This window comes from Apium graveolens, chromosome 11 (genome assembly GCF_009905375.1).
Source record: "Apium graveolens cultivar Ventura chromosome 11, ASM990537v1, whole genome shotgun sequence".
In the NCBI taxonomy this organism is placed as follows: domain Eukaryota; kingdom Viridiplantae; phylum Streptophyta; class Magnoliopsida; order Apiales; family Apiaceae; genus Apium; species Apium graveolens.
The window spans coordinates 68,629,109-68,701,197 of NC_133657.1; the positions used below are offsets into that span (position 1 = coordinate 68,629,109).

Genomic DNA, 72,089 nt, shown 5'->3' on the forward strand with positions numbered 1-72,089 from the left:
TTTCTGATCTATGTGATTCCCGGATATATGTAGCATTGGTACAAACCACTGTGTGACTGTAAAATCTGGAATCATAGAGGTGTCTTTAAAATCTTCGAGAAAACTTGTACCCGTAGAAATTTCATACCTTTCTTGCGTTTGAAAACCCGGTGGTATCCTATGGAGTAAGCCTTTGAGGAAGTTCCACAATTTTCTTCTATAGGTCTTGAAATCAATTTCTTTGGAATAAGAAAATCATTATCTTCAAAATCTGTGTTCGGGAAATTTTTGTCTGAATAACACATGGTCTTCGTTTTCTTCGAAAGATTAAGATCATATTTGAAAGCCCGGAGAAATCTTGAGTCTACCAATACCTTGAGAACCCTTAATTTTATATTTAAGAAAAAATTAAATTTCCAAAATTTTTAATTTTCTTAGATAATAAATTAATCAAAAATAAATATTTACGTAAAATCTAATTTTCAAGAATTTCGAATTTTCTTAAAAATTAAGTAAAACGTAAATTATTATCTAAGAAAAAATTAAATTTAAGAATTTTAAACTTTATGGAAAAATAAATAAATCAGAGAATAAAAATTAGGGTACAAGGATTAACTGGCGACTAATAAATTCTTTTTTCTAACTGCGACAATACCAATTGCCTTGATTACCTGCGACGCTGTAATTATGTACAGCCTAACCTGCGACCTTCAACTAAATGGCGACCCAGAAGATTTCCTTGCTGCATGCCATCCACGCGCGCGTGCACAATAATTACAGTTTTTTGGCACAGGCTTTCAAAAAATTCCAAAAGTGGCACATAACGTCACTTCCTCCGGGATTCCACCCCAGAGGCCCAGAAGAAGTGACGTTCTGGGGTAATTCTTTTTTTTTTGTTTTTTTTCTTTCTTCCCAGATTGAATTGCACTTGAGGTTGAATTGTTTGTAAGTGTTTTAAGTGGGAAATATGTAATGGAGACGTAGTTTTGAGTCTTCATATTAAATTGGAAAAAAAAAATTTGATGTAATTTTTTTTTGTTGGGTAGTCATGCAAGCCTATTTGTAGTACGTAATTTTTGTTTTTTAAAAAAGAAGTGTATGTATGACTTTTTGTGCCCTCAAAAAGGGTACCTTGGTAGTCAGCCACGAAAAAATTCAATGAAGACCTAGTTTTGAGTCCTAATATTAAATTGGGAAAAAAGCATGTTGGTGTAATTTTTTTTATTGGGGAGTCATGCAAGTCTATTTATAGTATGGATTTTTTTTTTAAAAAAAAGTGTATATATGACCTTTTGTGACTTCAAAAAAGGGTACCTTGCGAGTTGGCAAAGAAATGTTTTTATGAAAGGGTAGTTTGATTTTTTTTTTGTAATAGAAAACAATAACATCTTTTAGTAAAAGTAACAAGATGAAATCGACTTGTCAACTTTTAGAAGTCCGAATCTTCAGACAAATATGAAAAGCTAAAAGAAGTACTGTGTTTACGTAAAGGAAATGCAGATTTCCTAAATTCACGGGAGTAGGCACATGCAAATTTTTGAAATGATTTGACAAGTTAACTTTTGTTTTGAACTGAATGACACAGGTGAATAATTTCATTTTAAAATTTATAGGGTCAATAATATCAATTATTTTCACATTCGTAACTGCATAACCTAATATTATATATTGACCATGTAAAATTATGCCTATAAATAGCTGCAAAACTATAAGCCATCAACTAAATTTCTCCCTTTGTAGTATTTAGTTTCTAAATTTTGAGGCTGCTACAGTCAGGTCATGGACAAGGGCAAGGGACATGCTAGTTCTGATATTCATGATTACGGGGAAGTTAATTGGTATAAATGGACCGAATCTCAAGCACGGGATGAAGCTCAACAAGCAGAAATTTGTCAGGTCAAATAATTTGTGAGAAGAATGCGAGGTATACGGGCCGCACAAGGGCATGCCGTAAGTGATAATGAATAGTTCGTTGGCTATGGGGAAATGCACTCGAAGTTTATGAAATCATCGATCGAGTATGAAGAAAATATTAATAAAAATTTCAACTCTGGTCACATTTCAAAGGAGGAACATGAGTACGAGTTAAATGAAATGTCTCAACATTACCACTTCATGGAGGACGAGCTTGAGATGAGGAAAAAGGAGTACGAGGATGCATACGCAAAGCATAGGGTTGAAAGGATACGTGAAGAGCACAAGGAGTGGGATGAAAAATATGTGAAATATATCGTCAAACTTGGGGATTTTTCTCAAGGACACGATGATGCTGGTATGGCTACAACTATATGTCATGGAAATCAGGGGCCCCACGCATTGCCATCGCGTGATACTCGGTCAAGTACGTACGCCTCGACCCACGAATATGGGGAGGGAGGTCATATGCATACATCCCCTCACATACAAGAGGATGAGGACGTTGATGATGAGTTTGATCAATACGTAGTTAATCTTGCGGATGACTAAAAAAATTGCGAGCTTCATTCATTTTCCAATTTCCAGCTGCAATGCATTTCTCTTATTATATGTTTACATAATCAATGTTCCCTTGCAATGTAATTTGTTCCCAAGATGAATGGAAAATGCACTCGTTATTGTATTTTTTTGTTTACTACTTTACAGAAACATTTGTACTAATTGTGATAATATTCCCAAAGTTGATGACTTTTTTAGAAGCGGTTGTAAATTTATTTTTGGAAAAAGTTTGTTCCACGTATTAGTATTTTTGGAAAAGTAAGTAGCACGTGAATCTTACAGGCATGTATTATTACTTGTTGTTAAATTAATGAGTTTTGGCTACTCAGAAATGGAAGTATAAAATGATGACAAGGAAAATGACAAGGAAATGAGTTATGTATCCCGTGAATACACAATAGAAAGCACATACAACAGTTTGAATGAAGTTTTCACTTTTTAGAGATGAAAGTTAAAGAAGTTACTTTTACGAATGTCAGTGTACAACTGTAAAGTTGGAAGGGTCCTCCACAGATAGGTAGCGACATGCAACTGTAAGAACGTAATTGAGTAGTCTTGTCGAATGCAGTAGAAGTTGTAAAAGCTGTATGATATGACAAATGAATGTTAACTGTTTCGAAGCAGTATAATACGTAAGTACCACGTGAATGTTACATGCATGTCTACTTAATTTTTGTGGCCTTTCGTCCTTGTTTATTATATAAATAATGTTGTTCGGAAGTTAATGTTGTATACTAATAGAAGAGCAATGAGCTATACTCCTGGTGATATTATTCGTGCTACTGGTCGGAAATGGTTTTGTGATGACGATTTTAGATATTCAATGGATCCTAATTTACGTTACTCAAGAGGTTCAGTAATCACGATGCATAGGGAGTGGGAATGGCGTGTAGGGTGTTTGCAAATATGTGTAGCCCAATGTCAAGAACATAGAGTGCGAGTAACTAAACAACACGCCATACACATGCAGCGAGACACCACTCAACAACTGGAACTAGCTTTATTCCGTGCAAGAGAAGAAGAGAATCGAATGAGAATGCGTTTAAACCGGATGGATCTAGAAAGAAAATGTAGGGAGTTTGCTGAAGATGGTGACCATCACAGCGCAAGAATGTATCATCATTTCGCTACGAGTCCCGACTATATTTCCGATTTCTACATGTCCGATGATGAGTAATATTTTTGAATATTGTATTTTGATAGTGTACATTATTATTTTGAGCTTTTGAAATTATTATTTTATATTTCTGAATGATTTGACTACTCAGATAGTGTGTGAGTGTTTATGATAAATTTAGTATGAAGTGCTGTACAAATGTAATGTGATGGAGTTCTTAGCATGCCCTATAAATGTCTTGGTCATTTCAATTGGAAAGCAAAAAATGGATAAGGGTAAAAAAAGATCATCGTCAAGCACATCTAAGTCCATTTGGCGTCAGTTTAGTATCGCAGAATGTATCGGTCGCGGAAAGAAAATGAAAGAAGATGAGAGTGGCAGAAAGAAGAAGAAGTGCGTGAATCAAAACATTTTGGGGAGATAAAAGCTGACAAAGAAAAGCTCTGAAAGGCTTATAATGATCGGTCCCTTCCGGAGGACGAACACATCCGTCAGATCGATGAAGTGTATAAAAAATATAACAAAATGGAAATTAACCTGATTGAAAGAGAATATAGTGAAATTGCATGGTATGTTGAAGGTCATCAGGCCTGGCGTGACGTTGGAGAAGATGCGGATGAAGAAGAGGGTGAAGTTGTGGAGAGTGCAGGAACTGATGAGGATCAATATGTTGTAAATTTTGCAGATTTTTAAGTTCTTTCTTATGTTTGTTGTATAATTTTAGTAATAATTTGAACGCCTAATTGGAATGTGTGTTTTGAATGGGATAAACCTGATAGTAGTTCCATATTTTGAAGCTCGAATGGACAACACAATAACTAACTTTTGCATGTAATGTTCGAGATAGCAAGATAGAAAACTTAGATTATACAAATGACAATGGTAGTATAACATTTGAAATGAAGCTAAGAAAATGCAATGAAGCTAAGAAACGACCAAGTAGAAGTTCATGTTGTTAAGTGTGGATGCCCTGGAATTTCTTACTACGCTTTGTGTGACCTTCTTGGTTGCATACACTACATTTCTTTCCTAACCGTGGACCATCAATCTCCGTTCAAATCCGCACCGATTGCCCCTTATCTCCACATTTTTGCTTAATTTTCTTCAATGATTCATCCGCTACTAACTTTCCATACCCCTGCCAAAGTGGGGGTAATTCATAGTTCCACTATTCGGTTGGTTCAAAGGGATAAATAATTGGCCAGTACAAGTTCTCCATTGTCTAGTTTTTATGGAAATTTTCAGTAAAATGATCCCAACTCAGTCCATGTCTTATACAACCAGCCATTGCGTGAGAGCACATTATGTGATGCGTCGCCCATTTTCCACACGTGCACGTATGGTCGTCGAGGTTGACGACCTGGGTCTTACCTCCCTTTACCCTTCCCTTAGCAGTTGTGTATTGACGTGTAACTATTTTCAAGATACCACGTGCACGGTGAAAAGTAATAACCGTATGTCCAGTTGCCTTTCTTTGAATTTTTGCTAACCAGGCGGCTGAACGCGCACATAACTGTTGACCCTGTTGCACACCATCATCTACTTTATTTCTATGTGTGTTAATAATCGTGATCGCCTTGTAGAAGAGGTACTCCATCATCGCTGTTACCGGAAGGAAACGAGCCCTTCTTATGTTTCTGTTGAAACCCTCAAGCATGTTGGTGGTCGTTTGACCATAGCGAACACCATTATCGTGGGAAAGTGTCCACCTCTCAACGAGTATTCTTGCAAGATAGTCAAGGGCAGGGGGAAATTTCACCAATCCTTACCATGTATGCATCATGCTTGGAGACCTGTGTGGTTGTGCCAGCTTTCCACATCAATTTCTTTAGTTCACCGCCAGGGTGATGATGGCAGGAGTTATTTCGAGCATGCAGTAGACAGAACCTATGGATGCCTAATGGCTCAGCAAATCCGTTTTGAGGGTCTCTTACTGCAGAAAGAATAATGGCTTCTCGATCAGAGATGATGCACACGCCGGTCCTTTGGCGACAGACATGTCTCCGAATACGTTGCAGAAACCAAGACCAGTTCTCGTACGTCTCCTCATCAACCAAGCTATAGCAAAGAGGAAAAGGGTGGTTGTTTGAATCTACACCCATGGCAACAAGCAGCTTGCCCCTATATCTTCCCTTCAAGAAAGTCCCGTCTATTGAAATCACAGGACGTGCATGTTGCCACCCGTCCATCATTGCCTTCAAACACCAAAAGATTCGCTTGAAAACGGACGTGCCCCGTTCCTGAGCATGAGGCACGGCATCGATCTCAACAATGGTTCCAGGATTTGTCTTCTTGATGGCTGCAAGAAATATGGGAAGAGCTTGATATGTTGTAGCCCAACTTCCATAGACTTCCTCAATGGCTATTTGTTTGCCTCGCGACACTTTCTTGTACCCCACTATATGGTTGTGCTCATTGTTGATAAGCGGGATAATGGTTTTAATGGGGATTTCTGGTGTATCTATCACCTGTTTCACATGTCATTGAGCAGTGTCAAAAAAATTTCATAAAATATTTTCACAAACTATATGTAGGGAAGTTAAATAGTTATGTATATTAAATTGCTTACAAGTGGTTTCACAAGCTGCGAAATCATCCTTGCAGATAACTTCTTGTGATCTTGCAACGGCTGATCAACCAAGCATCTGTGTTCGTCTCTATTGACATTTATCCTCCAATAACCAGAATTATGCATGAAAGCAGCTCGCATCCTCCAGTTACAGCCCTCAGCCCGGCACTGAACAATGAGTCATTCTTTGTTACTCTTTATCATTTTATATGTATGATCAGTGACAATATGAGCACACTTGATTGCCAACAACAGGGTTGCTTTGTCACGGTAACACTTTCCTTCACTCAGTTCCCCCTGATCAAGGTCTTCATCAACATACATATCATCAGGGCTATCTATTATTGGGGTAATATATTTCTCTGTGCGGAACCATGGAGCCCTTGGAACATGATGCTCTTCCCCAGCTGTTGAAAACATGCTAGAAATTTCTGCATTCCTCTCTACATGCCCTCCCCCTTCATCGCTGCCTGATGAATCTTCTTCCCCATCATCATCATGAAGGTGAAAATCATCCTCACTGGATGAATTATCTACAACTTCATCTGCGACGAGGGATAACCGCTTACCCGAACCTCTTCCCACCATCTCTACATTACCCCCACCTTCTTCCTCATTTTCATAACTACTCCCCCTTCATACCCTCCACCAAATAGACTACTCTCCCCTCCTAACCCTCCACCATATTCACTACCCCCTCCATACCCTCCACCATATTGACTACTCCCCCCTCCGTACCCTCCACCATATTCATTACCCCCCTCCATACCCTCCACCATATTGACTACCCCCCCCCATCCATACCCTCCACTATATTAACTACCCTCCCCTCTATACCCTCCACCATATTGACTACTCTCCCCTCCATACCCTCCACCATATTGACCACTTTCCCTTCCATACCCTCCGCCGTATTGACTACTTTCCCCTCCATACCCTCCACCATATTGACTACTTTCCCTTCCATACCCTCCACCATGTTGACTACTGCCTCGTACGTACCCTCCACCTTTTTCGGTTGTTTCGCCTCTATAACCTCCACCTTGAAAATGTAGATCTGACCATCCTGGGTTGACATTACTCCCGTATGTTAATTGTCTGGGTTGTGACCCTAAATTCGGTTGGAAAGAGTACGGGTCATCAATAGCAACTTCCTCTGTTTCGATGAACAAAGAAACATCTCCTTGGACGTTCAGCAACATGGTAGGGATATTTAACATACGGGTAACATCATCATCACTTAATATTTCCATTTGATAAAAACCTTCAACTAAGTTGTATTGACCAAGGTAAGGATACTTTAAACTCAATTTTAGATTCCATTGATAAGAACTAATATTCATTAAATTGTATACAAGACGTTTAAGCTCATCAAAAGAGGTACCAAACCTAATAAAAATCATTTTCTTGGGATCGATAGAGTAGTTGATATTAGTGCCTTCTCGAATTACCACTCCACCCCAAAAAAATTTTACATTCACGTGGCCTTCCATTTCCCTGATTTAAATAAAATATTTAACAAATGAGCAACAGAATTATATATACATATATACACATAATTAAAAGGATAACATACTTTTTCGTATGGGTTGAAGAGAACTATGTGCTGAACATATTTGGTGCATCAGGACATGTATAAATAGTGGAACGGGTATAATTGTTATTCATTGATTGTGTCAATAATTTATGCATACAGATATCTGATCCCATCCGTTTCAGATTTCAGATAAGATTATTGTGTAAGGGAAATCTATTTTTGCCAGATTTTGTGGATAGGAAGTAGAAGATAACGTTTTCCAAATTTTGTAAAATATTTACAAGTTTATTGTGTAAGGGAAAATAACAGAATGTTGTTGCGTAGGAGTCGTTATTATATGTTCGAACTAGCACAAGATTTCATTCGTGCTTCTGGTAGAGAGCTTACGGAAGCAGAAAAACACAGACTATTACAGAATGAGGATTACATTTCCGATGATTACATGTCTGATGAACAAACTTGACAAGAATTATTGTGTTCTAATTTGAGTGGCCTTTTTTCCCTTTTTGGATTTATGCATTCTAGCTCTATATTAGTCGTATCTTTCTTTGTTCTAATATTATTATCATTAATAGTTGGGTGCTCATTTCAGTTTATTTTGGAATTACTGTTTCGTATTAGTAAACAGTTCAGAACCACATGCAACCATTTCCAATAATTTTAGATAAACAGTGAAAAAGTTAAAGTTGAATGACATTTCAAACAGTACATAACAAGTCAAATCCTATACATGACATAAAGAGGAAAAGATAAGGCTTTGTATGTGAAGTCATTGCATATACAGAGTTTCCCTGTCACTTTTCACCAGATAATGAAATTCCATATTTTTGAAAATAATGCAGGTGAGAGTAACAATGACAAGTCACAATCAAGTTTTGAATATGAACTATATTTGTATAGTATGTTTAGCACTTGAACTGTCCTTCAAATTACCTCATGTCTTCTTTACTAAATCACTTATAAATAGAGAGTTACAACCTCATGAAGTCACACTCATCAAAAGTAATTATGTATTCACTCCCAAATTTGGATTATTGTTTTTATGAAAAATTAGTTGTTGAAGCTCACTATTGGAGGGGTATTGACGCAGGAAGGTGATTTATCAAATATCCCGACGGTGCTTACATTTACGAACGTTGGATCGAAGAGCCGCTTGAACCCCGTGCAACATTTCTCATTGAAATTCTTAGGGAAGAAATTACCACAGAGAATGTAGCCCATTCTGTATAAATCCGCGAGTTGCAGCGTGAACTTGAGGAGTCAACGAGGGAATTGCAGAGAATGAAGGCGTTCATCGAGTCCCATACCTGGAACATCAATGAGGATGATTATGACTCCGATGATGATGACTCCGATGATGTAGATGACTGATCCGGTTCATATATTGTTGCCTCTTAATATTTGTATTGTTGCATCATATTCATTTTTATTTATATATCGTCTTATTATTATGTATCGTCTTATTATTCATATATCCTTATTATTCATATGTCATAGAATTTGTGTTTCAAGTCAAGTATTCATTATCAGCAAATTAGTTCATATCAAATAAAAGGCCTCGTCAATAAAAATTATTCCCCATGATACACTTTTGCATGAAACTAAAACATTACAAAAAATTTTTAAAATAAAAGTTAAATTTACGTACTACAAATAAGTTTACATCACTAGTCAACAGAAAAAAAAAATTAAACCAAAATAATTTTCTAGGAATTAATTATGAGATTTGCTAAACATGCCCCCACGTACAAATTGCACACTCGAGTATCTTGGTACCCTTTTCAAAGCCAAAAAAATCATATATAAACTATATTTAAAAAAAATACATACTAAAAAAAGGTTTGCATGACTATCCAAGAAAAAAAAATCACCAAAACAAATTTTTTTCAATTTAATATTAAGGCCCAAAAATAGGTCTCCAACACTAATTTTACTCTTACAAATTGCACACTCCAGTACCTTGGTACCCTTTTCAAAGCCAAAAAAAATCATATATAAACTATATTTTTTTAAAAATAAAAAATACGTACTAAAAAAAGGTTTGCATGCCTATCCAAGAAAAAAAAATCACCAAAACATTTTTTTTCAATTTAATATTAAGGCCCAAAATTAGGTCTCTAACATTGATTTTACTCTTACAAACTTAACAACCTTTTACACCAACTGCAATTCAGTCCAATTCAGTCCGGGGAGGAAAGGAAAAAAGCAAAAAAAAAAAGGTAATTACCCCAGAACGCCACTTCTTCTGGGCCTCTGGGGTTGAACCCCGGAGGAAGTGGCTTTCTCTGCTACTTTTGGAATATTTTGAATAGATGTGCTAAAAAACTGAAGTTCCAGTTGAAACGTGCCGAAAATGTCCGGGAGCCAAGGGCTGCCATTTTTATTTCCGCGCGTGCAGTTAAGTCAAACAGGAGTTTTTTAAAACCAAGCCAATCTTTGATATGCCAATTCCTTCGATAACTCACTTAAAATAATTGTCGAAGTGATAAAAAATGGCAGGTTCAAACACTACATCAAAGCGAAAAATGGCAGTAAAAACAATTCAATATGGCAGCCAAATTAATCCGAGAAACTAATTTAAATTAACAATTTTATTTACTAAACTTTAAGTAATAAATTAATTTATTTAAATTTATAAATTAAATTATTTAAATTAAGTTCATACACTAAACTTATTTAAATTAAATTTATAAGAAAAAATTTCTAAATCAAATTTACTAAATAAATTCATGTAAATAAAATTAATAAAATAAATTCATTTAAGGATCCTGATTTGTGTGTTAGGTCACACACACTGTAGAGGGGGTGAATAAAGTGTAAAATACAATCAAATCGGACTTTTAATATTTCAAGTAACAGAAAACAAACTTTATTGAAACAATAAACTCTGTTACAGTATGAACTGTTACCTCTCAGTGATGAACAAATATCACGAGAGCTGCTAGGGTTACAATGAATAATCTTCTCGAATATGATAACACTTTTAGTGTAAACCCTATATCTGTGTTTATATACTACACAGTTACAAGATAATCGCTAATTGATATGGAATATAATTCTGCTTCCTAAAATATATCAATCAGATATCTTTTCTTCCAAGTATTCTATTCTTCATAGAATTCCTTCTTCATGCATATCTCTTCTTATGTTTATCTCGATCTTCTTTCCTTTAATCAGCTACTGTCCTTATCTGAACGTCCTTCAGCACTTAAGTTCTAATATCCATCTTTCTGATGATTATCTCCTGATAATATAAGTACCGATATCCTTAAGTCCTGACTTCCAGTAAGTACTGATTTATCCTGTTAAAGTAAGATCTGAAAACTAAACATAAATCATATTAGCCATGACATTATCAAATATATCTAACAATCTCCCCCAACTTGTAAATTAGCATAATATACAAGTTTAACAGATATTTGATGATGTCAAAAACATTAAGTACAAATGCATGAGAATTAGACTAGATAACTACAACTTACAGTCCTTAAAGCTTTACCAATATTTAACTTCTGATAACAACTTCAGTCTGTACAAATATCAGAATTTAATCAGTTGTAGATCTTGACTTGGCTTCATCTTCTGATCTCTCTGATGTCAGGAGTTGTTCTGAGATAGTTCTTCAAAAAACATCTCTCAGCATATCTAAGTTCATCAATCATCCTCCTTTTAGCATCTTTAAACTCTGTATTATCTTCACCAATTTGAAAAATTGCAGCCCTAAGATCATTAATCTTTGCTTTTCTTATATCCTGATCCAGTCTGATCAAATAAGCTTTATCAGACTCAAGATTGAATTCCACAGCCCTGTAACCTAGAAAGGTAGTTATAATTTTAGCAGTGTTGGGCTTCATTTCAACTATATCACCCTTGTGATCTCTGTACTTTGGAACATATGTGATGTCAGACTTAACAGAATAAAGTCTTTTCTGTCTCTGAACCTGATCCTTCAAATAGTTTGCAGCACTTCCTGTCAATCTGTCATCCACTTGAAGTAAGAATAGTACATGCTCCAATTCTTCAAAATACTTCAATGGAATGGCATTTTGCCTTATATGATAAACCCTACCATCTGTCATGAAGTACAACAAGATGTATTCTTTCAAGTAGGTATGGTAAACCATTTGTACAGTTCCAGTTGATTCAATCTCTCAGGAGTTGCTCCAATACCTGGTTCACTCAAGGAAGTTAGATCATTGGTAGTGTTATGTATTCTTCTTTCATCAGCACTTCCCAATCCAGTTTTATCTCTTGCTTCCTTTCCAGTAACTACTCTTGCTTCAAAACCACTTGCAGCAGTCTTCAAAGGTTGAGTCTGTTTTGCTTTAGTGAATCCTGGTAGGAGTGTCTTTGGTCTATCTTCTGATATCAAGTTAACTTGAGCTATGTCAAAGGTTACTTGCTTCTTTGGAATATTAGAACTTACTGTATCTTGACTCTGAACAACTTGAGACATGTCAGAGGTTGTTTTAAGAACTTTTCTTGAAGTCAGAGCAAGATCATCCTTTTCATCAGTGATTTCTTCATTCTCAGGAGGCACATAAACCTTGATAGGTTCACCAACCTTTTCTTTACCCTTGGATCTTGGATCTATCTGCGGTTGTGATTTAGCCAATGTTGCTTCAGTATTTGTTCTTTCTTTTATCACAATGCCTTTGAGTTTTGGAAGTGTCTTTTTACCAGAAGCTTCAGATTTAGATGTGACTTTTTCTGATTTAAGTCTGGCTTCTTCTACCATTAAACTCTCCAAGTCCATTCCTGGATTTTCCTGAAGAAATAACTGTCTTGACATTTTTTCATCAAGATCTAAAAGTTCATCAGAACTTATCCTTTTACCAGTAGCAGAACTAATTCTTTTCCCAGTATCAGAACTTGTCCTGTGAATTGTGATTTCAGCTTTTCTTGATGTGAAACCTCTACCTTGACTATGACCTCTACCCATTCCAGAGCTTCCTTGGTCATCCTTTTTATCATCCTTTCCTTTCAGTGTCTTGTCAGGCTTGCATTTGGACTTAATTACTTTCTCCCCCTTTTTGGCATCAGCAGGTAATAAAAGAGAGACAAGCAATTCCACTGAAGCTTGGATTTCAGTAAGTTGAGATTGCTGAGAAGCTTGATTTTTCAGAATATCATCAATCTGAGCTTGTTGTTTCTATTGAGTCTTCTCAATAAAAGCAATCCTGTCAAAGGTAGGTTTGAAGAATTGTTTCTTATCAATCTTGTGAACTTGATCTTGTTTGATAAATTCTTCTCGAATCTTGTGTAGCTCTGCATGAATAGTTGAATGAAGACCTTGTAGATGTTTAGTACTCAATGCAGTGACTCTAAGCTGTGTTTTGAAATCATCAGTAATTAACATCTCATCAGCTTTAGTCAAGTGCTCAGCAAGATGCTTTGCAGTTGGAACACAGGAAACTGAGTTCCATTCCTTAGTCCACTCCTTCCCAGCGGGAGTTTCACTCATGTCCTGCGGGAGTTTCACTCCAAGGCACTGGTGCTTCTCCGGTAACAAACTTCTTAATAAGTTCAGATTTAAGAACAGTTTGTTGAGGTGCATGTCCTGAAGGACCTGCTTCATCAGTATCTACAGTTGGAGCAGCAGCACCAGTATCTCTAGCATTTGCAGCATCAGAACTTACAGAATCAGAATCTTCTGATAGAACAACAGTGTGAGTAGCAATGGAGGCTTCAGCATCCTCTAATTGCTGATCTGGTTCTAAGTTCTGATCAACAGCCATATCCTGATGCTCACCGATATTCTGATCATCAGTATCTAGATGCAGAGAAGGTGTAGTAGATAACTCTGGAGTTTGTACAGCATCAGTAACAGGTGTTGTGGATGGATTAGTTGCTGTTGGAGCTTCTAAGAGAATTACTTCAGGCACAACCAAGTTTTGAACATCAATATCAGCACTTGTGTCTGGATCAACAGGAGATACAGATGGTGTGTTGACCTTTTCAGAAACAGCTTCCTGAGATAGAGTTGATGAAGAAGAAGTGACTTTAGCAAATTCCTTTTCTTGTGAGATCAGAGATTCCTGATCCCCTTCCTTAGCTGCTGCTTCTTCATCATCTGAAACTGGCCTTTTTGCCCTCTGTTTCTTATATCTGTTTGTAGGTATGGATTCCTTGGGAGTTTCAGGAATAGTCATTCTTCTAAGCCTCTTGAGAAGCCTAGATCCCCCAATGCCAGAATCCTTCTGAGAAGTCACTTTCTCAGCTTCTTTAACAACAGGTTCTGAAGAAGGAACCTGTTCCTCAGTATCAGATTCATCTATCAAAGCAATCCTCCTTCTCTTTTGAGGTGTTTGAGGAACAGTCTTTGTCCTCTTAGGTTTGGAAGATGAAGGCTTCACAGTAGGTGCTGAGGATGAGGGTTGAACTGTCTGTGAAGTGGAGAGATAGGATTTGATATATTGCCTGAGGGTTGGTTGAGTAGAATGAGTGGTAGGTGCTGATGGTTGTTGTGGTGTTTGGGAGGTTGTTGTTGGTTGGACATCAGAATAAACAGATCTATAAGTATCAGGATCAGCATTTACTAAGATCTGTTTTACAGACTGAGGAATCTGTAAAGGTCTAACCACTGATTTCTTAGTGTCAGCATTTAACAGGTCATTAAAGTAACATTTTGCAACCTTAAAAGGTGGAGTTGAGGAACTAACTAATTGAGGTTCATCAGTACAAAAAGTATATATAAGTTGACAGAATCTAGCAAAGTAAACAACATTCCTATCCTCTATCATCCTATCCCCAATAAAACCAATTATAGCAGTTGCAAAATCAAAATGAGTTTGGTTTATAATAGCATACCCGATGTGTTGACTCATTATAGGAATAGCATCAAAATTCGAACACTTGTTCCCAAAAGCTTTAGTGATGCAGTCGAAGAAGAAGCTCCATTCCTTTCTGATATAAGCCCGTTTTAACTGCCCAAGCTTTGCCAAACTCTGTTCATACCCCAAACTGGCCATTAACTCCTGAAGAGCTGATTCCTCTGGAATTGAAAAGGTACATCCTTCTGGGAGATGTAGAGCCTTGCGTATTGTACCAGGAGTGACTGCATATGAAGAATCACCCACTTCGAAAACAATACTGGGAGTGTCATGTGTACCACCATTATCAAATTGCCCAGTCCGCCAAAATGTCAGAACTTGTTGGCCCGAAAAGACTGAAGGCTGGGTCAATGCATACCCAATCTCACTGTGTGCAAGAAGATCTTGCACAAAATGCAATTCAGATGGAGCTTCAGCATGATCAAGAATTGCAGCATAGTTGTTTGGAACAAATTTAGCTCCATCAATGATTAAATCCTTTGGTGCCATGAGAAAAATTGAGATTTAAGAATGCCTGTTAGGTGTTTGATAAAATGTTTGTATGAAAAACCAACGTGAGAAGAAGAAAGAGAGTAAAATCAAGTAGAGAGAAAAAGTATGAAAGGAAATAAAAGATTAAAAAATCCTCTCTCTGTCTTACTTATACTCTTAAAAAAATGTTACCGTTGGACACCTGTCAGACATGCAGTAATAACGGATAGTTACTGGGCGCGAGAAAACAGTAATCATTACTTACCCACTTGCAGTTTTTCAAGGAAAAATCGTTCCACTTACCCAGATATTCCATTAATCAAGGTGAAACAATTTTAATTCAGAATTGAAACCGTTCCCACTTATTTAATTATTGTTCACTGCAACATCAATATTCTGAAAATAAATCGAGTGAAAATGACCAAGATAAATCAGATGAGTAAGTACTGATAAAGGAAAATCAGAACTTAAATTAAAACAGAAATTATATGGTCATCAGAATATGAATATGTATCAGGATTTAACAATGCATTAAAATATCTCAGAGACAAGATCTTGAAACAAAAACAAATTTCATTAATATATCAAGAGAATACATTCATGAAATTTAAATTACATCAGAACTTGTACAAGATTTCCCTAAGCTGCTAAACCTAACGTCAACAGCCTTTGTCCTAGCTCAAGAAGCAGGGCAAGGCTGATGATGAAGAAAAATAGGAAGAAGAAAATAAATCATTTCTTCTTCCTACTCTTGACAAACAGAATAGCGAGTCGTATAATTCGCTCTTGCTAGCGGAGAGCTTCCAGCCTCTCCTCCTCCAATCGCTCCAGATGGCGATGGTAGTCCATGTAGAAGAACAGGAGGTGGGTGAGTACCTCCTGGGGAACAGAGTCCCATATCTCATCAGGAATGGCAGTGACGTGCCATTCCTGCTGCCAATCGACACAGCTTAGCTCCATATTGAAAGTTTCGTAGTTCAAAAACATATTTTATCTGACCATGGTGTTTTTGATAGAAAAAAAATATGAAGGTGAGTTTGTGAGAAAAGATTTGATGGGAAGGCTGAAGTGAAGTGGTTGCTTATATAGGCAGGAGAATGCCAGGAGACGCAAAGAAATTTAATGCTGACAGGTAGAATTAATTCTACCTCGTCTCCCCAGACTTGGAAAAAGAAAAACATTCATTGGAAAGAGAAAACATGATTTAATGTGCACAAGAAGCAAGTAAAAGTTGACTGTTCAAGTACGACTACCACTAACCCTAACCATAGTGACTATTAATCTTCCACTTCAACATATTCTGGTTTAAACTGAGACTGTTGTCATATTTTATCCACAAATAAGTCAAGTAAAGAATCAGACTTTAATATCAGAACTTAGACTTATATCAGAACTTAACAGTCATCAGAACATAATTTCTTAACTCGAAAAAAATACCTATCTTAGTAAGTCCTCTCACAAATTCTGATTTATATTCTTCAGAACTTAATCATCAGAACATGCAATTAGAACTTGTCCTCAGAATTTATGCAATGTGACACAATGACTGTTCATCTAAAACAACATAGATCACCACAGTGATTTTCATCATTCATATGGAGTGATTAGTGTGTGCATTAAGCTAAATATCAGATGAAGAGTAAAGTCTGATTCACTTCAGTACATCTTAGAAATAAGGCATAACTAAAACTTTGCTAAAGAGCTGTCATTATTCTGAAACCTACTGTTGAATGAGTTCATGCTTGAGTCCACCTCAACTATTTTGTGCTAATTTTATGCATCTTTTTAAATTCCATTTTACAGTGGTTTCTCAGTGTAAGTGAGTCACGACTGCTTATCAGAATTTATGCTATTATCAGAGTATTTCTCCAGTAATCATAAAGTGTGAAAAGTCACCAAGAAAATATTTTATTTGCTTTTCTGATGCATATTACTTAATACCAGCAATGCACTTGGGTCTTCCCTTCCACATTTTTACTCTAGATCTCAAAGGAGTACCTGATTTTTAATCCTTGATTCTTTTGCTTTTTCTTTTGATAAGTGAGGTTTATCAGCACTTAGTACATCCAACAGATTTACTAGCATCAGAACTTAACAGATGAGTAGCATTATTCTAGTTTGTGACTTAGTAATAAGATAGACAAAGTAAACTCAACTAAGCTCAATGATCAGAATTTGCTTTTGTCAATAGATTTCCACAGAAATAATTACTTCTTACATGGGATCCCTTATTTATTGAAGACTACTAGTTCAGCATCTAGCACAGTTATCCTCATAGGATTGAATAGTTACTTAAACAGATATATCACTTATCAGAGTTTAGAAACATATATCAGACAACAGTCAGTACTTAAACACATTTTTCAATTAAGCACAGAATACACAAAGAGATTAAATTCTGTAAATACTGATCATAAAGTCTGATGCAACAGAACAAAACTAAGCAGATTTAGAGAAAGAACATGAAACCATTCCAAGTTCATTTACCAATCTTGTAAAAGTAGCTTCACACAATGGTTTTGTGAAGATATCTGCTAGTTGTTGATCTGTTGGAACAAAGTGCAATTCCACTGTACCTTCATCTACATGTTCCCTGATGAAGTGGTACCTGATGTTGATGTGCTTTGTCATAGAGTGTTGAACTGGATTACCTGTCATAGCAATAGCACTTTGATTATCACAGTAAATAGGGATTTTGAAATATGTTAACCCATAATCCAGTAACTGATTCTTCATCCAAAGAATCTGTGCACAACAGCTTCCTGCAGCAATATATTCTGCTTCTGCAGTTGATGTGGAAATTGACTTTTGTTTATTGCTAAACCAAGAAACTAATCTGCCTCCAAGAAATTGGTAGCTTCCACTTGTGCTTTTTCTGTCAATTTTGCAAACTGTAAAATCTGCATCTGAGTAACCTATTAGTTTAAAATCAGATTCTCTGGGATACCACAATCCCAGATCAGCTGTTCCCTTAAGATACTTGAAAATTCTTTTCACAGTTGTTAAATGAGGTTCTCTTGGATCTGCTTGAAATCTTGCACAAAGACAGGTAGCATACATGATATCAGGTCTACTAGCAGTTAGATAGAGTAGAGAGCCAATCATACCTCTGTAATCAGTAATATCTACTGATTTACCAGTATCCTTATCCAGTTTTGTTGCAGTGGCCATGGGAGTGGATGCATTTGAACAATCTTGCATTCCAAATTTCTTCAGCAAGTTTCTGGTGTACTTAGTTTGACAAATAAAAGTGTCTTCTTCATTTTGCTTGACTTGAAGGCCCAGAAAATAGCTAAGTTCCCCTATCATACTCATTTGATACCTTGACTACATCAGTTTGGCAAACTTCTTACAAAGTTTGTCATTTGTAGATCCAAAAATGATATCATCAACATAAATCTGGACCAGAAGTAAGTCCTTTCCATGGTTGAGGTAGAACAGTGTTTTGTCTATTGTTCCTTTGTTGAATCCACTTTCCAGAAGAAACTGAGCTAAAGTCTCATACCATGCTATAGGAGCTTGCTTAAGTCCATAAAGTGCTTTATCAAGCCTGTAGACATAATCTGGATATTTGGAATCTACAAAGCCTGGAGGTTGTTCAACATATACTTCTTCCTCCAATTCTCCATTGAGAAAAGCACTTTTCACATCCATTTGAAAGACAGTAAACTTTTTGTGAGCAGCATAAGCCAAAAATATCCTTATGGCTTCCAATCTAGCAACTGGTGTAAATGTTTCATCATAATCAATTCCCTCATGTTGAGAATATCCTTTTGCAACCAGCCTTGCCTTATTCCTTGTAATTATGCCATCACTATCAGTTTTGTTTCTGAATACCCACTTTGTACCAACAACAGATCTATTCTTTGGTCTTGGCACTAGGGTCCAGACTTTGTTTCTTTCAAATTCATTTAACTCTTCCTGCATTGCTTGCACTCAATCAGCATCTTGAAGAGCTTCTTCCACTTTCTTTGGCTCAGTCTGAGAGAGAAAAGAATTGTAAAGACATTCCTTTGAAGTACCTGTTCTAGTTCTGACACCTGCATCAGGATTTCCAATTATCAAATCAGGTGTATGTGATTTAGTCCACTTCCTTGCAGATGGAAGGTTTTCTCTAGAACCGGATGCTCCCCCATGATCCATGCTGTCTTCAATTTCATTTTTTGATGCTCCCCCTGAAACTATGCTCTCTGAGTTGGATTCTTCATAATTTAGATTTTCAGAACTATCAAAACTTGGCTTATCAGAACTTGACGAATCAGAACTTGAAGAGCCAGATGTATGTTCTGATGCTTCTTGAGATGTGGTATGTTCTTGAGTATACTCCCCTGCATAGGTGCATCTTCCTTTGGCATAGTTACCACAGTTTCAATAACATCAGAGTTTAATCCATCAGAGTTTACAGTATCAGGACTTAGACTGTCAGGATTTTCAGTATCAGAATTTGAGTCTTCGTTTTCAAATCTCAGCTGATCATGATCAATAAAATCTTCAAGACCAGTAATCTTCTTGTCATCAAAAGAGACATTGATAGATTTCATGACCACTCGTGTTCTCAAATTATAGACTCTGAAGGCTTTTATGGAAAGTGGATATCCAACAAAGATTCCTTCATCAGCTTTTAGATCAAATTTGGATAGCTGTTCAGGATGAGTCTTGAGAACAAAACACTTACATCCAAATACATGAAAGTACTTCAGATTTGGCTTCTTTTTCCTCACCTTCTCATATGGTGTTTTTCCTTTCTTGTTAATGAGTGTTGCATTTTGAGTAAAACAAGCAGTCTGCACAGCTTCAGCCCAGAAGTAGGTTGGAAGCTTTGCTTCTTCAAATATTGTACGTGCAGCTTCAATGAGAGTTCTATTCTTCCTTTCAACAACTCCATTTTGCTGTGGAGTTCTAGGAGCAGAAAATTCCTGCTTAATTCCATGGTTTTTGCAGAACTCTTCCATTATCAAATTCTTGAACTCAGTGCCATTATCACTCCTTATGGTTTTTACAGAATCTTTGACCAATTTATCCAGATGTTTGACATGATCAATCAAGATAGATGCAGTTTCACTTTTTGTGTGCAAGAAATACACCCATGTGTATCTGGTGAACTCATCCACTATTACCAACGCATATTTCTTCTTTCCAATATACATGACATTCACTGGACCAAATAGATCAACATGTAATAGATGATAAGGCTCAAGAATTGATGATTCAGTCTTGCTCTTAAATGAAGATTTTCTTTGTTTGGCCTTCTGACAAGAATCACAAAGGCCATCAGGAGCAAATACTGACTTTGGCAGTCCTCTCACAAGATCTTTCTTGACTAGTTCATTTATATTGTCGAAATTTAAATGAGAGAGTTTCTTGTGCCAATTCCAGCTTTCTTCAATTGATGCTCTACTCATCAGACAGATTGCAGAACCATCAGTACTTGTTGAAAGCTTAGCTTCATAAATGTTACCACGCCTGTATCCTTTCAGAACAACTTTGCCTTTGGATTTACTCACAACTTCACAGTGTTCTTCAAAGAAATCAACATGATAACCTCTGTCAGAGATTTGACTTATACTCAGCAGATTGTGTTTAAGTCCTGAGACTAGAGCTACTTCTTTAATGATGACATTCCCAAGATTGATATTGCCATATCCCAATGTTTTTCCAATGTTGCCATCTCCATAAGAAACACTTGGGCCAGCTTTCTCCATAAAGTGTGATAGCAGGGCTTTATTTCCAGTCATATGTCCTGAACATCCACTGTCCAGAACTAGAATATTTTTCCTGTTGCCCTGCAATCACAAAGACCACTAATGATTAGTTTTAAGGACCCAGACTTGCTTGGATCCTTTGGCCTTATCAAGTTTGTTAACATTTGCAGCGGATTTAGCATCAGAGTTTATGTTAACATTTTTCTTATCAGAATTTACACTATCAGACTTTGTATCAGAATTTACACTAGAAGGAACAATGGAAACTTTCTTCAAAGAAGGTTTTATTTGATAATAATCATAGTACAAACTATGATATTCCCTACAAGTATAAATGGAATGCCATAAACTACCACAATGAAAACAAGGATTTTGTGGTTTATATCTAACAGACTGACTCTTAACTCCTGATTTTGAAGGTAAGGAGTTAATGTTCTTATTCTTCCTGCAAAAAGAAGCCAGATGGTTAGAACTTCCACAGTTATGACATGTTTTCCTAGGAGCATCAGGAACAGGTTTATAATCATTGCTTTTATTCACACCTTCCTTTCCATTCCTATTTTTCCTAGGTGATTTTACCTTGTTTGCATTCTTAACATCTTTCAGCTTATGCTTAAGCTGCTTCTTAGTCATTAAGCCTATGTTTACTTCAGCTATCTTTTCCTGTTTTAGTTTGTCAGAAGTTAATTCCTCTTTAACTTCTGATTTCTCATTATCAGACTTTACAGTTACAAACTTAACAGGTTTTAACTTTGGCTTTTGCTTAACAACAGGCTTAATTTCTACAATTCCTTTATCATTCTTATCCTCTCCATAACCTAAGCCCTCTTTCCAATTTTCACTACTTAGCAAATTTTGAGTTGTTCTGCCAGAGTTAGTCCAAGTCCTGATAATCTCTCTTTCCTTTTCTAACTCAGTTTTTAGAGATTCATTCATTTTTAGCACTTCATCCCTAACATAAAAAGCATCATCTCTATCCTTCTGAGTTTGATGGAACATAACTAACTCTTTTTCTAAGAAATTATTTCTTTTCTTAAAGGCAAGATTTTCAGAAGTTAATCTTTCACATGTTAAAGTTTGATCTCTATAACTAACAAACATGGTTTTAAGATATCTTCTCAACTCATTAATATCATCAGTATGAAAAGCATAAGTAGTCTGAGGTACCTTTGTTTCAGCAGCTTCAGAACTGCTTTCAGCACTTTCTTTATCAGCATTTGCCATCAGAGCATAGTTCTCCTCACTTTCAGAGTCTGAGGTGTCTGTCCAGCTTTTCTTCTTTGTGACAAGAGCCTTGCCTTTGTCACCCTTCACTTTCTTGTAATCAGGAGATATGTGGCCTTTCTCACCACAATTATAGCATTTGACATTTGTATAATCTCCTCTGTCAGACTTTCCTCCTCTGCTCTCAGATCTTCTAAAATTCTTCTTATCAGAACTTGTGCCTTTCCTGGAAAAGTTCTTTCCCTTCCTGAACTTTCTGTATGCAATCTTTGTGATCCCTTTCACCATAAGAGCACACAGCTTCATCATCTCTTCATCAACATCTGTCTCAGGCAGGCTTTCAGATTCCGAGTCATCATCACTTTCAGAACTTGATGACTCAGTATCAGACTTTGTGAAAAGAGCTTTACCCTTGTCTTTCCTTGAGGTAGCTGCTTTGGGGGATTCTTCTTCAGCCTTAAGAGCAACTGTCCATGACTTTCCTCCTTTCCTCTTGCTTCTTTATTCCATCTTAAGTTCATGAGTCTTGAGCATTCCATAAATTTCATCAAGAGTTGTTTCATCAAGATTGTAGTTGTCTCTTATTGTTGTTGCCTTCAAATCCCAGCATTCAGGAAGAGCTAACAAGAATTTAAGGTTTGAATCTTCAAGATCATACTCCTTATCAACCAATGACAAATCATTCAAGAGTTTGAAAAATCTATCATATAAATCAGTCAATGACTCATTAGCCTTTGAGTCAAAGTGTTCATACTCTTGAGTGAGTATTGTCTTCCTGTTCTTCTTAATTGTATCAGTTCCCTGACACCTTGTTTCCAGAGCATCCCATATCTCCTTAGCAGTCTTGCAGTTAATTACCCTGTCTGACATTACGTTATCAATGGCACTATGCAGTAAGTGTCGTACCTTAGCATCCTTAGCAATTGATGCTATATCTTCAGCAGTATAATCACTCTTCTCCTTTGGTACGGTCTTTGCTGCTTCACCTGCAACTGCAACTGCGAGCTTGGTTGGTTTGTGAGGCCCTTCCTTGATTCTATCAAGATATTCTGGATCTATTGCTTCCAGGAACATGGTCATCCTCACCTTCTATATGGGATATTCAGATGGTCTCAGTATGGGAACTGTGATGGTCTCATACCAACTTTGAATTTGTGTCTTTGGTGGTTCTTCAGTTTTGGTAGGCTTAGTTGGAGTTTCTATGTCAGACATGATTGTGTTTGGATCTTTAACTGTATGTGCGTTAACAGATAAGCTCTGATACCACTTGTTAGGTCACACACACTGTAGAGGGGGTGAATACAGTGTAAAATACAATCAAATCGGACTTTTAATATTTCAAGTAACAGAAAACAAACTTTATTGAAACAATAAACTCTGTTACAGTATGAATTGTTACCTCTCAGTGATGAACAAATATCACGAGAGCTGCTAGGGTTACAATGAATAATCTTCTCGAATATGATAACACTTTTAGTGTAAACCCTATATCTGTGTTTATATACTACACAGTTACAAGATAATCGTTAATTGATATGGAATATAATTCTGCTTCCTAAAATATATCAATCAGATATCTTTTCTTCCAAGTATTCTATTCTTCATAGAATTCCTTCTTCATGCATATCTCTTCTTATGTTTATCTCGATCTTCTTTCCTTTAATCAGCTACTGTCCTTATCTAAACGTCCTTCAGCACTTAAGTTCTGATATCCATCTTCTGATGATTATCTCCTGATAATATAAGTACTGATATCCTTAAGTCCTGACTTCCAGTAAGTACTGATTTATCCTGTTAAAGTAAGATCTGAAAACTAAACATAAATCATATTAGCCATGACATTATCAAATATATCTAACATTGTGTATCAATTAGTCGTCTCTGATACCAATTGTTACGTCCTGAATTATCGTAGAAGAGGGGGGTTGAATACGATAATCACTAAATTAAAAAATTCTTTTGAATCTTTTGCGGATATAAAATTTAGTGCTCGGTTAGTGGTTCCGTGTTCTTGAGGTGAGTCGTGTTTGGAACGATAAAACGAGGAGTACAAGATATTCGGTGAAATATATATTCATATATAAATCCGTGAGGGGTGTTGCTACACTCCGGTAAATAAATTAACTGGCTACAATCTCAGAATAACAAAGTTCTTAGCTTCTACAAAGATCAACAGATTAAATCCTATACAATGTTCTAACTTTTGTTTGTCTAAGGATTTAATTACCGGGTAACGATTATAATGCCCCTATGAATATACAAGAGTTAAATCGGGCATTATAACATTACTCCGGTGAGAAGTTAAACGGATATACAAAAAGCTTGAGCTTCTCTGTAAATTCTTTGCTGCAAATCTTCAGCTCTTTTGGGAGAGAAGATAAACAAAACTAATCCAATTGTTGAATCGTTCTTCTGCTGTAGTGTAGACTTATATTCAATTAAAGTGTGTGGCTGAAATTGAACCACACAAATAAATTGATAGTACAATAAAATTGTGGCTAAGGAGTAATCTTACAACCTGCGACTAGTACATTTGTAACATCAACTGGCGACCAGGAGTCTATAACTTGCGACTAGTAAATCAACCGATGACTCTTTACTGCACAACCTTCTGTTGTACAACCTGCGACTAACAAAAGATTAACCTGCGACTTACCTTAATTTGTAACATGCGATGGTTACCTTAACTTCCTTTTATTTTGTTTTTTTCTTTTTTCTTTTTCTTTTTCTCTTTCTATTTCTTTTGTTTTTATATTTTCTTTTCCTTTTTTGTTTTCTTTTTGTTTTCTTTTTTTTTTCTTTTCTTTTTCCTTTTTTTATTTTCTTTTTATTTAAGTTAAAATTCTAACTAAATTAATTTATAAAATAAACTTAAATATAACTTATATAAATAAACTAATTTAGATTTATAAAATAAACTTATTTAAAGTTTATAAAATAAATAAATTTAATTTTATTAAATAAATTCTATTAAAGTCCATTAAATAAATTTATTTAATTTAACAATTAAACTTTGAACTAGGTCAATCCCTCGAGCCGCTTAGCTGTATACCCCGCGCACCTCTTCTCGTACATTAATAAATGAAGGTTCACAAACGACTAACCCCGATTCAGGTCTTCATATTATACCCTTGATTACATTCTTAAGCTTGCAACAACTTTATCGCTTCAGATACTAATTGTCAATAAACAAATGTACTTTCACTGGAATCATTTCTAGTACTTTAGACAATGTCTTCACTGCTACTACAATCTTGAATACTTCATTCACTATTCTTCACCGACGCTTGAACATATAAATGAACTCCTGTCAGTGAGTATAACTTCAAGACTGCAGCTGTCTTCTTTAACCTCTATCTATACCATGTCTTCAATTCTTCAGATTCCTATGCTTCGAACACTGTCTATCTTCAATCAATGTCAATACACTAAAATCTTCTGGTAGCACTTATACACTGAATCTTTATCATTTCTGAAACCCTAAAAGTCTTTAACCTTTATTCTTCACTGAGGCATGATCATATTAATGAACTTCTTTCAGTGACCTGTAAATAGACTTCAAGCTTTCTTCTAATCTTTTGATTCTTTGTATTTGGCTTGTCTTCATTTCTTCTGATTTCTTATGTAGACGTAGTATTATTAACATGTCTTGTTCTATTGTTGTTCTCATGTTAAGTTATCACGTAACTGTTCATACAGCTACGCACTGTCACTAACAGTGGGCTTGTCGTTACCCAAGTTGGATGCACTCAGGACAGTATGCTTCGGCTTATTTCGGACTCGTAATCGGGACTTGACCCGGTTTTCAAAAAAGGCTCGGGATTTGATCCAGGTTGTCATATATGGTATTAGAGCCAACTCTTGAAAGCTTGATTCGTCAAGTTGCCGGAGGTGGGGACACGAAGGCTGGTGGTATTATCCCACAATGGCAAGAGGTCCGGAGGTAGGGACACGAAGTCAGCCGGTATTATCCCACAATGGCTATTGGCTATAGAGGTATAATCTTTGTCCTATGGGCTGTATGTTTGGGCCTGACGAGGATGTCATGAGTTTAAGTGTGGGAGTTTGTAACAGCCTAGTCCCATATCGAGGAGATTTGGAAATTATGTTCAGTTTATAAGGCAAAGTACTACTACTATGTGCACCAACAAATCATGATCTTTTGGGGCCTGTGGTGGGATTGTCGTTACCCAAGTTGGATGCACTCGGGACAGTATGCTTCGGCTTATTTCGGACCCGTAATCGGGACTTGACCCGATTTTTAAAAAAGACTTGGGATTTGATCCGGATTGTCAAAGTAGTACAACTGGTCTTGGAGAAGAATCAGATGAAAGGTTTGGAAATCTAGAAGATAAGGTAGCATTGTCCTCATCTAAATCTGATTCTAATCGAGCAAGTACAAGTTTCCTCTTGAAAAAATCTGAAGGTTTAGAAGAATGAGGAACTTATTTTGCTTCAGTTTTTAATTTAGCTACACTAGGATTTGTAGCCCTCTTAGCAAATTATTTCTTTCATTTTATAACAGGTGTCTTTTGGGAAACACCTGAGGTGACTTCTGTTTGTGATTGTGGTGGTGGTTGTGTTTTTGTTTGTGTTTGTGTTTGGGGATGTGTATGGGTTGTTGTGCTTGGGTAAGCTATAAGGGGGTTTCCAATAGTTATGACATGTAACTGAGCACTCTGTCTATTAGGTAAGCCATAAGTCACAGGGGGCCTTGCACTGAGCAAGTTTCTAGCAACCAAAGGCAACCTCAAAGGAGCTAAATTTCTCATCTTTTCATCTTGAGAAATTAAGTCAGAAAAAGCCCTTTTTGTCAATTTAAAATACTGACATTATTTGATTAGAAGGGATAGTGATATTAGGGAAACAAACATTGAAGATTAACTAACATAATCTAGCATAATATACAGTATATCTATTAGTAGTTTCTTTTCCATTTTTATTATCAGAATTCGATCTTTTTGCATATCCTAATCCTGATCCCCAACATCCATTTTCTAAAATTTCCTGAGTTATTTTTCCTGAGTTAGTCCAAATCTTAATAACTTCTCTTTATTTAGCTAACTCCTTTTCTAGATTAGCATGCTTTTCTAACAATTTTTCTTTAACATAAACAACATTATCTCTTTCTTTCTGAATTTCTAGCATGGAAAGAAACTCAATTTCGAGATGATCATTCATTTTATTTAACTCAAAGTTTCCACTCTTGATTCTAGTATTCTTTAAGTTTGATCCCTATAACTAACATGCAAAGATTTAAGAAACAACCTTAATTTATGGATATCATCAGTATCAAAAGTAAGAGTGGTTTGAGGTACCTTTAATTCAACAGTGTTAACCTCATTATCGACATTTTCCATGATAGCATAGTTAACACCATCATCTGAATCTGATGAATCATCTCAGTTTTTCTTCTTTGTGATCAAGGCTTTTTTCCTTCTCAACTTTAGGTTTTCTGCAGTCAGCTGCAAAGTGTCCAATTCCATCACAGTTGTAGCATCTTTCCTTTGACTTGTCAAGCTTTCCAGACTTTGATTACTTTCAATCAGTATTTCTTTTGTCATTCCTCCTATTAGAGTTTGAGGATCTGGAACCCTTTCTGGAAGAACTTTTCCCTTTCTTGAAGTTTTTATAGACCACCTTCTTGAAGCTTTTAACCAATAGAGCAGCCATTTGTTCATTATCTTCATTGTTGTCATGATCACTATCAATATCTGATTCACTATCAGTATTTGAGTTATCATCGGAGTTTGATGACTCAGTATCAGACTTTGCAATCATAGCTTTTTCTTTGGAGTAACCTTTTCTTCTAACTTTCTCCTTTGGCTTCTCTTCAACTCTTAGTGCAATTGGTCTAGTCTTAGATCCTTTTCTCTTGCTTCTTTGCTCCATCTCTAATTCATGAGTTTTCAATATGCCATAGATCTCATCTAGAGGTGTTTCATCAAGTTCATAATTATCCCTTATTGATGTGACCTTAAAGTCCCACTTTTCAGGGAGTGCATGTAGAAACTTCAAGTTTGAGTCCTCTAAATCATATTCCTTGTTGACAAGAGATAAGTCGTTCAACAGCTTTTTAAATCTGTCATAGATCTCAGTTAGGGACTCATCATCTCTTAGTCAAAGTACTCATATTCTTGAGTAAGTACTGTCCTCCTATTCTTCTTGATAGCAGTGGTACCTTGACACTTCACTTTTTAAAGAATCACATATTTCCTTTGTTGTTTTACATACAATAACCCTATTGGACATAACACTATCAAGACTGTTGTGCAAGATGTGTCCGACTTTTGCATCCTTCATGATTGATGATAGATCCTCAGGAGTATAATCCTTCTTATCCTTATCAACCATCTTTTCTTGTTCACCTGCAACAACAACAGCTACCTTCATTGGTCTATGAGGACCATCATAAATCCTTCTTAGATATTCAGGATCTGTAGTTTCCAAGCACATAGTCATCCTAACTTTCCAGATTGGATATTCATGTATCTTTAGGATAGGAACCTTGATAGCTTCATACCTACTCATATTACTGAAGTGACTAAGTCCTGATGACATCAACTGCTGATCATTAAGTACTGATATACAAGTACTGATGACGTCACATTCAGTAAGTCCTGATATTAAGTCCTGATAGTTTATCACCTGATATCATCAATTATATCTAACAATTGTTATGTTGCCTCCTATATTTGAGGGTTGTTGCAAACTTAGTCAAATTGCTATGATGTTCTCGTTCAATTAACCTACTTCTGTCATTTGTCTTCACGTCAGTAACAAGTATCTACGTCCATTACCTGTTGCCAGCTGTGTGTATGATCTTCACTTGTGTTTTTCATCAGTTGTAATTGTATATATATATGCAATCTTCAATATTGTTGTTGCTATATATATGAAGAGTAATTTCCACGTTGCTATCTTTTAGTCATGATCCATATTAGTTGCTGTTGAATAGATAATAGTCAATCTCTTTCTATTGTTTCTCTCTGCGAGTTTCGTTCCAATCGAGTAGTTTCATGTCAATAGACAATCTTCTAGTCAATGCCTTCTCGTCTTGTCGAGAAAAAATCCGACACTGACAGAGCCTATGACCCTTGACCTTACATAAACTACAACACCTCAAAAAAAGGAAAATATAAGAAATGTCAGTTAGTATTGAACAAAACATACATCAAAATAATCGTAAAAATATGGTCAAAGTATGGGGTTAAAATGGTGACTTTCCTAGACCGTTAAGGTCACAAAAGCGTTGACTAAATCAAGTATAAATACAGTCTAAAGTGGATGATCAAATGTGGGCAAGTAAGAATGGTGAAGAACAATAAAGCAATATAATATAACATATTGAAAAAAAATATTTAGAAACCAAGATTCATTTTTGCAAGTTTGACAACAAGGAATATAACAGAAATACTTAAAAAACATATAATTGACTCGGGAGGTTTCACCAAGAGGGGAAGGAGTATTTTTAATTAAGAGGAGGAATATTACACTTACATATAATTGACTCAGAAAGTTTGTGGAAAAGACATTTTTAAAGAAAAAAATACTACAAATATAAGTGTAAACAAACGGCAGGGACATTGTGAGTAATATTTTTGAATGATAAAAGAAAATATTGATTCTTAAATTAGTATTTGAAGAAAGGTCATGATAATAGAGTATTTGACTTCTAAAAATAGTATTTGAAATTTATTGATTTTCGTATCTTTAGATGTTTTATATTTTGTTTAGCACATGTAATTTAATTTAATATAAAAAATATTATTTGATTGATATTTCTATCCGAAATGATGTCAAATATATTATATCGGAAAATATATGAAAATTATTTGATCGAGTTGACTTAATCTTGTTAATTGTCACATATAATACCCCACCATTGATTTAGTATATGATTACTAAATTCTTAAGTCTAATCTAATTTTAATTTTATTTTAACAGATCACCAAAATTTAAAATAAAAATAAAAATACCAACTGTATTAAAATCAATTCAAATTTATTATTGAATTCTAATACTCCATATTTTACATTATTATAAATAATTTACGAAGTTGAGACTCCGAATTGAATTACTGCAATTCGCTGCTAAGGCCGCTGCCTAGAAGAAATAGAGGGGGGGGGGGGGGGGTGGCAAACTGGCAATATAATAAATAGAATAAAAGATAAAGTTGAAGAAAAATAAATAAAAATACATTCAATTCAGCTTACAATATTTGTTGTTCATACACAATTCACAAACAAAAACATCACAAATCGGGGTTTAACATCGTTCTCATTCGAGTCAAATTGAGGTATTCCCCTTCCTCTGTACACTATATATATCTCTTTTTATACATACATACATACATACATACAGATATCTGTCTATTCATGTTTATGTATGTATATGGATTCACTTGAGAAGCTTAATTCTGCTATCAAATTGACGGAAACTAAAAAAGAACATGTTCAGAAAGCCATGCTTTCTTTACTAGTTGAGTGGAAGGATCTAGAGGGACATCTAGATTCTTCCACTCAACGATTGTTACAAGATTGCTTCACCGATATTCAATCGAGGGAGGATCGATTGAATCAGGCGGAACAATCTGTAACAACGAGTAATCAAGTACTTAACGAGATTCGGAATAGTTTAGAGAATAGGATGGAGGAAGTGGAGAGGAAGGAGAAGGATTTCGAAAAGTATTTTGAAGACAAGTATGAGGAGTTAGGATTTCAAGAGAGGAGAGTTGATGAGAAGAGGGGGGAAGTTGAAGCCGTTTTCGACAAGTTTTGTGCGGAGAAGAGAGAGTTGGAGGGGATTAGGGATTTTATTGAGGAGAGGTTTGAGGTTGTTAAGTTGAAGGAAAAGAGTATTGTGAATCGAGAAGTTAAGTTGGAGGTGATATGGAAGAATTTGGCAGAGAGGGAGAAGGGGCTTGAGGCGAGGGAAAAGGAATTGGCGCTGATGCGGGATTTGAATGAGAAGAGGAGTAAGGAGGTTGAGAGTATGGTTTCAAAGGATAAGGAAATTGAGATGGTTAAGAAAATTACTCATGATTTGTGTACTGAGTTTAATTTGCAAAAGGTCAAGTTGGATATGGAAAACAAAGAGCTTAATGAGAAGGTCAAGGAGTTTGAAGTGAAAGAGAAGTGCTTCAAGGAGTGGGTTGAAACTATAGATAAGAGGGAGAAAGAAATTGATGCGAAGAATGTTTTGAGCGAAGAAAGAATTAAAGGACTTGAAATTAAGGAGAAAAAACTTCAAGATCGGTTGAAAGGAATTGAACTGGAAGAGAAGCGGTTAAGAGAGTCAGTGGAAGCTATGGATTTGAAGAATAAAGAAATTGAGCTCATGTGTGTATCAAGTGAAGAAACATGTAGGGGAGTTGAAATTAGGGAGAAAAAACTTCAAGATCAGCTGAAAGAATTTGAGTTCAAAGAGAAGCACTTCAAGGACTGGGTGGGGAGCATGGATTTGAAGGAGAAAGAAATTGATTTGAAGAATGCGTTGAGTGAAGAAAGATACAGGAAACTTCAAGTTAGTGAGAAAAAACTTGATGATCAGATGAAAGAATTTGAAGAGAAAGAGAAGCATTTTAGAGAACAGGTTAAAAATATTGAGATGAAGAAAACAGAAGTTGAGTCGGGGAGGATTTTGAATGAAGAACGATGCAAGAGACTCAATTTAATGGAGAAAGACCATCAAAAGTTGTTGACTGAGTTTAAATTATTAGAGCAGCAATTCGGGGATCGCTTTAAAAGTTTTGAATATAAGGAGAAAGAAGTTAATTCAATCAAAATGTCATGTGAAGAAAGATGCAGGAAATTTGAGTTGGAAAAGAGAAAGCTTCAAGATCAAATTAATGAATCTGAAATGAAAAAGAAGCAGTTCAGCAATGTTGACCACTCAATTGTAAAACCTGAACCATGCAGTGTCGATGGTTCATATGCAGATATAAGATTTTCTATTACTATGGGTGGCAAGAATTTGCTTTTGTATTTAATAAGCCACAAAAGGGATCTTGATTCAATGACTGATGAAATTTTTAGGGCTCTTAGGATGTCAATGAATCCTGGAAAATTAGTCTTGGATGCCTTGCAAGATTTTTACTTGATAATGGAGGATAAGGAGTTTGAAGGAGATGTAGTTTGTAAAAGTAGTGTTCTTTTGCTGGAGCAGTTGAGGAGAATTTCTCAGGTTCAACCACGACTTAAGAAAGTAGCAATGGAACTTGCACACGAATGGAAGAATAAAATGAAGACCTCATCGGAGGTTATTGTTTTCCTAAACCTTCTAGCTACCTACGGGTTGGGGTCTGCTTTTGACCCAGACGAGTTCTTAAGTCTTTTTGAGGTTATTTGTCAGCATGTGCAAACTTCAAAATTATCCAAGCTCCTTGATGACACTGATAAAATCAGTGAGTAAATTTCTTGCAATTGCTCCTGCAATTTTTATTCACATAATTGAATGTCTATGTAAAATAGATGGTACAATAACCATTCGTATAAATTAAGCCATTAACAACAATATCATGACATACCTCCAGAGTGATTTTTAATGCTGTGTTATGTTGTATCCCAGTCAAACATTTTTATTTAATGCTGTGTTATGTCATATACGTGAGAAGCCAGCATGTTTCCTTTTCTCTTGTTGTCACTTCTTTAATAAGTAGTATTACGTAAATATTATTACCTTGTTCTCTTCCTTGTGTATTTCATATATACTATATTAAGGTTCCTTTGAAAATTATGACCTCCTTGTCTTGCATAGATCTGATATAATCAATATTCCTTATTCTTGCATTTGACAGATCTTATTGAAGTGATGTTAAAAAAGCAGCAGCATGTTAAAGCAGTTAAATATGTTTGTGATTTTGGGCTCCAGGACAAGTTTCAGCCTGCATCACTTCTGAAAGACTTGTTCAAGAATGCTGAAGAGACGGCATACACTTGGCGCGAGAATAGTGACTACCCAGTTAACAAAAAGGTAATCTCTCTTTCTTTTTTAATTTTATGGTAAATTTATGTCAATGTTTGTGTGCGTATATTGATTGTAAAACCACTTTCTAACTACTTAGAATTGTTAGAAAAATATGTTAGCCTAACATGGAATCTGAATTTCTGAATATGTATGGTCTTGTATTCTGATTTCCTGTTGCACGAGGCTACTTTTACTGATATAGATGTAGGGATGGCAAAAATTTTTGAATGACGGATATCCCACCAAACCGACTCAAATTGTTTTTGCGGAACCCAATCTTTACGGCTTTGTTACGGGTTTGGTTTTATTTTCAAAAATCGATTGAATTTGGTTCGGGTTTGTTTTTAGGGCAAACCGAACCAAAACCCGACCCGAATCCTGAAACCCGATTCAAGCCAAAACCAAACCGAAATCCAAACGAACCAGATATATTAATTTTTTATACTCTCATTATACATTTACACAATACATTTATATAGTTGAGAAGTGATCATATGATAACTCAATTTAATATGAGTAACTTGAGTACAACACACAAAAAATAATTCAAGAAAAAATATAAAATTTTATGGAACAAAAAAATTGTATTTTTATTCTTATTCTTATATATATTATAAGCGTAAAAGTAATATTTGATAGTTATCAATCATGCTACAAAAAGCATGTTGACCATTGGAATATAAAATATAAATTTTATAAATTATTGCTTTCCATTTCTCTCTTTGTTGAATTATGAGTCATTGATGTAATTGCTAAATTTAATCATGTCTATTTTATTATGTTTGTAACAATTTGTGATATTTTAATTTTTGAACCAAAGACTTGTTAATGAAATAATTTTCTAGATATTATTTTGGTATTTTGTATATAAATTTCGGGTTTTGGTTCCAACTCGAACTGAATTGGAAACTAGCGCTTCAGTTTTGGTTTCGAACTTTAGATTTCATTCGTTTCAGTTTGGGTTTGGTTTTGGTAAAAGAAAATTGATACGGTATTTGTTATTGTCAAACCCGAACCTTATTGACCCTTTGCCACCCTATAGTTGGTGCAAACTGCACCGTACCTCCTGTCACAGGGTCAGATTTTCAACTCTGAAATTTCTGATCCGTGCGGCCTACTCGATCGCCTCAACGCCCAAGTAGTCAGCCTTCTCGAGAGGTTGTCGCCCAACAACCCCAACAATCCAAACACAACAATATAACTATGAAATTCACGCACAACCAAGATCCAATCGTGTGTCTAATTACCAAGCAAATGTAAAGACACAGCAGATTTACGAGCCTGAATGCTCAACCTTTTATTTCCCTAACAATATAAGGATACAACCCCAGTCATATGCTTACAGACTTTACCTACTGCCTAGCATATAGTACAAGTGCAAAATACAATAAGAACTTGTACAGAATTCTACTTAGATTACATTCAGAAATGCCTATCTATATATATAAGAGCCTGGTCCCGGCCCCCAGCAGGCACAACAGGCCCAGCAGCCCCAACTGCTGGCAGTTACTAGCAGTTCCAGAATTCAAATGCCTTCAAATTCGAATTCCCACCAAGTCTTGAGCCCCAACTGCAAGATAGTTATCTCAGCATCCCACTAGTGCATATCCCAGCCAATATACATATATATATATATATCAGATATATAATCAGCCCCCATGCCACACATTGCCACACATGTGCCCACGTTTTGACTAGCCCCTTAGTCATTTTTGGACTACAAGCTAGCTCACAGCTCACTGTTGCCCACACATAATCCAGCCAACCAAATCCAACTTGAGTCGTCATAGTTCCCAATTTGAGTCCCCGCCTGGCGACTAGTCCATGTCGCCGCCTGGCGCCTATCATGAGTCGCCGCCTAGTGACGTTCGGTCGCAATTTCACTTGGCTGCCTAGTGAATCCGAACCCAGAATTCTAATCCAGTCCAAGGGTCTTACACCTCCACTCTTCTCCATGCATGCAATTGAGTGGATGTGCTAGCTTGTCTACCATTAATATTTCAGATTATACAAGAATAAAACAAATATGGTGTGCAAATTTGTTTTGAAATTTGGTGAAATTCCGAACTTGTTGAAATTTAGCAAAATAATTGAAAATAACTGGTTAATTTTTTTTTTTGAACTTGTTGTGCAGGACGAGGCCATTGACAACATTGTTGCTTCACTGAGAGAGGCACTTGTGTGCATTTTTTATTACAAACTTGAATCAGAATACTCTCCAGAAAGCATGGGACGATTCATTAAACAGCTTTTACAAGAGAAGGAAGATAAACAGCTTACACAAGAGAAGGAAGATGAAAAAGTTAGTTTGTCAGCCTCTAAAAATGATGCAGCGAAACAAGAAGCTGAGAATAATTGTAGTTTAGCTACAATTGTACTCGACCCAGCAGAGGACTGCGTTACTACGCTTACCAGCCCTTTTTTGTGCAATAGGAATGCCCTAGCTTTCATCCTTTCTAACATGGACGCACTAAATTTGCGTGTTTTCCTGAGTGAAAATTTAGAAGACCATGAAGTATTAAGCTATGATATCTTCAATGTTCTCAAGTTATCATTCGAGCCCGCAAAGCTTGTCCTAGATGCTATACAAGGATTGGATCCTGCACTCTCGGAGATGGGAGATAAGAATTTTGAATCCCCTGGTGTCATGAGAAGTTGCATTCTTTTGTTAGAACAGCTCATGAAACAATCACCAGAGATCAAACCACGGGTGAAAGAGGCGGCTATTAAACTTGCATGTGAGTGGAGAGCAAAAATGAGGGCTCCTGTTCAGGTCTTGGGATTCTTGCATCTTGTTTCTGCCTATGGTCTTAATTCAAGTTTTGACGCGAGTGAGCTTAAGAGGCATTTTGAATCTGTGTCGTGCATTAATTATGCTCACGAGTTATGCCAAGTCTTCCGACCCCCAGATAAGAGAACAAATCAGACCACGAGTTCAAGTCTTTGTCACTGGCATCAAAACAGTACTTCTACTCTAGAGATTAACAAAAAGAAAAATCAGGAAACTAAATTAATTTACTCTGCGAATTTTCCTAAACTTGTTTTAGATGCAATTCGAAGCTGTTATTACTCAAACTGTAATAGACGAGTAAAATCTTTTGCAGTGAAATGTTTTATAATATTGCTAGAATTATTATCGAAAACATCATCACAAATTCAGCCACATGTCAAAGAGAAAGCTACCAAATTCGCAGTGGACTGGAAAGCCCGTCTAGTAAATTATAATAGCAAGAAACCTGTACTGCCGGTAGAGGTTTATGGACTTTTTCACCTGTTGGCAGTCTATCAAGTGGTTTCTGCAGTTGATTCAAATGAGCTTTTTGCCCTCTTGGACAGCATTTATCAACGAAGGATGGTTCCCAAATTAGTTCGGCTCTTAGGACTGTCACATAGAATTTCTGGTATGTTATCTTGCTTTTTCTTCAATGTGATCGTCCAATTTTATTTGCATTTGAAGATTTGAGAAAAGCAAGTTTACTTGCTCAATTTTAGATTATTATTCGTTTGGCGCAATTACTGTTATAAAAAAGGACCATATATTAAGGGTAAAATGGAATTTTTAATTATTTTAAGGGCAGCATTAATAAGCCTTCTTCATGCTGAACTGTTGATGAAAGTGCAGAAGAAAAATACTTGGGTTGTGCCTGTGAATTTAGCAGGTGCACTAAAGCCATGCCCTGCCCTGTAAACATTTTTAACATTTGAAAAGCAAATGGTATAGCTGCTGTTAAATTCTTTCTTTTAAATAGTATGATAAAACTGATGTATACTCTTTTTATGCCAACAGATTTAGTAAAAAGTCTCATTCAAAAGGGGGACAGGATGCAGGCAATCCGATACATTTATGAATTTGAGCTTGTTGGGGAGTTTCCGCCTGTGCCTATCCTAAAAGATCACTTGAACTTTAAGGAAGTGACAGAAGCATCTCATGTACCAAAAGTATGTTTTCCTTGATCCATTGTTATTCCTTTCTTTTTAGTTCCAGTCCAACTGCCAGGGTTTTCATTCTTGTTTCAAAACTTATGACAGGTAAAAAACGTCTTACACAAACAAATTGGCGCTCTTAGAGATGTGATAAAATGCATTAAAGACCATCAGCTTGAGGCTGAGTATTCACCTGAAAATCTTTTAGCACTAGCCAAGAAGCTAGAAAATCAGGCCTGCGAGGTTAGGGAAGAAATATTTCGATCGAAGTTCACAAAGAAACCAGATGCTGCATCTGGGCCTGCAGCTCGAACACACAACTTCTTAAAGAAACAACATGCTGTTCCTGGGCCTGAAACTCAAAAGCATAAGAAGTCCAGAAGGAAATGGCCATCTGGGCCTGAGGCTCAAACACAAAAGTTCGTAAAGAAACCTCATGCTGCACCTGGGCCTGAAGCTCAAACGCGTAAGAAGTTCAAAAGGAAACGGCGTGCTGCAGGCTTAAATCCCGGGCCTGATACTCAAACTCAATGGCATGTTAGCAAACATCCACGGATTGACCCACCAGTAGGGACTCCTTTAAACGTTCCATCTACTTTTAGCTCAATGACGAACTTCACCCACTGTGATGGGGCCTATTTGCAGCGTGGGCCTGACACTCAATTGCCATGGCATACTAGTAGAAATCCGCGGATTGAACAATTAGTAGGGACTTCCTTAAATGTTCCATCTCCCGCTTTTCAGTATATGATAAACTTCCCTAAGCCTTTGCCTGTAAATCCACGGAATGCACCATATGGCTGATGTGATTTCTGATAGATGCATTTGTATAGCACCAAGTCAGGAAGCTTCGTTGATTTAGTACCAAATATTAATGTCCATAGGTACAAAACTGTATATTTCCTTTTGACTTGCATTAATGTGATCATGTTTTTGACTGTGCAGTATGATTCTTGTTTCCTTGGTTTATCGAGTCGAGGGTTCTTAACGGGGAGGGTTCGGCAATTCCTATACCAAACTCACATAAAAAAAAATGGCCCCATACATGTAACATGTCTTATTTTCCCGAGGGTTTTTATAATATATCCACATCCCCTCTCACGGGGCAAAACACAACCACGTTGTCCCATTTAATAATTCATTTTTTTAATAATCGATAAAAATATTATTTTTAAAATATATTATATATTATTAAATAGATGCGTGCTTAATTTTAATTTAAGTATTCAATATTTTATTATGATATATATAATAATAAATAAATAAATTATAACTTATTTTATATAATAAATATATTTTACAACATGTTATAAAATATTATATTATATTATAATAAAAATATATTATATTATATTCGAGGCGGGGTGTCGTTTCCGTGCTTCCGTGCGAGGATCATAGAACCCGTCCCTGCCCCATTTCCATTTTGAGCTGGGCGGGAAGCCCCCATTTAGGATCGACGGTTTCCCTATATTCCCCGCCCTAATGAGAAGCCCATTCGAGTCCCAAAAAATAATGGTTGTACATTGAAATTCCGGCTATTAGTCTATCTCGGAAAGAAACATCATTTTAAATCAACTTTATCTTTAAATTTTAATCTTATTTACTTCATATCCCTATTTCTATCTCCAAATATTATTCTAAAATATGTTTCAAATTCTAATTCAAACATAACTTTTTAAATATAATTAGGATATAAAATCGCGTTATGCGCAACATGAAATAATTTCATAAATTGTGTATAATAACATTGTCTATTGAGATTAATTATGTGACGGTCGATACGATAATTAGAAATTATGAATAATATATTATATTTTCAGTTTGACAGAATTTTTTATAGAACAAAATTAGACTGTGTGGATGTTTATGAGGTGGTAAAATGGGACTAACAAAATTTATTGATTTTTTGACTTGCATTGCTTCTAAATTCTGCTATATGTTGAAAAAAACTTAATAAAAATATATAATATAATGAGTCATGTTTCATCCGTTTTGAGCGAGTAATTTTTTTTCCAGTTTGTTACTTTTTTACTCTTGTAGTACTATTTTAATAGTTTTCAAAAATAAATTGATTTAAACTAACTTTTTTTGTCAAAGATTTAAACTAATTTAGATGAATCATTATTACTTGTAATAATATTCTCATTATATATCAAATATCTTAACAATCTTGAAAAATCATAAACATAGAAAATTACATTTACAATATAAACATAATCCTAACGATTAAAAATTAAAAATTATATCTTATATATAATTAGAGTAACAAAGTTAATGTGGTCGGTGGTCGTCAAGTTAGGTTAACATTGTAATTAGAAGAAAATACATAAGTTTACACAACAACAACCACACCTATAATTACACAAAACTCACAACACGTACTCAAAATTAATATTACACAATATAAGATATTATAATAATTTTAATTGTAGTTAGCAATTGATAAAATTTAAATTTAATAAAATTTCAACTCAATAATACAACCAAAATTTACATAAAGAAAAAATAAATTCAAACTAAAAAATTGTAAAATAAGAAATTAAAGGTAAGATATTAAAATATCGTAATAAAGTTAAAATCTAAAATAAAACTAAAATACACTAGAAATTTGTATATTAAAATGTTATAATAAGTTAAAATTTAAAACAAAACTAAAAGACATTACAAGTTTGCATTTTATAAATATTTGAAGTAATTATATTTTAAGTAATTTTAAATTAAAATTAAAAACATTATTAATTTTTACACCTTACGTGAATTGAACGAGGTTTATAATTTTTTTTTGCAACTTTACTCTGAAAACAAAAATTTGTTTTATATAGTATAGTAAAGTTATTGAGTGAAAAATAACATATTATTAATTTTAAAACTAAAACACAACATAAAATTTTATGAGAGATGACTAAATTAATTAGTGAAGCTTAACGTTATTTTTCAAATATCAATTCATATTTTTTTCAAATTTAAAAATATTAATTATATTAAAAATTTTGCATTACTTTAACATAAGCATGACATTCCCGGCGAGGGAGACATAGCGAACCATAAATTTAAGATTTCCTCGCTGGTCATATATTTCGGAGTATGCGCTAGTCTAATACCGGGGACATGACTATGACTTGCAGTTAGAGCTGGCCAAACGAGCAGTTTGACTCGGCCTGTTCGTAATTCGGCTCGTAAAAATTCGTATAATTCGGCTCGTAAACGAACGAATAATTATTCAGCTCAAACCGTCTAGTCCAACGATCCGAACATGAATTTCATTTTGTGAAACCGGAACCGGCCCGGAACCGGACCGGCCCGAACCGGGTAATTCGTAAGCAAACAGAAATGCAGAAAGCAGGTTAACCACGAATAATTCGTTGGTTTTGCACGCGACTAATTCGCTTGGCACGCTCATGTAAAGAATATGTATAAACCTGCTTACCTTTTCAGCTTCCCAATTTTCTTCTACTGCCAACACTTTATACTTGTTTTTTTTGATTTTGTCAATCCTTAGGTTTATTCAAATAAAAAGAATTCCGACAGATTTCATTATTCCAGATTGTTAGAGGAATTTGTTGACTGATAGCCACCAAATCAGAGTTTCCATATATAAAATTCGGAAGAAAAATCATAATATTTCAAAAATTAACTTTATTTTTCAAAACTAACAAATTTATTTTTCAAAAACTAACTTTTTAAAAATACGATTAAAAATAAAATTTTACTAATCTAATAATATAATGTTAAAAATGTTGAAATATGTTAAAAATCGATGATAATCTTTTTCAATATAAGAAAATGTAAATAAAAAAGAGAAAACCAAAAAAAAAACAGAAATTCCCTGAAACATAAATGCAAAAATGTAGTTGACTGTACAAATAAAAATCAAAACATAAAAAATGTAGTACAATGTACAAGTACAAAACAAAACATAAAAAAAATTTAGTACACTGTACAGCTGTACAAGTAAAAAACAAAATATAAAAAAAAGGCGAGTCACGTGGCGCCACACCCAACCAGACAGAAATCACAGAACACAAACACAATTCTACTCATTATTCGCCTATTCATTCATTCGTTCGTTATTCGCCTGTTCATTCATTTATTCGCCAGATCGCCAAATTCGTTCTATTCGCGATCCGTTCACGGTTTCATATTCCTTTTAACCGGCCCGGCCCGGAACGGCACGCTCAACTTCACGGGCCGTCCACGAGTTACCTGAGTGATGAACCGGACCGCCGGAAATTCGGCCCGACCCGCATGGACCGACCGTTTGGCCGGTTCTAGTTGCAGTATCACACTATTGGACTATTCTTATAGTTCCGTTTTTTAGACTCTGTTTGATATTGCTGTTAAAAGCATCGAGACTTATTTTCTCTAATAGCAGCTTTTAGACATAAAGCACTCTTTTAAAAATCAGCTTTTAAATTTTATCAAACACTTTTTTAACTGATTTTCAACGAACGAAAAGCTGCTGTAGCTGAAAGCTGTTGTTGCTAAGCAACAACAATAGAAAACACACCCTTGCTCGCTTAAATTTTATGAAAAAGGGAGTTTTTTTAACAAAAAATCATCAGGGCACATCTTTTGGTGATCATTGGGTCTTTGATCCCTCGTACGTCCCGGGAACATGATCCACCTACACCCTGCCCCCTATGTAGCTGATTTGGATCAATTTCATACATACAACTGAGCAATACCACTTGTGGATACATGCACAATCAGGAGAGATTGTAATATATAATAGATGATGTCAAAGATTACTGGAGCTAATAATATCATCAACATCTATGATCTGAGTATATCAGAAGATCAGAAGAGTTGAAGGTAGCAGGCAAGAGCAGAATATCAAAGGATGGAAGATTTCTGAATATAAAAGCTGGCTATTTATCAAGATACAGGATATGGATGTTAGCTATTTACCCTAAGCCAGATTTGCTGAAAATAATAGAGGCTCTAACTGACACCCCCATCCTAGAAGAATTGGAAATACTTGTGCAAATTAAGAACATAATTGAGAAAGAATCAGATAGCTCAGTCTTTACTTGATTATTGTAAACTGTTAAATATTCATTATACAAGTGTTGTATCAGCTTTTGTATTGTTCTATTTTCATTCTTTAACTTGGGGTTAGTCTTGTTAACAGGCATGAATTTGTGATAAGCAATCTTCTCATAAATTGGGGGAGATTGTTGTGCAAGACATGCCTGTATCATAACAAGACTAAGTCATATTGACAACCCTAAGATTAGTTGTATTGTAACCTTAATCTGTAATTTATACTTGTAACACTTAATGTCTGTAAAATGTAAATGGAGCAGACTAGAGCATTTTTCTCTAAACAGTGTCAAGCCTAAGAATTCTATCTGGAAGAAGATCAAGAAGGTCATGCCTCAGAAGAATTATGAAGAAGCTTGGAGTTGAATAATTCTGTTTGGTGAAAAACATTCTAAGTCAAGATCTCTACAAGTCACCAAAATAGTGTTATAGAGAAGTCATTCGAGAACTCAGAAAGACCTATCGAGAACTCAGGAATTGTCTATCGAGAACTCAGGAAATGCTATTGGAGATATCGATAAGTCTGATACGTATTCGAGAACTCAGAGATATCGATAAGTGTAAATTCATTAGAGAACTCTGAGTTATCGATAAGCCAAAGTCCATTAGAGAACTCTGAGTTATCGATAAACCAAAATTCATTAGAGAACTCAGAGTTGTCGATAAGTCAAGTTAACAATGAAGTTTCAGAGATATCGACAAGCTAACATGCCTATCGAGATGTCGAGTTCTCTACAGCTTAATTGGAGATCTCGAAGTGAAGAAATTTCTCTAAGTACAGAATTACAGAACAGTTTAATATCCAAGGTTGCAAATCAACAAACAATTCACATAGCTGGATTGACAAGTCTACAAAAAGCAGCTTGAGAGATGTGCAAGATCAATGACAAAGATTAACTGACAGAGGAGATTAAAGTAATCACGGGATGCTAAAGATATGCTAAGCCAGAAATGGAAGATTTGCTTTTCTATAAATAGAAATGACAAGTGACAGTTTAGAAAAGTTAATAGCATGTTTATTATCCACTGTGTAAACCAGCAGTTAACTGAGTTATAAAGTTAACACTGTTCCTCTAGTTAAGTAGAAGAATCAAGATAGAAAATCTAGCATTCTCTCTCAAGAAAGAAGCTAAGTTCTATAACAAGAACTTAGAGATTTTGTAGCAAAACACTGCTTGATTTTTAATATAAAATTAAGTGAGTTTTGAAGATCTTTGTTCTACATATTTGCATTGTTATTTATGTTTAACATCTACTCCACAAAATCATTGATAACAATCAACTGCTAAACTATAAGGCAAAACCAAAAAGTAAACATTTAAGCTAAAACACATTCACCCCCCCTTTGTGTTGTATTCATATCTAACAAGTGGTATTAGAGCAAAATCTGAAAGTAAACAGATTAGATCTTGGAAAAATGAATACACATAAAATCAGTAGTATCAAGATTCCTCTCTTTGATAAGGCCAATTACACTTTATGGAAAAAGAAAATGTTGCTGTTTATAAGAATGGCCAATCATCTTTACATTGATATCCTCAAGAATGGGCCCTTCACTCCTATAATTAGAGTTGAAGAAACCACAGATGGAGATATGGTTATTTCAGCTCATTATGCTCCCAAGGATCCTTCTGAGTATACTGAACCTGAAAGAGAGAAAGTTTCCCTAGACAGTGCTTTGCAACTGATACTAATTGAGTCACTTGACAATGTAATGTATAATAACATTGTCAACTGTGACACTGCTAAACAGATCTGGGAAAAGATTGCAATACTTTGTGAAGGAACTGAGGAGGTTAGGTCAAATCAAAGAAGGATATTGATTTCTCAGTATGAGGGTTTTATGGCTAAACCAAATGAGGGTATTACTGATGTGTTTGAAAGGTTTAATAAGCTGATGAATGACTTGCAGCTTCATGATAAATTTTATGATGTCGAAGAAGTGAATTTGAAGTTCTTGCTTACTCTCCCTGATCACTTGGAACAGAAAATCTCTGCAATCAGAGAAGGAAGGGATCTGAGTAGAATCACACTGGAAGTGCTCTATGGGGTTCTGAAAACTTATGAACTTGAAATGATTCAAAAGAAATCATTAAGGTCTGGTCAAGGATATGTACTGGACGGCTCAAGTGCACTAATTGTGAATGATGGCCAGACCTCTAATGATGAGCAAAGATCCCAAACTCCAGAAATTTCTACAAGTGAGAAAAGAGTCAATGACACTAAAGAGCAAGTCATACTGGAATTGGATGAAGAAGATGAGTTCTACACTCTTGATGAGCTAGACAAATCAATGGCTTACTTGGCTAGAAAATTCTCTAACATTAGAGTGAAGAAACCAAGATTCTTCAAGAGCAAATGACAGTCCTTCACCAAAGACAGCAGCTGGAAAGGAAAAGGGAAGTACACTCCTGATAGCAAAATTGGCTACAAAACTGGATCTGTTGATAGATCAAACATAAGGTGCTTTAACTGTGATGAGTTGGGCCATTTTGCTACAGAATGTAGGAAACCCAAGAAGGCAAAGAAAGACAAAGCCTATCTTGAATTGGAAGCAAAGTATGATGCTCTTCTAAAGAAGCAACAAGGGAACACTTATATTGCTGAGGGTAAAAGCTGGGATGATTCAGATAATGATGAAGATGAAGAAGTTGGAAACTATGCACTCATGGCCTTGGAGCAAGGAGACTCTTCATCATCTAAATCACAGGAACCAACTCTTACCACAATTGATTTAAATGTGAGTCAATATAAGGAAACTGTTGAAAAGATGAGCACAAAAATGTTCCACATTCATACAAGCATGGTTGCTGCAAATGAGGAAGTTAGCAGATTGAAAAAGATCAATGAAAAACTTGAGAGTGAAAAACAAGAGAATGAATTGTTGCTGGTTGAGCTTGATACTGCTAAGTAAGAAAATGCATATGTAAAGAACAAATTAAAGTGTGTAAGTGAAATTGAAGCAGTATTGAGAGAAAAGCTGGAGAAGAATGAAGTGAAGCTGAAATCCTTCAAAATGCCTCTGATTTGATTGGCCAATATCATGAAAAGAACAAGCCATGTGCAAACATCGCCATTGGTCTTGATTATGAGGGTTTGAACAACAAAAAGAAGTCTGTCAGTGACAAAGGAAAATCAACTGAACTGAGGATGTTCCAATTATTCTGAAGAAAGTTGAATCACCTTTGTTCAAGGCATGTGAAGTGAACTTCAGTGAAGAAAAGTTGATCATCAAACATGAGATAGCTGATGAGGACAAGGAAAAGAAAAATGATGAGATAACTCAGTCTTCCATCTCTGTTGAAACACCAAAAGCCAATCAAGAAACTAAGGAGTCTGTGAAGGAGATTAAAGCTGAACATGTCAAAAAGAAAAAGAAGAATAGAAATGGAAAGATTGGGATAAACAAAAGCAATAATTTTGCTTATGTTGCAAATGATCCTAGAAAGAGGTGTGAGAATTATGAATCAATGAATCACCTAACTCATCTTTGTAAAAAGATTGTTAGCAATCCACCTGAAGGAGTCTGCAAGTACAATGAAGCTAAGGCTAATGATCCCTATTCATTCTGTGACAAGTTTGATTGCATTCCCTGCAACATGAAAGTGATGAAGAGTTGCCACAAACTGAGGATTGATCTCATAGAATCAAAAGTTGGTTCTATATCTAAAAAGGAAAATGCTCAACAGTCTATGAATTCCATTTTATCTGAAAATTCTCATTCTACTTTTGCAAAATCAGTTAACAAGAAGAAAGTGCCCAACACAGCTTGGGTAACTAAACACAATTAATCCTCATTGTGTGCAGGGCAAAGGAAAGAAGGTCATGTGGATCATTGATAGTGGATGTTCCAGGAATATGCCAGGTGATAAGGCCCTGCTATCACAATTTGAGGAGATGGCTGGCCCTTTGGTGACCTTTGGAGATAACAACAAAGGATTCACAATGGGATATGGCAAGATTGTTTCTGAAAATGTTGTCATTAAAGATGTAGCACTAGTTGCTGGATTAGAAGTAAATCTCCTAACTGTTAGTCAATTTGAAGACAGAGATTTTCAAGTTGTTTTCAACAAAGAAGATTGTGCTTTTATTAGCAAAAAGACTGGTGAAATTGCTCTTAAAGGAGTAAGAAAGGGAAGCTTGTTTGTTGCAGACTTAGACTCAACAAATAAGGATGGAGTGTGTTGTTTCTACACCAAGGCATCAGAAGAGCAAAGCAAATTATGGCATAAGAAGCTATCTCACTTGAATTTTAAAGCAATCAACACCTTAGTCAAGAAGGAGCTTGTGAGAGACATGCCCATTCTGGAATTTGCTCAACTGGAAGTTTGTGAAGCTTGTCAGAAAGGAAAGATGAAAAGATCTAGTCACAAGTCAAAAACTGTGAATTCCATAAGTGCACCTCTGCATCTTATTCACATGGACTTGTTTGGGCCAGTAAATGTCTTGTCCATTTCAAGGAACAAATATGCCCTTGTCATGGTTGATGATTTCTCAAGATACCCTTGGGTTGAGTTCATGTACTCTAAAGATGAAACTCTAACCATTATAATTGAGCACATCAAGAAGATTGAGAAGCAAGCTGAAGGAGAAGTTAGTGTGAAAAGATTGAGGAGTGATAATGGAACAAAATTCAGAAACTCAACATTAAGTGAATTCTGCAAAAACAAAGGTATTGTTCAAGAATTCTCAGCAGCTAGAACACCTCAACAGAATGGAGTAGTTGAGAGGAAAAATAGAACATTGGTTGAAGCTGCTAGAACCTTGCTACAAGATGCTCAGTTGCCAACTAGTTTTTGGGAATAGGCTGTTAATACTGCATGCTACACTCAAAACAGATATCTCATAAACAAAGCTCATGGCAAATCACCTTACTCAATCATGTCTAATAGGAAGCCTACAGTGAAGCATCTACATGTGTTTGGAAGCAAGTGTTATATTCTAAAAGACAACTCTGAATATGTGGGAAAATTTGACTCTAAAGTTTTTGAAGTAATTTTTCTGGGATATTCATTGGAAAGAACAACCTACAAAGTTTATGTGATTGATCAAAAGAAAATTATGGAAAGAACAAATGTGACTTTTGATGATGACAAGTGTCCAGACTTGGAATGCCTTGATGTAAATGATGCTGAAACCCTTGCATTTGAAAATCTACCCATTGATAGTGATTCTGATGAGGAAGATGAAGTTGTGGCACAATAAGTGACAAATGAAGAGACCTCTGAACAAAATTATGGGAATGAAAGCTCTCTTCAGACACTTGAATTTGATGGCACAAACTCAGGGGGAGAAGAAGAGAATGCAAATGACAGTCATGGTAATACTGAAGAAAATGATGAAGGCACTAGTCAACAGACACACACTAGAAAGTGGGATAGGAGTCATACAGTAAAAGCTATTATTGGTGATCCCTCAGCTGGTGTGAGAACTAGGAGTGCAACTGCTAATGAATGCCTACATGCATGTTTTCTATCTCAAGTAGAGCCCAAGAAAACTGAAGAAGCCCTATTGGATCCTGATTGGATAAGTGCTATGCAGGAGGAGCTGAATCAGTTTGAGAGAAACAAAGTCTGGAAATTAGTTCCTGCACCAAAGAATAGAAGCATAATTGGAACTAAGTGGGTGTACAGGAAAAAAATGGATGAAAATGGAATTGTTACTAGAAACAAAGCAAGGCTGGTTGCTAAAGGCTACTCACAAGAAGAGGGAATTGAATATGATGAGACTTTTGCTCCTGTTGCAAGACTAGAAGCAATAAGAATTTTTTTGGCATTTGCTGCACACTCAAATTTCAAGGTGTATCAAATGGATGTCAAGAGTGCTTTTCTTAATGGTGAACTAGAAGAAGAAGTTTATGTGCAACAACCACCTGGCTTTGAAGATCCAGAATTCCCTAACTTTATTTACAAATTACTCAAGGCTCTATATGGATTGAAACATGCACCTAGAGCCTGGTATGACACACTGTCAGAATTTCTACTCAAACATGGTTTTACCAAAGGTACTATTGATAAGACTCTCTTCTACAAGAAGCATGGTGAAGATATGATCCTAGTTCAAATCTATGTGGATGATATCATCTTTGGATCTACAAATGAAAAGCTTTGTTAAAGATTCTCTAGGCTAATGCAGAGTGAGTATGAAATGAGCATGATGGGAGAATTGAGTTACTTCCTTGGCCTTCAAGTTAGTCAAAGAAGTGATGGTATTTTCATCATCCAAACCAAATATGTGAATGACTTATTGAAGAAATTTGGTATGGTGGATAGCTCACCAGCATCTACACCAATGTCTACTGCAACCAAGTTGGGTGAAGACAAGACATGCAAGAGTGTGGATATTTCAAGCTATAGAGGGATGATTGGATCATTGCTTTATTTGACTGCTAGTAGACCAGACATCATGTTTGCTACTTGTCTATGTGCCAGATTTCAAGCCAATCCAAAGGAATCACATTTGATGGCTGTAAAAAGGATTTTCAGATACTTAAAGGGAACTCCAAACTTGGGACTATGGTATCCTAAGGGAACTGGTTTTGAAGCTGTTGGATACACAGATGCAGATTTTGCTGGATGCAGGGTTGATAGGAAAAGTACTAGTGAAAGCTGTCAATTTCTTGGTCAAAGACTTGTGTCCTGGTATAGTAAGAAATAGCAATATGTGTCAACCTCCACAGCTGAGGCTGAATATATATTGCTGCTGGAAGTTGTTGTGCTCAGGTGCTTTGGATTAGAAATCAGCTTATGGACTATGGTCTAGTGTTACACAAAATTCCTATTATGTGTGACAATACTAGTGCCATATCTATAGTAGCTAATCCAGTTAATCATTCTAGAACAAAGTACATTGATGTTAGGTACCATTTTATCAGGGAACATGCTGCAAATGGTACCATTGAGCTCATTTTTGTTCCAACAGAGAAACAATTAGCTGACATTTTTACTAAACCTTTGGATGAAGCAACCTTCACTAGACTTGTGAGTGAAATTGGAATGCTCAATTCTTCATCCTAAGGCAAAGAACTCAGCTAATGTGTTGCAGCAGATTAATTTCTAATAAATCAACCTAGTTTGATTTAATTGGAAATTAACTGAAATATGAATTATAAATATTTCAGAATCTCTGTATATTTATTTTTCTTAAAAATTCAAAAATGAACTTAGAATATTTCAAAATTCTAAGTAAACTGCTTAGTTGTTAATTTACATCTTAAATGTGTAAAATTAACACAAGGCAGAATAACAGTACTAAAAGGTATAGAGAACTGAGTTCTCGATAAGTCAAAATGACTTATCGACAAGTCATTTTAGAGTTCTCGAGTGAGTCCTCGATAAGTCTATTTACAGACTTCTAGAATGACTTCTCGATAAGCTCTATTATGACTTATCGATAAGACCATGTAGAGTTCTCTAATAGTGTTAATTCACAGAGTTCTCAACAAGGATATTTTGAGACTTATCAATAACTCAGAACTAAGATAATTTAATTCAATGAATTATTTTAGACAAATACTTTTGGAAAATTTATTCTGATTTCAATTTGATTCAATTCAAATAAATTAGAATCATTTTTAATCCATTTTCGGACAAACTGGGCATTTATCAGAGTTCTCGATAAATCATTTCTTAGTTCTCGAAAAGAATTAATAAAATGACTTATCAAATGTACTTCTTTCAAATTCAAAATTACTTCTCGATAAGTTTGAAATCAAACATTTATTTGACTTCTCGATAAGTATTTTACTTTTTCTGTAAATACCCAGACTTCTCCATTAATCTTAACTTGGAATTTCTCAAAATTCTAAGTAAACTGAATATTTATTACGTCATATCTTCAGTATGTGAACTTAATAAATAACAGATCAAAAGAAGCAAAAAATATGAAAAAATGAACAAATTTAATTCATAAATTATGTTCATAAAAATACTTTTGACATACTTTGTCTCTAAATTTCTCTGACTTATTGACACATTTACATGCTTATATGATTTCTTGCTTACGTGGAAATATGTTAGTCCAATGTTAGTAGACTAGTACATTATTTGTGTTGTTTTGAGTATGCTGATAGTGATAATTTTATCTGATTGCTTGCTGATGGGGAGAGTTGCTTTTTGTGTAGGGAGTACGTGCTTATTTGCATGGGGAATAGTTACTCTTTAAAATAAACTAATATTCTTGAGTACTTGCATGGGGAATAGTCACTAGTCATTTCTAGCTGTCTAGTAGGCTTATGTGATTATTACTCCTATTATCCGGGTAACTCAAGAGTCTCTTGGTTTCTATCTTTACTCCCTCTATAAATTAAAATGCTTCACTCTTTATCACTCATCACTCTCCTACTCTCAACAAACATCAAATATCAAACTCACCTTCTGTTCATCTCTCTCTCTCTCTCTCTCTCTCATTCAAATGGATGCCCCAGTCTTCTACAGACTTGTTAATGGAGCTTATCAACCGGTCCATCATTTGGATGATGATCTAGTGTATTTTGATCCTTTCGGACTTCGTGTCCACCTGAAGGGGGTTGTTTACAGTCTTTTTGATATTCCACTTGAGGTCTTTTACGAACTCTCGTGGGATGATCAAATCGACATTCTTTTCTTTGAGATGGAAGCCTCTTTCGAGCAGGAGAGACGAGCCAGGGTGGCTGAGCAGCAACGCCTTGCTGCTTTGGAGTTGCAGGAGAGGATCATCTCTCTTGCACACTCCATGTCCAGGGCTTACCATCGCAAGGCAAGGAGGTTGAGGCCGAGAAGGAGTCTGAATTAGAGTAGTCATGATTAGGATTTACTCGTTAAATCTATGTCTTAATGTACTATGTTTCCATATTTAATGAAATTTATGATTCTTGTCTTGAAATCTCTTGTTTGTGTAATAATTACTATGTGCTTATATCTATATTAAATTTTTTCTTCTCTGCAATAATGCTTGCAACTAAAATATCTTACAATGTATTTGTCTAATGAAACTCCAAAGAGATACAGTTGCTCAATGCATTTCAGGTCTAATGCAAGACATCAACAGGGAATTCAAATAATCAATTCACAGGTATTAGTGCTAAAACTGCAGCTAAAACATCTCAAAACCAAACTGTGGTTTACCTAAGCACAGCAACACAAACACAAACTCAAACTCAATCCCACTCAGGTGACTCTTAAAAGCCACCTGTTTTATAAAAGGACAACAATTTCTTGATGACCTTCAGATTGATTCGGTTGTTTGAGAAAAGAATCCACCAAACATGAAAGTTTATCAGTTTACAGAATATTTCATGAATGTTTCTCTTGCACCTTCATGTGCACAAACAGTCTTCACAGACTGAAAGGTTTGAGGGTAGTACTCCTGAGGGGGAGCTATCTAAATCCTCTCCAATTCAATTGGAGGTTCCTCAAGAAGGAACAACTCCCCTTATAACTCTAGCAGAAACTGTCTCAGCAGTCAAAGCTAGAAGAACAATTGCCTATGACAATGTCATAAGAAGCGCAATCTTATCACAATTATGTGACAGTGCTCTGCAAGGTGCACAAAGTTTTGAGGCTGGTGTACATGACAGTAACCCAGTCAAATCCTCTCCAATTCCAATGGAGGTTCCCACTACAAGTGGAGGACAACACACTGTCACAACCACATAGCAATCTGTGAGTCAAACTGTGACCCTAGTCATAGATGCTAATGCACTCATTTTTTCTGGTGAAATGAGTATGATTAGCCCTATATGGTCTTCCTCTAATCATATGATCACAAATTACCTCTTCTCAGCCACCTCTTATTTCTGTAGGTCAAACAACATTTGAGCCTTTCATGTGAGGATAAGAGAAAAGACTGAGTGAAAAACATAAAATAAGAGAGGCAGGATCCTTCCTGGCAAAAGGAGAGGTAGATGGATGTATGGATTTAGTAATCCTTGTGAAGGAACTCTGACTCTCAAAAGTCATGAGACTAGTGTAGTGAGATTTTCTAAGACTACTTATTCAAAAGAACAGAGAGCTTAGGACTTTTATCACTAATAGACCTTTTCTGCAGATTTAAGTGAAACTTCTAATTTTTAAAAACTTATCACCATGAATCTCAATGAAGCTTGAAGCTGCAGACAGTGCTCCAAATGGACAATGACAGCATCTTGAACAATGTGCATTTAACTGGATCTTTCTTCTTGGAGATAATGTCAAAAAGGGGGAGAATATATCTAAATGCCAAAACAGCTAATGGATGTTGAATATATCTAAATGCAACTCAACAAAAGAAGACCTGATGGGAAGATTGGTTTTGGTTTCTGCATTTGGATAAAGTTTTGACATCATCAATCAGAACTTGTGCATAATTTCATAATGAACAAGTTGGGGGAGATTGTAATATATAATAGATGATGTCAAAGATTACTGGAGCTAATAATATCATCAACATCTATGATCTGAGTATATCAGAAGATCAGAAGAGTTGAAGGCAGCAGACAAGAGCAGAATATCAAATGATGGAAGATTTCTGAATATAAAAGCTGGCTCTTTATCAAGATACAGGATATAAATGTTAGTTAGTTATCCTAAGCCAGATTTGCTGAAAATAATAGAGGCTCTAACTGACACCCCCATCTTAGAAGAATTGGAAATACTTGTGCAAATTAAGAACATAATTGAGAAAGAATCAGACAGCTCAGTCTTTACTTGATTATTGTAAACTGTCAAATATTCATTGTACAAATGTTGTATCAGCTTTTGTATTGTTTTATTTTCATTCTTTAACTTGGGGTTAGTCTTGTTAACATGCATGAATTTGTGATAAGCAATCTTCTCACAAATTGGGGGAGATTGTTGTGCAAGACATGCTTGTATCATAACAAGACTAAGTCATATTGAAAACCCTAAGATTAGTTGTATTGTAACCTTAATCTGTAATTTATACTTGTAACACTTAATGTCTGTAAAATGTAAATGGAGCAGACTGGAGCATATTTCTCTAAATAGTGTCAAGCCTAAGAATTCTATCTGGAAGAAGATCAAGAAGGTCATGCCTCAGAAGAATTATGAAGAAGCTTGGAGTTGAATAATTCTGTTTGGTGAAAAATATTCTAAGTCAAGATCTCTACAAGTCACAAAATTAGTGTTATAGAGAAGTCATTCGAGAACTCAGAAAGACCTATCGAGAACTCAGGAATTGTCTATCGAGAACTCAGGAAATGCTATAGGAGATATCGATAAGTCAGATACCTATTCGAGAACTCAGAGATATCGACAAGTGTACATTCATTAGAGAACTCTGAGTTATCAATAAGCCAAAGTCCATTAGAGAACTCTGAGTTATCGATAAACCAAAATTCACTGGAGAACTCAGAGTTGTCGATAAGTCAAGTCAACAATGAAGTTTCAGAGATATCGAAAAGCCAACATGCCTATCGAGATGTCGAGTTCTCTATAGCTTAATTGGAGATCTCGAAGTGAAGAAATTTCTCTAAGTACAGAATTGCAGAACAGTTTAATATCCAAGGTTGCAATTCAACAAACAATTCACATAGCTGGATTGACAAGTCTACAAAAAGTAGCTTGAGAGATGTGCAAGATCAATGACAAAGATTAACTGACAGAGGAGATTAAAGTAATCACGGGATGCTAAAGATATGCTAAGCCAGAAATGGAAGATTTGCTTTTCTATAAATAGTAATGACAAGTGACAGTTTATAAAAGCTAATAGCATGTTTATTATCCACTGTGTAAACCAGCAGTCAACTGAGTTATAAAGTTAACACTGGTCCTCCAGTTAAGTAGAAGAATCAAGATAGAAAATCTAGCATTCTCTCTCAAGAAAGAAGCTAAGTTCTAAAACAAGAACTTAGAGATTTTGTAGCAAAACACTGCTTGATTTTTAATATAAAATTAAGTGAGATTTGAAGATCTTTGTTCTATATATTTGCATTGTTATTTATGTTTAACATTTACTCCATAAAATCATTGATAACAATCAACTGCTAAACTCAGAGCAAAACCAAAAAGTAAACATTTAAGCTAAAACACATTCACCCCCCCTCTGTTTTGTATTCATATCTAACAGAGATGATATAGTACGTGGCACCGGGAGACACATTTCACCCAGAAAATCATGTTTTTACATTATTTTATCATTAAAAATTTTAAAAAATTGTAAAAGTGTCCATTAAAAATAAAAATATAAGAGGGCGACTACCGCTTGGTGCCCCCTTAAATAAAAACTTTGGTACACCTTGATTGTAAGGTTAGTATCGAGAACAAGAAGAAACTATGTGATAATTCAATACTACTACACGTACACCACTATTCACCTTTCTCTTGATAAAGTGCATGAAAATTTTGGGAGATGATAATATTTAACATTTTATCTCAAGTATAAATTGTGGAGCATTTTTCGTTGTTGATTTCGACTCACCTGCCACTACCTGCTTACTCCTTTCCTTTGCCTTTGAGTTAATAGCATTTGTTATTAAGTTAATTGCTTCATAAAATTAACATATATCAATATATAATTTTTATTTCAGGTGGAAGTGGAAGGTGAAGAAGAGTTATAAGGATACCCCAGAAATCATGGACCATTTGATTTTTTTGGGGAATTTCAATATTTTTGGCCGAGATATTAATAAGTAATATGTCTTAATTTTTTTTTGTTTTATATAAAAATGTAAAGTTCATATTTTATTAAAAACAATTTTTTTTTGAAATTATTACTTCTAAATATCTTAACTATGTGTCGTAAACAGCATGCAAAAACACGAGTGTCAATATTTTTGGGATGGAGGGAATATCACTATGGTTAACGATGAATATGGACTTTGCCTATTATAAAGCGGGGAGAGAAGCAGTTGGTCGTGGAGGAGATTGATGGAAAGTGAAGTACTGCGTATGCTGAATTGCTAAAGTTTTTGACGGTCCTTGCATATTCAAATCTTAGACGCGTTATTGTCATAGTTGATATTCGTAATCCAAATTTGACGTATAATTCTGCATTCAATCGTATTTTTTATTTAAGGATGGTTGTGCGCGCGTCCTGTGCTATCAAATACTTGTTCATTTTCTTAAGTATTGCTATAGACATGGATTGTAATAATCACCAATATCTAATATGTTATACTTTAGTGGATAGGAAATTAACAAAATTGGTCTTGGTTTTTAAGGATTTTATGTCAAATTGTGTGCAAGTATAAAATGTGAGTTTGCAATATCTCAAATCGTGCTACTGGAATTCGTGTTACAATGAGGGATCCAATAAGTGGACTCGTGTCACCTTATAAAATTCGTAGAAGTAAATTCACGAAACATCATCCTAGAATAGAGTTGAAAGAGCTAATGAGGCTTGTTGAAATTACTCCACAAGTGAGAAAATACTATGCGTAGATGAAAAAAATAAGTGGACCATTTGCCATGATGTTGGTGATGCTCGTTATGGGTAATAAGGAAGGATTCATTGTGAACATAAGAATTGCTTGTTCAATTTTCGATACGTCAATGATAGAGTACATATTTTACAAGACAGTGAATATTGTCAACACTAAGCAAATAAAGCGGTTTCAGAATTGGAGAAAAATCAAAAGTTTTTTGCAAGGACCAATCAAATGATCGCCAACTACTTGAAGAAGTATAGGTCGCATAAGGTGGAACCTTTAGTCGTCGGCAATGTATTTTTCTAGTGGTGACACAACGGTATCAGGTCAAAGGAGGTTGTAAGCGGAAAATAGGTAGAATATCCACACTAAAGGCATTTGCACATGTGGATAATGGGCATGTGATAAATATATATTATCACTAATTTATCCCTATATTTTAATTTATTTTGTACGATATTGGTATTTTATTTGATATGTTTTAATATTTTATTATAAGAATGAAGAAAATAATAGATTAAAGTTTAAATTGAATATTTTGAAATGAAATAATTATATTATTGTAGTATTTGTATTTGGGCTATATCGGGAGTTCTACAAGTTCATTTTAGACCTGGAAGCGGGCATTGGAAAGTTTGGAAAGAGGCCTATAATTCTATCTTGGACATGATAGTTGTATCTACTTTGAAGAAGCCAAAATCAGTCCATGAAGTCAGTTCACAAATTTTAATTAGAATATTATTCTATTTAGAGTTATTTATTTTATTCCAATTTTTGCATTTAAATACATGTATTATGTTATATCTATTAGTGAGACACGTTAGTAGTAGTTGGAGAACTAGACATGTAGTTTTAGAGTAGTTTAGACAAAACAGGGAGACACTTAGAGAATACATAAACTGGTTGAATATTATAATATTGAAGCCATATCACGAGTTTTATTGTAACACCCGCGGTCCCGAAAATCCCAATTTAGGCCCATCCCCGGAGTCTGTCAAATCCAAACCTTTCCTCAAAATTATACCCACCAAATTTAAACTAATATAAATTTTTTCTAATATCTATAATTTCTTTTATTTCTATAAATTCGACATCTCAATATATTATAAATCCTAATACAAACCTCAACAAATATTGTGCTATCAACTCTACATCGTTCAACATATCTTCACCCAAGATACTTATTCTCAAGTCCATCATATTCTAGAAATTTCTTGTAAGATTTAATTGAACATATGGATGGGCTATACATCTCAGTAAGCATATATTATACAATTCAGCTAAGGTTTATTTTATAAACAAAGTTCTTAGATTCATCAGAAATACCAGATTTTTTAAAAAAGAATATATAATTCATCAAATCATCATGTATTCATCATCACAAGATATCACAATCATTAAGAGTTCATCAAAATAGTTTTCATAAAATTAAATAGAGTATTCAAGCACGATAAATACATCAATTCATCAAGTTTATCAAATTGGGATCTCTTAGCCACTAACAATCAACTTAGGTTAATTTGTAGAAGGGGGTTGAATACAAATTAAAATTTTCTCAATACTTTGTACTTGGGAGATGAAATATGAACACCGATATTTAAATTTTTTAATTGTTTATTTTTTTGACTTGCCACCTGAGGTTTATTTAAAAAAAATAACCTGTTACAATTAAATAAGTAATCTAAAAGCTACGGTTTATAGTGTTTCACTCAGAGTAGTATCTCTCTCTTCTTCTCTCTGAAAATGTAAAACCTATTTCTTGAATGAAATATATTCTATTACTTGGTTTTCGAGGTCCAGCAAGATTGCTTCTTCATTCTCTTTCCCGCAAGACTTGAAAAATGAGGCTAGATTATTGTTATTCCCAAGGAACTGACAATGAGATTTACAGATGGGGGTTGAATGTAAATCTCAATTTTTTTTTCAAGTTTTGAGCAGTTTCAAAGGCTATGTGTTTTAATGAACAAGTGTGTGTGAATTGCTTTAAGCTAATGCAGACAGATATATATTCAAACACAAATGTAAAGAACACAAAAGACTTAAAAACTTTTTTGGTGGATTTGTTGTTCCACTAGAGATGTGTTATTTCAGAAAATCTGTGATTCAAAGAATTGATCACAGCTGCGTCCTAGTACAAACTAGATGATTTTCTCTCAATGTTTTTCTAAACAGCTCTGGAAAATTCACACTCTAATTACTAGCTGCAACTTGGTTTATATATCACCAAGATTACAAGTGAAGACAAAAATATAAAATACAATTGAAAAGATTCTTCACATGTTTCTTCTTCATTTCTCTATCCAATGCAATCTAGGTTCATCTGTGAATCCTTGAATACTTCCTTGTTTATACCAGAATGGAAATGCTGCATTTTCTTGATTCCTCCAAGAGGCTGCCACATTCCAATTGTCTCTGTCAACCCATGTGCCTCTGTCAGCTTATGAATTATCACTATCAACTGCTATTGAACTTAGCATCCGTTGAAGCTTTCATCCGTTGATGGCTTTATCCGTTGATGCATTAGCAGTTGAAGCTTTATCCGTTGATGCACTCATCCGTTGATGGATGTTATCCGTTGAAGCTTTAGAGACATCCGTTGAAGCTTTGTTTCTTATCCGTTGAAGGCCTTTAACTTATCATTTGATACTACTTCACTTATACAAAATTACAAGGCATAAAATATTTACAATTAACCCTCCTATTTGCATATCTACTAGTAGTCAACATGACTTATAATTTCCCACAACATCTAAGAGTTATAACTTAAATACAAAAACTGAAATGTGCTACAATACTAAACTTATTTCTAAGTAAAGCTACTCCATCAACGGATAGCCAGAATGGTCTTATCCGTTGAGGCTACGAACATCAGATTTCTACTTAAGTGTTTTGTTTAACTTATCATGAAACTAATACACATATTCCTAACAATCTCCTCCTATTTATGTCTACTAGAGTTGTAGGCATAAATTTGGGTTGAACTTGATGATAACAAAATACTTAACAAATATATCAACTGAAATCAAGTAGAAATTCAAAAGTGCTGCAAAAGTGTATGTACTGAGATAAAATTGAAAGATTACATTATTTCCAAGGATGCTCCTTTAGGCTGAGCAGATTATTTTCTTTTCCTTTGATCCCTTGTTTTCTTCCCTAGCCTCCTGTCATTTTCCTCTACTTGGAGTTGGAGTTGTCTGTAGAATTCAGCTTCATCTTCTTCACTGATGTCCAACTTAGATTGCATGTCCTTGAGAGTTTCATTACAGGCAATTTTAAGCTGGTATTCAAGTCTGAAAAATCTTCTGACTCCTTTATTGTCTCTGAACTCCATCAGCCAATGAGGTGATTTATGAATGGTAATTCCATGCTCAGGGATGAGTAATGTCCTGGGCAAGGAATTGGGCTCCCACCAAGTTTTCCTTATGCTGGCAATCTTGTTGAGAATCTCAGTTTTGGCAGTTTTGGCAGTCCTGGTAAAGCCAGAATCCCTTTTGATAGCTGAGTAGACTCTAACCAAGGTAGAATAACCTTCATTCAGAATTCTGTAAAGGGGCCAAGTCCTTTCCCCATTTCCTTTGTACTTGAACACTAATCTTTCTGGTAGCTGTCTGTAGGCATCTATTCCCCTTACTTCTTCCAGCTCATCCAGGTAGAGTTCAATGTCTGTCTGTTCCTTTATGTCATAAATGTGAACATAATCATCCTTTGAGGCTTGTGGCTTAGGCTTAGGTTTCTGAGTGAATTTTCTTGAGGTTAGGGGAGGTGTAGATTTGGATTTCTTTTTCAGTTTCTTTGGTGGTGGAGAGGTAGTTAGGAAAGTAGGCAAGTTGATGGTGTCCCAATCAATAGGTTCCTCTTTAGGGATGATTGGTTCACCATGGACATTTATACTAGGATCAGCAATAAAAGGTTCAGGAATGAAAGGTAGTGGTTTAGATTTAGATTGGGTTTCTTCAGTGTCATCTCCACTCTTCTTTTTTGCATTGGCCTTCTTTCTGTTCCCTTTCTGCCATTCCTTTCTTTCCTCTACACTCTCACCTACCACATTCCCCATATCTACATTTTTGCTTTCAATCTTTTTTTCTTCACTCTTGTCTTCAATCTTCTCCCTTTCTTCAGTCTAACTTGACTCTAGCTGTTTTTCAAGCTTTGCTTGTGCTCTTTTGTCAGCCTTCTGCTTTTGAGCTTCTTCCTTTAACCTCATGGTTTCTTCCCTCTTGGCTTTAGAGAATTTGGGATGTCCTTGCATCACACAGATACTCTTTCCCTCTCTATAAATTATAGCCATATTCATTCTTTCCACTACATCATTGGTCTCTTTGTGCTTTATGATGCTGCCACCCAAAACTTTGTCTTCATCAGGTTTTGGAAGAGGAAAATCTACTTCTTTTGACTGACTAAAGTTTAGAGGGTTCTTTATAGAGTCCCTGTTGAGTCTAGTGGATGGCTTGAGTACCATGGGTTTCAAATTCCTTAAGGAAGTCTCTCCAACCTTATTCCTCCTTACTGGCTTGTGCTCCATAATGATTGGCTCAACCTTTGTGCTATGTTTCACAGATAATGATTTTGAAGTTGTAGAGCCAAACACCTGTTGCATCCTTTCATCAATTTTTCTCCTCTGCTCCTTCACTTCATCTCAGCTGCTGCTAGCTGGATTAGATCAATTCCATCAAGCTTTCCTTTGATTTGAAGTGTTGGAGAAGTAGTGATGGCAGGAACTAGTACTTTGGATATTTGGATGTTTGTAGATGGCTCTACTTCCCCTTCCCCTTTATTCTCCCCCTTTTTGTTATCATCAAGGAGAGGGGTCAAGCCTTGTGCTTTTGCCAGCTGCATGAGTAGACTTGTTTGAGACTGTTGATTGTGAAGAATGGTGACCACAGAGTTTTCAATGACTTGAACTCTGTCTTCCAACTTGGCCAGCCTCTTTTCAGCATCTGATTCTCTTCTCAATCTCAGTAACAAGTCCTACATGGTACCGTAGGGCATGACTGAATCCAGCTTCTCAGAATTGTAGGACTTCAAGTCAGCTATATCCTTCTTGAGTTCATCCACACTTAGATTCTGTCTTAGTTGCTGTAGCTTCATGAGATGTAGAGAATCTAGGTGGGCTTGAAGAATAGCCTTGGTACCAGCATCTGAAGTTTCCTGAAGGGCCTTTTGAATAGCCATAACCTGTTTGACCAAGGATACACTGAACTGTCCTGGTGTAGATTCCTTAGTCAAGGCCCATTCAGGTAAATTTGGAACTGAACTAGGGCCTGCATCTCCCCCTAAGTTCATGCTTCCATCAAATGAGTCAGAGTCATCATCATTAGAATTTACTCCAAATTCTTCAAATGGCTCACCAGCTTGAGAAGGCATCCTATTGATAGCAGCTTTATCCATTTGTAGAGATTCTGAAGTGTGTACTAGGTTCAAAGTTTGTTCTGCCTCCACATTGCCCTGAGCAGCCAACAGTTGATAGGCTGACACAGGATGAGTAAAAGTGTCAGCATCCAAGGAAATGTTATCAATTACAGCTTTGTAATGTTGCTGAAATTGTCTTTCCTTTTCAGCATCATCCACAATCATTGACTCACTAGCAATGGCTGGATCCACCATTATACCTTCTGTACCTGCTTTTCTCTCAATTTTTCTATATTCTTGCATCAGGGGCTCCCCCTGGCTCACACACCTCACACCCTCACCCTCACCTACTAAGGTGGCACTCCTCTCACTTTTTTTTGCCATGCTAGAAGAAATAGCATGCATATTTAGACTCTCAAGCTCTCCTTTTGCCTGGGAGCAACCCAGCCTCTCACTCAAATTTTCACTCCCTTCCCTCAATCCTAGAAGTGATTGTATAGTAACCATGTCTTCTACACTTGGAATTGATTCAGTTATTTGTGTAGAGACTATCAACGGATAGGGAGTATCCGTTGAAGTAGGAACTGATGGTATCAACGGATAACTGCTGTTAAGCTTATCCGTCGAAGAACAACCACTTGTCAATGGATGAGAAATATCCGTTGAAGAAGGAAAAGAAGTAGAAATTGAAAGTGACATGATTGTTGAATCTGTGTGGATTAATTTTAATTTAGGAGACACAGATTCTTTAACCAAATCTGAAAGAATTGGCTGATGATCCAACAAATCATCTAAAAGATGATGATCACCAGTATTTGAGTGGGGCTTCTCCCTGAGTTGTAAGGAGGGAGAATCAGGAATTGATATGAATATCATGTCCACATCCAGAGATGGTGATGGAGAATTTGGTGATTGATGTGTGTCAATTTTGAGAGAATGGGGCTGTGACTCCACATTTGTAACACCCCCAAATCCGGGGTCGGGGATCCGGGTTGTCACGAGTTCCATTTCCCTTAATAACACCCAATCTTAATAATTACTCAACTACTCTGTACTGTGACCCCACAATAAACACACACACCACACGTTATAGTCTCAGAGATGAACATCCAAAAAAATAACCACAAGTCATTATATTCCACAATTATCTGCCAATACACCTTAAAAGGTTTTCTGAATAAATTTACATTTCTTTGCCATTATTACAATTCATAAATATACATAAATCTGGTACATCAGAAGTTGAAAGCCTAGCCTATTGGTAGTTCCTACCTCAGCTATGGCGGCATCAGTGCTTCTAGAAAACTGCGGAACGTCTCCTAACCTCTTGCGAATCGGGAGCTTGGTCCGGTTCATTATGTCTATCTGATGTTGTGTGATGAAAGAAGAAAGCAAGGGTGAGCAGCAAGCCCACCAAAATAATATGTATAATGATTAATAGTATATGAGCCTTCCCATAGTACTCATGAAAGTCTTGATCAAAAGAAATGAACCAAGTTTGATATCCTAATGCGATGAAGTCGCAAAATATTCAGTATATATACATATATACTTTTCAAAATATTGGAAGTCCTCTTCCATGCATAATACACACAAAGTTCCAGTGTATAACTGTATATATAAAAAAATATCGTTGCAAGGTGATCTCATATATCTAACCTTGTCTCAACGTTTTTCTGAAAATCTTTGTCATTCATAAGACAATTATTAATTAGATATAAGTTTAAAAGATGAAGTTACAAGATACCCCAAAATACTTATATCTTTCCCAAATACTACTTGAACTATCCCCGTTCAAGTTACAATCAGTTTCAAAAGTTCATCACATAAATGAGACTACAAGACAAGATTTGAATAGATTAAATCTTTGCAATATTATTAAAGGAAATAAAGTTATGATATACCTCATTAAGTTCTGATATATATATATATATATATCCACATATACATCTTCTTTATACATTTCCTGAAAACCTCTGTCATGTAAAGTATGAACAGAATTGCAATATCCAATAAATTTGGAAAGGAAAAGAATTTGGCATAAACCAGATATCTTGCTGATCAGGCAAAGATACCCATAAGTAACCTTTTCTACTAGTAGATGGACGAATTCCCCACTAGTCATCACCCTTGGTCGCAATAGGACCTTATGCTGGACTGCCACTCAGCCACTTATACATTTGATGGACTCCCACTGAGCCACTTACACTATCATGGACGCCCACTGAGCCCATGTTGCTTATGCCGACTCAATAGATGGACTTACTTCTCGAACGTTGGGTAAGTAATCAATTCATTTACCAAAACTGCAACATTGTTGCGAATATAAAATACACCATAGAGCCGGATCCCTCAGGTTTTGAGCGAGTATTTAAATCCCCTTAAAAAGGAAGATCTTAAATATAAAAATGAGTTTTTGGGATCCGCTCTAACTTTTAAAAATCATTTTGAAGACTCGAAAACACTTTAAAGAGTGTTTGGAGTAAAGCTGATTTAATGAAGTAAATCAGTCCCCATTATATTTAGAAAATGTCTGAATATTATTATTTAAATAATATTCCCATAAAGAATAATCTTTATAAAAATAATTGAAGTAGAAGTTTTGAAACTTATACTTGAAATGAATATTAAATATCCAAAGATATACTTATATAAAAGTACTATCTTTATTTGAATAATCGAAAATAAGTTTGATTATTGACACCTTATTCTTTAATAAAATAAAGAATATATTTCAGTAATAAGCGGAGTCATAATACCTCGAATGAATATTATAAATGATATTCATAAAATAAAAATAAAGGAGTCATACATCCTCAAATGAATATCCAAGTAATATTCAATAAATAATATAAATGAGTCATAAGTCCTCGAATGAATATTCAAGATAATATTCAATAATAAAATAAAGGAGTCATAAGCCTTCGAATAATATTCGAAATAATATTTAATAAATAATATAAAGTTATCGAATAACCCTTATTCGATTAATAGTTTTGAAAACTATAACCATATATATATAATTATATATATATATATACATATATACAAAATCTACTCGGGGTCCTCGACTCCCGGTTTTAGAAAATATTTCCACCTTTGGGTCCATATACTAAGGGTCTATGCAAATTACCGCTATCCTCTAGCATAGGTATTATCAACTGAATTAACAGATATATATGGAAAGAATACGAAACAGGCATGCATATATATATATACCATAGCAGCATGCTTCAATATATTGCAACATTTGCTAATTAACCAACATACATCTATCGCAAGATAATGCATATACATATATACATCACAACAACAGTTATAACGGGTAGAAAATTTGCCTGAGCGACTTGGGGTGATAAAAGGCTCGGGACGAGTCTGGTAACCTATAAACAACAAGTAAGTTGGAATTAAACCAAAGTCACTTGTAAATCTATACTTTAACTAACTTAGACTCTAACGTTTGTTTTGCGCTCGCTGGCTCTCTTAAGTCACTCGAGTACCCTTGGCTCCACCATTTTTAATAATTTAACCTTTACGAGTTTTAAAGCGATTCCTTCGCGAGTGTCTTACCAACTGCCTAACACACTTACCATAAATTTTCATACATTAATTAACCTTTTTTGGTCTTTAACCTATGTTTCAAAGTAAGGCGAGGGGAAAAGTTTCGTTCGCGAAACGCCGTTACTTGAAACGGTCGTTTCTCCTAAACCGTGCATCGGAATCGAACGAACTACATATCAAAACGAAGCTCGTAACATGAGCTATCTAAACATGGCAGTGGTCATAATCTAGCAGGGGTTTCTCGGGTCCTAATGTTATGCACAAAAACAGTCTAAAGAAAATCGGACGTTACGACGGCTATGTTTACGCGATTTCCCAATTTAAAACCATTCAAAACCAACCCAATTCAACCTCAAATCCAACATACAACCAACATCCATCCTTATCACATCATAACAACCCAAACCAATTCAATTTTAATATTCATACTTATGCCTAAGCTTGAATTTAACTATACTACATTCTTTTAACCAAAACAACAAGATTTACCCATCCGATTCAATACCATTTCAATCCCAAACTCTAAATCACAAACATCAAGCTACAATATCACCCTACTAATCAAAATCATCTTATAATACATAGGAATCTAGGGTTTGGAGATGATATACCTTCCTTGAAGTGGTGGGAGGAGCTAGGAAGCCTTAAGAAGCTTTGAGAAGTCTTAGGAATGCTTGGATCTTCAAGGAAATCAAGAAAAATTTCAAGTTAAAAACTTGAAAACACTATTCATTGTCTTCTTCTTTGATTAAATGAAGAAGATTGAGAAGGAATTGATGGCTTAAACTCATGATATAGCCCTAACTAAGCATAAGGATGATTAGGGAATTATCTTACCAATTTAGGAGGCTTGGATCTTGAGTTTTGAAATTCCTTGCCTTTGGAATAGTAAAAAGCCGAGAGCATGAAGAACAATGCCTTGGTTTCTTTTTGATTTTGATGAAAAATGATTTGCTTGGCTTGGTTGGTTTGATTTTTGTGTTTGTTTTAGTAAATTACCTAGTTGCCCTTGATTTTGTGTGGTTAAAAAGTCACCACATCTCCTTCATTCCCATGTCATGCTTGTGTCATCCTCATGATATCATCCTCCCCTCCTTGTCCTCTTCTCATTGGTTGGGTGACATCATCCTCTCTAATCCCTTTGATTAACTTCCTAATTGTTTGCCTAATGACCGCTGATCTGTTATACGGTTCGCTTAACTTTCGTTTTCGTTTATCGTTTGAGGGATCATACCCGGGATCTTATTACTTAGGTTCCCTTAACCTTTCTCAATACATTATATTCCTTTTTATGATCCTCTAATATAATCCTTTAATTTAAATCCTTTTATCCTGTTACCTTATACTCAATCCTTTCCGTATCTATTGGATTTCCGGAAAAAAATCAAGGTGTTCGGATTTGGGTTCTGACGATCTTTACATACACTTATATCCCATATAAAGTACTAATAAAATCTCAGAATATCCATATCAGAACCCCTACCTAGTGTGGCATGAAAAGTTTTCTCATTCAGCAAAAACACTATTCATAAGGGTTTCAAAAATTTTCCAAAAAAATTGGGGTTATTACAGTCTCCCCTCCTTAAAAGGATTCCGTCCCGGAATCAGATAGAAAATGAATAGGGATACTCTCTTAGCCTTACACTTTCTAATTCTCAAGTAAATTTTCCCACATTGTGGTTCTTCCATCAAACTCTGACTAGTTTGATAACCCTTCTCCTAAGCACTTGCTCCTTTTCGATCTATAACCCTTTCTGGTTGCTCCCTATAGGTTATGTCTGGTCGCATGCCTATGCGCTCATATGCCCCTATTTATCTGGCATCCGAATTACACTTCCTTAACATTGATACGTGAAACATGTTATGACTTGCTACATGTTCGGGGGTAGGGCTAGCTCATATGCTAACTTCCCAAACGTCTTAATATATCCAAGGGTCCAACAATTCGTGGACTTAGCTTTCATTTCATTCCGAACCTCATCAATCCTTTCCAAGGGATACCTATAACATTACTAGGTCCCCTATTTCATACTCTTTGTCCTTTTGTGTCAAATCAACATACTTATCATGTCCATCTTGGGCTACTACCAGCCATCCTCTGATTAGATCTATCATATCCTTGGTCCTTTGGACCACTGCTGGTCCAAGCATCTCGCGCTCTACAACTTCATCCTAACATAAGGGAGATCGACATTGTCTTCCCTCAAGGATCTCATAAGGCGATATCTCAATACTGACATATGATCTATTGTCGTAAGAAAACTCAATCTGTGTTAAGTGATCATTCCAATTTCTTTCAAGTCTATTGCACAGACTCTCATTATAGCTTTTAGCATTAGAGCTTTTGCTTCTCAATACCCATTCTTTTCCAGTTCGTAATCGCTACTACCTTCCGTTCCTAATATTATACTGGTTATACTTTTGCTCGTTAGCGTTCTATAACCTTTTAATAACCACGTCAACCTTAGTATCACGAATGTGTTTCCATCCTGAATACTATCACAATTTTATTATCCTTTTTCAGCTGTTTCTATTTCCCAAAGTTTGATCAGTCATATAGAAGTAAAGGAATTTGTTGAGAGATCACTATGATCATGAACACTTGTTATATCGCATAGTTAGTACAGAAGGTGGCCAGCCTTTAGTACTTGACAAACAATTAAACAATAGATGGTATCCTACTAGGCTTCTATCACACAGATAGATAGTCATTCCGCAATACCTCCCCTTCTGGAAGGGTTGTTCTTCTCAGCTTACATGAAATGAAAAGAAGAGAAAAGAACGAACTGAAGAGAATTGTATATATATAAAAAAATATTCTGCCACAAAATATCTGGCTTGAAACCTACCTCTGAACTATAGAGGTTTGTCATAGGAGAACAAAACATATATGTATTTATATCAACATCAAGTATTATAGCATCCTATTTCACATGCCTAAATATTTTTGCTATTCCGTCCATCATTCTATGGACCCATGCTCTTCCTCGAGTTTATACACAATCACCTTTGAAACTCCTTCGATATCGAAAATCGAACCTGGGGTCTCATTCTAGACATCATCTTTACTTGAATTCTATGCTTGCACCGTAACCTTCCTCGTATAATAATACGACTCTCTATTGATAAGAAAGAATAAATATTCAATAGGTAGATACTCTACTTAATTAGTCTATCAATGATAACTTATACACTACCACGACCCGATTAGTGGTATTTAATCTCAACATCCATTCCAATACAACTCTTACGGTTGTAACCAGCTCATTACTCGCAGAATCATTGCTGCATTACTATGGTCCCCTACTGACCTACTGTCGTCATTCACGTTCTATGAAATCTTAATATCTAACCATACGGAGTCCATACATGTCGTATCAAATCATTCTAAGGAGGTAACATAATCACCATTCCTGATTCATGAAGAACACTCCTGATCCTGACATACATACATGACATGAAGCAGATAAAATTGCAGAAGAGTTTCAATCAAAGCAACGATAGCAGGTTAATACCATTCTAAATCATATGCCTTAAATAGAAGACTTACTCAAAAGTTCGTCTAGTCCTTTTTGAAACATGGTCCTGGCTTATCTCAAGATAGGATCTTCTAAGATAGATAGCCCGTTCATGGCGATTACACGAATTAAACCTTTACCAACTACTATTACGGTTGGATATTGCACAGTCATCAGAAGGAATGTCAATCTTCCAAACCATAATACAACCTTCATAACTTTAACCATCATCACTGTATTCCTTTGGCACAAGCGCCTATAATTGTCCTTTTACACTTAACGTGTCGGCCACCTCTTTGGCCTTTCCTAATAGTAAAATTTCCTTACAGTCAATGTCATTTTAACCACCTCCAAATAAATTTTCTACCTCATTTCAATCACTGCTTATGTGAAAATGCTTTTCTTTAATATCTGATGAGTAAATAAAAAAAATATCACCATTTTTCCATAAGTTATTGCCTCAATCTTTAGAGGTTAATCACTGTCACGACTGACTCTCAATCATACTTAGAACATCTTTTATCTTAGGTCCTAATTGCCCTGAACAATTTCGACCTTTACTGGTTCGATCCATACTTTCTCGTGGTTTAACACGTGCCCACTTGGCATCATTATAATTACGTCATATTTCCTTTATCAACATTTCTATTTTTGAGAATTTTGAATATTACCTTTCTCCTTGTAAAACCTCTAAGGTTATCCTTGAATCGTTCCTCCTGTATTCCCTAGATACAGGGCGTATCAAGATACCATTTATTAATACCAGAATCATTGTCTATATACTTCTGAAAAATTTCTCCACTGATTCTTAAAGGTTGTTATTACCTTAATCCTTTCCAATTCATAATGTCAAAACTCATACTATCCCTATTAAGGGTGAAATGCCAGCCTTTATGCATTCCCCTAGGATTCGTTTTAAGCTACCGATATTTTATCCTTAATTCCACCTTTAAAAGGTACCTGCATCCTTCCATGGATAAATCAAGTCATATAACCCTGATAAGGGTGTCTTATTCAATCATTTCCATAACCTTGGGAAGTACTTTCCTGAAAACAATTGACTGAACTTTAATCAGTTTATTGTAACCTCTGGCTCCGTGCCTTCCTTGGACTTTCACCAGCGGGTGGTCTCTCTCTTAGGAGGGTAAGTGACAAAAACAGTCTTTTGTGATTCGTCAATCATTCAGAATCTCAAATGATTCCTCTATTTCCTTTAGCCAGGCTCTTGCCTCGACTAGGTCAACCTGTTCCTTGGAACTCTGAGAGCTTAGAGACTTAAAGGTCCTGAAAGAATTTCCTACCGCATTGTTTCCTCAAGGTGGTGGTTGGGGATAATAGTCTAAGTTCTGTCTAGACAGGTCCTTAAATTGCCGTATAGGAGTACCGTCTCGGGTCTCCTTATCTCGCTCGACTTCTGCTTTCTTAGTCTAAATATTTCTTCCTACTCCCCATAATTGGGGTCATCTTTTAATTTAAAATCCTCATTTTCCACTTTATTATGTTCTGGGTTCCTTATATCTTAATTGCGACCTCCCTGACTATCACATTCAAGGTTTGCCCCTAATCTTATTCCTTGTGGGGGCGTATTACTTGGATTTTTTTTTTTTGAGAACCTCTGGATATTTGTCTTACTTACTTTGCTTAAGTCTTCCCCTCGTTTAGTCCTTGCACGATTGCAAATTATGAATTCTCAAGTTCTATAAACTTCATGACACTCTCTTAAGTGTTAATAGACCAATTAACAATGTGATCTTATCACAACAAACTGATCTGAACTGAAATTAACGAATATATACATAACCATTTGTTCGAGGGTACAACAACTGAACACATTACAGAGAATTGCATCATTTGATCTGATCGCTTCTATCCCGAAGGTATTATCATAGATAATCATCTAGTCATTAAAACTAATCATCCGTAACTTAGGCTAATCCTCCAAAAGCGGTGCTACATGAAACCCTTGTTTGATTGCTCTGGCTCTGCACACTACCATGGATTAAGAGATGCGAGCACGCACGACATTCCTAACCTGCTCCATCACAGAGGTGATGAGGTCTAAGATAGTCGCAAGTAGAGCTGGATCAACCTGACCCTCAAGATGGCCTCTAGCTGTAACACGGGTGGTAGCCTCAATCCTTTCCATGCTATACGCTAATCCTGCCGGAAGTATCCCACCCTCAATCCTCGGTGCAGTAAGTCGATCCAATAGATCACTCCTAACATTACGGGCCTCGGACAGGCCGCCCAAAGTCATGTGATAATCGGCGATAAGAGAAACCTGAGTGGTAGCATCTAGCAGTCCATGGGGTGCAGGTGGTGCAGACCCAGGAGATCCAAATGGATAACCAAGCACGGTATCAGGTGACAATGGTGCAGGAGATAAAGGTGGCATTTCCTCAGTAGGTGCTGGGCTCTGTACCGGGGATGGGACAGGAATTGGTGGAACCTCATGGATGTCTACAGGAGCCTCTGGAGGAGGGTCTGATACTGGTATAATTGGGGTCGTGGAAGGCCCCACTCCTTCTGCCCTCATTAACCTTTGTGCCCTTGGTAACTCTTCATCCTCTAGTGCCACCCTCACGACCATTCTTGCTCTGGTAGTCGCCCTGACTACGGTCATCAGTTCCTCAGCGGTCCTCTCTTCATTCTCATCAGGATCCTCCATGAGATCCTCCTCAGCCACAATCCTTTCCGGAATAACATCCTCAACCGCAACATTCTCTATCTGAACCTCATCCGGTCCCTCATTATGGTACTCCATCGGATTCACAATTTGATCTCCACCTTGTAATAAAACATCCTCATGTTGATGCTCCTGAACCTCAAGGTCCGGTGCCCCGCTACCCTATACGAGAATGAACTATGTTACTATCACGATACTTATAAGGGTTCCCATAAGGGTTTTAACTGTCAGTACTACGTTAGGTAGCCCGACTATGAACTTGGCAAGAGTTCTTATTATCTTAGTGAACTTATTATCTTAACGTCACATCATCTCTGAGGTTTATAACGCTTGGCTCTGATACCATTTCTGTAACACCCCCAAATCCGGGGTCGGGGATCCGGGTTGTCACGAGTTCCATTTCCCTTAATAACACCCAATCTTAATAATTACTCAACTACTCCGTACTGTGACCCCACAATAAACACACACACCACACGTTATAGTCTCAGAGATGAACATCCAAAAAAATAACCACAAGTCATTATATTCCACAATTATCTGCCAATACACCTTAAAAGGTTTTCTGAATAAATTTACATTTCTTTGCCATTATTACAATTCATAAATATACATAAATCTGGTACATCAGAAGTTGAAAGCCTAGCCTATTGGTAGTTCCTACCTCAACTATGGCGGCATCAGTGCTTCTAGAAAACTGCGGAACGTCTCCTAACCTCTTGCGAATCGGGAGCTTGGTCCGGTTCATCTTGTCTATCTGATGTTGTGTGATGAAAGAAGAAAGCAAGGGTGAGCAGCAAGCCCACCAAAATAATATGTATAATGATTAATAGTATATGAGCCTTCTCATAGTACTCATGAAAGTCTTGGTCAAAAGAAATAAACCAAGTTTGATATCCTAATGCGATGAAGTCGCAAAATATTCAGTATATATACATATATACTTTTCAAAATATTGGAAGTCCTCTTCCATGCATAATACACACAAAGTTCCAGCGTATAACTGTATATATAAAAAAATATCGTTGCAAGGTGATCTCATATATCTAACCTTGTCTCAACGTTTTTCTGAAAATCTTTGTCATTCATAAGACAATTATTAATTAGATATAAGTTTAAAAGATGAAGTTACAAGATACCCCAAAATACTTATATCTTTCCCAAATACTACTTGAACTATCCCCGTTCAAGTTACAATCAGTTTTAAAAGTTCATCACATAGATGAGACTACAAGACAAGATTTGAATAGATTAAATCTTTGCAATATTATTAAAGGAAATGAAGTTATGATATACCTCATTAAGTTCTGATATATATATATATATATATATATATATATATATATCCACATATACATCTTCTTTATACATTTCCTGAAAACCTCTGTCATGTAAAGTATGAACAGAATTGCAATATCCAATAAATTTGGAAAGGAAAAGAATTTGGCATAAACCAGATATCTTGCTGATCAGGCAAAGATACCCATAAGTAACCTTTTCTACTAGTAAATGGACGAATTCCCCACTGGTCATCACCCTTGGTCGCAATAGGACCTTATGCTGGACTGCCACTCAGCCACTTATACATTTGATGGACTCCCACTGAGCCACTTACACTATCATGGACGCCCACTGAGCCCATGTTGCTTATGCCGACTCAATAGATGGACTTACTTCCCGAACGTTGGGTAAGTAATCAATTCATTTACCAAAACTGCAACCTTGTTGCGAATATAAAATACACCACAGAGCCGGATCCCTCAGGTTTTGAGCGAGTATTTAAATCCC

General features: G+C 35.8%; 2 protein-coding genes across 2 annotated transcripts; one reads left to right on the forward strand and one right to left on the reverse strand.

The window, feature by feature from the left end:
* Positions 1-5,307: 5,307 nt before the first annotated feature.
* Positions 5,308-6,728, reverse strand: LOC141695583 (uncharacterized). Its single transcript, XM_074499819.1, has 3 exons — positions 6,366-6,728; positions 6,141-6,308; positions 5,308-6,039 (listed from the first exon to the last, which is right to left on the reverse strand). The coding sequence occupies exons 1-3, from the start codon at positions 6,726-6,728 to the stop codon at positions 5,308-5,310; spliced, it is 1,263 nt and encodes a 420-aa protein (XP_074355920.1).
* A 23,484-nt stretch (positions 6,729-30,212) lies between these two features.
* Positions 30,213-37,744, forward strand: LOC141698196 (uncharacterized). Its single transcript, XM_074502844.1, has 5 exons — positions 30,213-32,312; positions 32,706-32,881; positions 35,010-36,276; positions 36,663-36,814; positions 36,905-37,744. The coding sequence occupies exons 1-5, from the start codon at positions 30,296-30,298 to the stop codon at positions 37,601-37,603; spliced, it is 4,311 nt and encodes a 1,436-aa protein (XP_074358945.1). The 5' UTR covers positions 30,213-30,295; the 3' UTR covers positions 37,604-37,744.
* The last annotated feature ends 34,345 nt before the right edge of the window (positions 37,745-72,089 follow it).

Bases quoted from the DNA above. Each gene is read 5' to 3' on its own strand.
- LOC141695583 (XM_074499819.1), bottom strand. From the start codon at position 6,728: ATGGTGGGAAGAGGTTCGGGTAAGCGGTTATCCCTCGTCGCAGATGAA. The intron at 6,309-6,365 runs GTCACTGATCAT...CTCATTGTTCAG, and splicing joins CAATCAAGTGTGCTCATATT to TGCCGGGCTGAGGGCTGTAA. The intron at 6,040-6,140 runs GTAAGCAATTTA...CATGTGAAACAG, and splicing joins CGCAGCTTGTGAAACCACTT to GTGATAGATACACCAGAAAT.
- LOC141698196 (XM_074502844.1), top strand. From the start codon at position 30,296: ATGTATATGGATTCACTTGAGAAGCTTAATTCTGCTATCAAATTGACG. The intron at 32,313-32,705 runs GTGAGTAAATTT...TGCATTTGACAG, and splicing joins TGATGACACTGATAAAATCA to ATCTTATTGAAGTGATGTTA. The intron at 32,882-35,009 runs GTAATCTCTCTT...CTTGTTGTGCAG, and splicing joins ACTACCCAGTTAACAAAAAG to GACGAGGCCATTGACAACAT.